Here is a 71,133-nt window from a genome sequence, read left to right on the forward strand (position 1 = left end):
GCCAAGGTGGTAACTGTCCCTTTCAGAAGAAATGATACAAATCTTTTCTTTTATCCCCATGTTAGTGAATAGATCCCCCCCCCCCAAAAAAAACCCCAAATCTCTTTTGTGTTCTGGATAAGCAAGGTGCACGAGAGGAAGGCTCCATGTCCAGCACAAAGACTTTTGTTGGCAGCAAAAGCAGAGCAGAGTAGCAAAATACAATAGCAGGATTGAGGTTATTTTACACAACACTGAAAGAATTCTTGCTATAATGATGTCCCTTCTGTTTCAAAAGGCTGTCATGGGTTTATAGCTGAACTTCTGGGCATTAGGGTGACCAGATGCAAAGGGTTCCTGTGCTTTTAATGGATGCCTAAAGGAAGGGATTTTGGCAGGTGCAGCTGGACATCAAGGGGTGAGAAAAGCTGCACCTACTGAACTAATGTGTGGTAAGAACCCTGGGTTTTGCCTTTAGAAGAAGAAATTGTACTTAAATCATATATATTTAGCTCCAGCATCCTATAATCCAGGATGGCTATAATGTAAACTTATAGATGTGAAAGATTTAACACCCATGCAGGTTACTTTGACACTTAGAATTTCCCCCACTGCATCTTTTGAGGCCCATCTCCTTGGCTTAATAAGACTCTCTGCTTTTACTACCAGCAATAAAAAATATCTTAATTGAATAAGACCCCTCTTTAGCAACACTCATTGTTTTGCAGTGAAAAGGGAGAGATACAATTTACATTTGGTGCAGAGAACATGACTATGAGAATTGGCGGAAGAATCAATGGAAACCAAAGCCCAGTTGCACTCCACTGGATGGAAACATAGGGAAAGTGATACACCAAGTCCTATCAGCATAACACAGCAATCTGATCATGTAGGATTTCACAAATAGGGTATGGCATTTTTGCATTTCAGTGCCTTGCATTTTAAGTGCTGAACCAGCCTAACACAACATTCTTGGAAGCCTACTGTCCAGATAGGCAGTCAAAATTGGGAAGGCCAGTGAGAGAGCTTTATTTACTTGTTGCACTTACATCCTGCTGTTCTACCAGGTGGCACACATGGGTTTCCAAGGCGGTCTCTCATCCCAGCACTGGCCACACCAAGACCAGCTTTGCTGCCAGAAGATGGCTATATCTTGTGTCTTCAACCCAAGTGCTGGGCTTTAGTTCTATGGAGCCCCTTAGGCCCACACAAAGCCCACATTCCCAAGCTCTTTGTGGCCACTGCACAACTATTCAGAGACAGACCATCACCATATCTGACAACAGTTTCCAATCCTGCTAATATGTAGAACAGGGGTTCTCAAGTTTGGGTCCCCAGATGCTGCTGGACTAAAACTCCCAGCATTCCCAGGCACAGTGGCCAAAACCACCCAACTATCCTTCCTCAGATTCTGTGTGTGCATATCTAACCATAGCTTCTAAGTCAGGGATTCTCAAACTTGAGCCCCCAGATAATGTAAGATTAGAATTCCTGATCATTTTACTGGCTTTGCCTTTAACAAGAGCCTGATATGCAGCAATTCAACTCTCTCCAGCACAGAAGAGAGCAGAGAAAGCTCTTCCTATCTCTTGGGAAAACATGCTAGGACAAGCTGCCCCTGCTAAATTTCTGCTTGTCAAGCTGCTGTTGAAGGTGGTAGAGGAGCAAGGACAGTTTTTTAAAAAATTATATGTAAGTGCAGAGATAACCAAGGTTAATAATTTAAATCCATCTGTAAAAAAAATACAAACAAAAAACAAATGACTGACAAAGCAGCACAAACATTCAATTCTGGATGCTAAAATGCTGATACTGAAAACTGAATTCCAACATTCTGTCAAATGTGTTGTTCAAATATTTGTAGAAGGAACACGCTTGGACAGATAATCCACTATTTTCACTTGGGAAGGCGAGAAGAAGTGCCAGAAATGAGAGCCAGAGACCAAGAAGGAATGCCCTTGGCATCGACTCCTGTTTACATCACACAGCTGGGGAGGGGGAGATGGCGTCACACCCACTGGAGGCAGAGCCCCAAAAACGGCAGAAGCAGCTCAAAGCGAGCCACACTTGTGTGCCATGCAAGTTGTCCCCTTAAAACACATGGCTACCTAGTGTCTGAGTGTGGACATGGATAGGTGAGGGAGAAGCCATTGTTCTGTATGCTGGCATTTGTTATCCATTTTAACACAATATGTTGCCTTAGCTACTTAGATGAAGCAGCTTAGATAAGCAGCTCAGAGCTACACATTTGCCACTTGGAGCCGAACTAAGTGATGCAGATGAGCAAGTGCTCTCCCAATGTCCTTTCCTTATACTAAAGGCAGTTGCGTGGGGACAGGAGATTAAATGCATTAGGATCATGGTGCTGGTGTCTGAATCGCTCCCTCATGCCATAGCTCTGATCCAAATCTTTCCCCAAGTGAAGTTACTATTAACCTCAGAGGAGAAAATACACAAGTACTTATACTGAATCTCAAGCTTACAGGAACTATTTCAGGCTGACCCAGAGGACTGACCTTTACTTCCACTGTGAAGAAAGTTCCTAACAAACAAGTTTTGGGCAGGAGGCAGTGATACCTGCACTGGTCTTCTGACCTGTGTCAGCTGCTGGGAGAGGGAGAGACCAGTGGTATGTCATTCCCTCTAGGACTTCCCATGAACCCCTTGCCATATGTAGAGTTGTATTTGTGCACTATAAAAGGCCCCAAACTTTCTTAAGCAGAGTAAACATAAGCAGGAATTAGGACCCCACCCACAACACGGGATTGTGCTGCAGGGGCATAACTAGGGTAGGGCAGGTAGGGCACGTGCCCCGGGCACCATTTGAAGGGGGGGCTGCCACAACAAAAACAAGCCTGTTTGTGCCTGCAAAGATCGATGTGGTGGCCATTTTGGAAGCTGCCACACATGCTCAAATGGCCTCTGTGAGGCCTGGCAAAGCCCAGGGCTTTAAAAAATGGCCACTGAAAACAAAATGGCTGCCACACATGCTCAAATGGCATCTGCAAGGCCCTAGGTCATGCCAGGCCTCACAGAGGCCATTTGAGCATGCGCGGCAGCCATTTTGTTTTCAATGGCCATTTTTTAAAGCCCTGGGCTTTGCCAGGCCTCGCAGAGGCCATTTGAGCATGTGTGGCAGCTTCCAAAATGGCCACCACATCGATCTTTGCAGGCACAAACAGGCTTGAAAATCAGCCTAGGACCAGCTGTGGCGGTGAATTAAGAGGCCGGCGAGGACGAACCTTTGCAGACCCCCCTCCGGCCTTTAGGAAGCCCCCCGAAGGGGCTACAGGTAAAAAAAAATTTAAACAAATTAATATGTCACTGTACACATATTCAGTTTGGCACTATGTACAGAGAATCAGGGCTAGTGAATACTGAGCTGAAGCTTATGAGCTAGGATTGTATTCATTTGCTCTTACTTTGCTTCTTGTGATAAGTGAGTTAAATGTGATGTCTTAATAATATGGCTATTAATGGTGAGTTTGTCTTTGAATCAATGTGAAATCCTTAGTATTAAGGCCCACTGGGAGTTTCTTGCTCTCTTTCTCTCATTTTAACTGTCTTTCTGAAATACTAGAATATATTCCAAGCAGTGACACAGTTTACTCTGCATATCCTTTATTTTCAGAGTATCTGGGAAAAGTCAGATTCTCCATTTATTTTTAAAACTTATGTAATAGTGATGCTACAATGCATAGTAGAGAATTAGACAGGCACTTCTGTTTAGTTTTCCAAGTACACCTCCACATAGTATTTGGGTATTTCATGAGCCTCAGCATACTGAAATTTGTAGTTTCCCAGCATTTTTTGGTCTGGCTACATCCACTGCTATAAAGTTATTGAAATATTAAAAGATTAACTTGACTTGTATTTTTGAACTGATATTATGGTAAAGTTATCTGAAACTGGTCAGATGTTTGGACAGGGGGCGCAATTTCAGTGCTTGCCCTAGGCGCTATTTTCCCTAGATACGCCTCTGTTGTGCTGCAATTCACAATTCATCTCTTAAGATTACCTCAAGTACCTTGCAAACAGGGGCATAACTACCATTAGGCAAGGGGAGGCGGCTGCCTGGGGGCCCCCACGCCTCGAGGGGCCCCCCAGAGGCAAGTCACATGTGAAGTGAGTGTGTGTGTATCAGTGAGGGGCCCATTTTAAAATTTTGTCTCTGGGCCCACTCCAGCCTTGTTACGCCCGCTTGCAAAGCTGCTTGCTTGTGGTGGATTCAGCAAACATTTTTAACACAAACCAAGCCTTAGCCCAGCCAGTTCCTGGATAGGGGTCTGACTAAGAGCCCTATGGAAACTGTTCTGTTTCCCAAAGGATGGACTGGAATGGATACCAGCGAAATAAAGGAGTGGAGGTGGGTGGGTGTCAGTCAGTAGAAGAACCTTTAGCATCCAAATGCACAGGACAGAAGAGACAGCCTGCAACTTTCATATCCATCCACATCTCAGCCAATACTCAAAAAGGGCCTGTCAATTGTCCTCCTTCCCAACGGGCCTCATATGGCTAGCATGGCAAGAACAGAATTTACAAACTGTTTCTCCACATGCGCATCCGGAACTGTTTCTGTGCTGTCACGAGAGCCCAGCTGCTACTCAGCAAAGTTCTATAATAAACATTACAGGCCTAAACGACAGCCTCTTTCCTCTGCTATTTGCAGAGCGGATGGGCCCCATCCGCTTTGCCTACTTGCTAGATCTGCTGCACCTGAAGCTGCCAGTTACTTGTGTATTTCTCATGCAAGCTATGGCTGGCCGGCCGGAAATGGCGTTCCTCAAAACACCCACAGATGCTCTGCCAAAAAGCCTGATGCTTTAAATGCATCTTGATCCAGGGCAGTGGTTAGATGGGGGTGGGGTGAGCAAGTCTGCAAGAAGTACGGCCTGGCAGCAGCAAGAAAGGAGATGCAATGGAGTTGTTTTCCATACACTAGTGATAATGCACTTTGCACAAACTGCTAACCACCAATGATTAAAGTTATTAAATATAATTAAGGTTGCTAGAGAAACAGGAAGATTCATCTCATAACCACTGACATGTTTGCGAGACAGGAAGTGTGGCTCAGTGCCTCAGCTATGTTGCTTTGTCTTGTTTCTTGGTAGACTGCTTGAAACTTTCAGAAATCCTTGGCATTCGACAGAAGAAGATGCAACACAGTCTGCAGCCCCAGATTCGTTCACCCAATTTCTCACAAGGCAACTTTTGCTGTATTTAGCAGCACAGGTTAACAATCAACACAATAACCTTTTTTGACCCCGTTACTGCTTTGTGGGGGCGGGGGCAGTAGGCAAGAACCAGGCTTTGCCTACAGACAAGAAAAGGTTTATGCATATATACCAGGGCTGCAAGACTTTGGCCCTCCAGTTGCTGCTGGACAACAATGCTCCCCATCCCCGATTGACCACTATGGCTGGGGATGATGGGAGCTGTCCTGTCCCACAGCAACTGGAGGGCCAAAGTTGTGCAGCCCTGGTATAGACTTTGAAAAAAAATAACCACTCTACTCAGCCTGAGATTCAGCAGTCCAAGTCAATTTTTATCTCAGGTCTTAGCATGGGATTACACTTACCGTTTTTTGCAATGACTTGGGCACTCAGAATTTTAATCTTAAAGAACATTTTCTCCCTTTTTGTTCCATAAACATTACCATTTTCACTGGAAGATAGCAAATCTATTCTCAGTGCTTAGTCATTTTTTAATTGCCAAATGAAAGACACTTTCCTCCAATACCACTGATTCATATTTAAGCAAGGAGACAAATGTAAAAAGAAAGATAAGAAGAAAAAAGAAGAGACAAACAAGTTTCCTGCAGGAAGAGGAGGTGGTTGTTTTCATTTCGGGAGTTCTATAAACACATTTAAGCCACTGATCACATATACAATGCCATTTTAGACCTTGGGTTAGGGCGGTATAAAAATGCATTAAATAAATAAATAAATTTTGTTGATTTTAATTTGCCATTCCAACATCTGATTTTAAAAAAGATTTTGTACAGCTACAATGAATTATTGTTGTGGCATGACTGAAGTCCTCTGCAGTTCTTTTTCAGAGAGATACTGACAAGACTAAGACACATGCAGCCTAACCCTATTCATGTTTACTGAAGTCCCATTGAGTTCAAAGGAGTCTATACCCAAAAAGAGGATTGAGCATAGTTAGAGATCTATATTTTTGATTACACAACAGAGAAATAATACTGTTGTACTAAGTAATTAATGTTCTTATGCACACTGCAGCCATGGAAGCCCACCTGAAGCATGTGCTGACAATGAGATGTGTGTTTAGAGATGAGACCTAGAAGCCATAAATTGGAATTTCCTGAGACCCCCATTGGCAAGTATTCCAAATATCATTTGTTTATTTCTTCCAGCAGTAACATCCGTGTCTCCAAAACAGGGGTGGCCCAAAGTATTGCAGCACCTGAGGCAAAGTGCAGAATGCTGCCTTGTCCCATGCCACTGTTGGGGGCTAGGCTCATCTTCAAACCAACCCTTACAAGCTCTGAAAGAGAATGAGGAGAAGGGAGGTTGCCTGCAGACTCATCTATCCTTGTGCTTCTTGCAAACTTTGCAAGGAGTGTGAGAACAGGTACTCCTTGCAAAGATCAGATCGGTACCCTGATGGTAGTGGCAGAGGGCATCTTGCCACCCTGCTGGTGTCCCAATAATCTTCCGCCTGAGGTGACTGCCTCACCTCACCGCCTCTGCTTAAAAGGCTACTCCTCTTCCCCACCACTACCGGACAGGGCAGGATATATTAATCCAACACAATTCACTCATTTCTTATATTCCACACTTCCCAAAACTCAGAATAGCTCACACTGGGCTCCTATCCAGCAGGCCAACACTGACATTGAAATATTTAATGGTAGAGCTGTCAAGAGTTTCTAGGTATTTCTCAGGAACACCTTTTATTTCTAGGATCATGACTTATTCCTGAAAAACATAGTTTCATAGACAACATGGCCAACATCAGTCACTACCGCTCTACTGCATTCCTTTAGGGAAACTGATTTGGCAGTCTCACTTACTGTTAACCTTCACAGCAAGCAGAAACAGACCACTGCTTGTGCCATGCTCTTTTATCATTGTGTGTATCAGCACAGGTGAGAGAGAATGGTTTTTGTGTTTTAAAATGGTGAGCACACCAATGACTGCTGAGAAATATTTGATAAGGTGCATCTATATGACATTACCTCTCCATGCAAGCCTCAGACACCTTAGCATCTAAATGTAGAGAGCACCGAACCCATTCACAAAGCTGTTAAAATGGATATTCTATCTCTGAAGGATTAGAATTCTTAACTGGGTTGAGGGGAAGAGCCCTTTTGTTGTTGACATTCTATTCAGGATTCCTTAACAATCTGGACATTCTATCCAGGATTCCTTAAGAAGTTACACGACAGATGAAAGAACACACACACACCCCGCCACCCCAGTAGCTTATGTAAAATCTATTTTTCCATCCAATTATGTAGAAACCAGTCCGGAGATTGTGCATGCAGGTTATCTGCTACCTCCCTCTCTTCTGCAAGATTTAAGTATTGGAATTCACCTTAAAATCATAGCAGTGCAGAAGCTAACCCATCATGTGCAAGTGATTCATTGGGCAGCTCCCAGCTAGTTACTGGAAGAGATCTTTTAACCCTGGGCACCAATTATCACATCCCAAATACCCTCCGCAGATTAAGATAGGAGACCCAGGATGACAACATACGCACAGCAACAGGACCCAAAAAGAACCAAAGTTGCAATAAACACACTCAAAACCTCCTGTTTTTGGAAAGGTTTATAGTCCTTTGCAATGACTGTATGACACACAATTTTCCTTCCTCCACCATACAGTCCTCGAAGACCAACAGGTACCCATCAGTGGCCAAGGCCCCACCACTTTTACAGCTGGTCTTTGCAACCCAGACCTAGGCTAGCTGCAGAACATCAAATGCACTTTCAACATCTCCATTTAATATTTACATTCAAGCAATTCTTAATAATTGGAAGCTTATAGTTTAGACATTTCTAGTAGCAGCACTTTCTATAATAGCTTGTTTAGCTTTAGATAATAATTTTTTTTTTTTTTGCACACTGAAAACGACATGTGTTGAAAGTATCAAAAAATATATACCAGAGGAAGGGATGGTTCTGCAGTTTTATGAAAAAGAAGGGTAAGGAAAACAAAACCAGAAGTGGCTTTTAAAAAGGAAAAAAAAATATTCTGATATAGTTTTTTTAATATATATATATATATATAATATATGTATTCAATATAATTATATATATATAGGGCGATCTAGGGAACTCCATAAATCTAGGCTTTTTATATTTCATTATATAAATACCTACAAATAAATATATCAGCACGGCCCACCCAGGGAGGCCTGCTTTCAGCTCAAACAATACATGTTCAGCAACACCACATACAAACGGGAGCAAGAACCACTCAACAAGTTAGCACTGTTAAAATATAATACTATGTAACTCTCCCGTGAGTTAGCTGGGAAGCTGCCACCCTCATCACGTGATGCTCTAGAGGGCAGAGATGGTACTTTAGGAACCAACCAGTATGGAAGGCCACCCTCTAGTGAAGCAGAAGCGCTGTACTCCGCCCTCTCTTCCTCCAGGGCAGGAAGGTGTCCGGTCTCAGTAGGACCTGCCCTACATGCAGTGCCATGTAGTTACTCTGGATAGAACAATACCTTAGAGGAGGAGTCATGTGTCAGGCTGCCAAGGGAGAGCGCCAGGAGCCTGTGCCAGAACCTCCTCACACCATGACATATTCCTTGAAGGTCACAGTCAGGCAGTTTGCCGTCACATCTGTAATTATTATATTCCCAAAGAAAGGCTTGAACTCCTGCATGGGCTCCTCCTCCTCCTCCTCCTCCGCCTCCCCCTCAAACTGTTCCACCTGCTTCGGAGGCTCTGGCACTGGCTTCTCTGCTGGTGCCAAGGGAGCTTCTGGTTTTACTTGCACCAGGCCCAGCTCGCTATCCGCCCGAGCCTTGACGCACCGCAAGTCTATGGGCTCATCTAAGTCCGAGTCCAGCAGGATCACCTCAGGCTGGGAAGTGGGGAGGGCAGGGGGCTGAGGTCTCTCTGGGGCCGAAGGGCTCAAGCAGGTGGGGGCACTGATGCTCCGTGAAGTCAGGCGCTTCTTGCCACTTTCCTTGTCCCCGTGGGGCTCAGAGAGGCAGCGCTTCCGGGACCCACAGCAGCTGGAGGAGAGGTTCAGCCCCGTGGTGGCAGAGCTGTGTTCCTGCTGACTAGAATCCAGGGTCCATGGGGCAAGGTTTGACTTGGTGGTGAGCTGCAGAGGTTGCTGCTCAGGAACGGGCAGCTCTTTACTCAGCGCTGCAGTCTTTGGGGGGCTAGTCCCGAGCTCAGGAACAACCTGAGTGACTTCAGTCCCAGATTTTCCTTTGGGGTCACTGCCTGACCATCTCTCCTCTCCGTGCTTTTTCCACGATGCCTGTCTCTCCTCCACTCCTTTCTTAGGAGTCCTATCCTCCACCATGCGCTTCTTGGGGGGCTCTCCAGACTTTATCTTCACTGCCTGCATGCCATTCTCCATGTACTTGCTCATGACAATCACGATGCGGCCATTCTTGTTTTTATTCTTGACAATCTTCATTTTGCCACCAATGCCGTTGCTGGTCACGCCATCGCGGGGAGGTGGTGGGGGTGGCCCTGTGCCACTGGACAGGTTCTTCTCTGCCCCGTTCTTTCCTTCAGCACCACCTTGGTTCTTTACTGAGTTCAGCAAGCTTTTGGCTGACCCATGAGACCACTTGTCCGAGTGGGACATCAGCGTGCTCTTGCTGTGGTCCAAGCAGGCCTGCCCTTGCTGCGGCTCTTTGCTGCTAGGCTGGTAGTGGGGCTCGTACATCTTGGGATCAGGCTGGTAGTGGTGATGCTTCTTGCTGTTCAGCTGGTAGTAGTACTTCCCTTTGCTGTGGGACTGATGCTTTATGCTGCTCTCCTTGCCATTTGGCTGGTACTGGTGATGCTTCTTGCTATTGAGCTCATACTGATGTTGCTGGCTTTTGCCAGAGCTACCAAGGTCCAGTTTCGGCCTGTTTTCCATGGCAGGGCCCTGAAGTCCGGTGAGGACATTCGAGCGGCGTGCAAAGGATGGCAACTGCAAAAAAGAAGAAGAAGTGGAGGGAGCACCCATTAAGAACTTTGTTAGAAGGCTGGCATATCATATTGAACCTATTAAAGACAGACCTAAGCACATCCCATAAAAACCAATACCTGGACATCAACCATCGTGAAGGATCTAGTTGCCAGCCTAACCATCTTGCCCTACCCTTCCTCTGATGGAGCCACACAAACAATTAGAAGCAATTAATTAATTAATTAGAAATTAGAAGCAATTAAAAACAGCCTTCCAATCAATTGTCCTTTTGAGCACAAGGGCAAAAGAATGTCTAAGAAACGGAGCCAGGAATGGGCGAGAGCATTTGAGGCACACAGGACTGTCAATCTTTTTGCCCCTCCTCGCTGCTCAGCTGTGTCTGCCCCATTTCCCAGCCAAGCTCTGCAAGGAAGAGGCAGGGCAGAAACTGGAAACCCCGCCCCCAGCTGCATGCGTGGCCACCAGGGAAGCAACTGCTTCAGCTCAGGACTGTGCAGCCACCCCTGCTCAGCGGGGCAAGGAACCCTCTCTTTAGAAGCCTACCTGCGCACATATTCTCTCCCTTGGTGCTGCAAAGGGAAGCTTGCCCAATGAGCAGCTAGCTAGCTGCTTGCAGATGGAAGTGGCGATTGGCTGTTCCTCTGGTAGGGCTGGAGGAGGACGACTGAAGGACACGGGTGGTATGTTTATATTCACTTTTTAAAAAAATTGGCACCTCCTAAGTAGCTTAATACATCTTTTATTATGTCTAATGCCAGTGTCTATCACCTAGGGCAGGCATCCCCAAACTGCGGCCCTTCATATGTTGCTGAACTACAACTCCCAGCATCCCTAGACACAATTTTTTGTGGCTGAGTATGCTGGAAGTTGTAGTTCAGCAACATCTGGAGGGCCACAGTTTGGGGATGCCTGACCTAGGGGGTGTGGGTGTGTGAGAGAGAGGTATCTAGCCAGCTGCTTGCCTTTCCCATGGTTTGCAACTGAACTTTGCAAGCAGAGGCACTCTTTACCCCTGGACTTCCCAGCCTCCACATCCTCCTTAGTCTGTCCTGGGTGGTGCTGGCCTGTCACTGCACTAGGCTGCTGAGTGTGACCTCGGCTTTAGAGCCAGAGTGGGAAAAGAAATGTGTGGGATGGGAATATGTTAAGCTGTGTGTTGAAATGTTTCTGCAAATGCATATTTGCATAGATATACCTGCTTTTATATTCTTACATTCTTGTGAGTTCAGTTGCTGTTTGTGTCCTCAAGAACCCATGTGTTAAAAATACTGCATGTGTCATGGTGAAAACGGGGGGGGGGGCCTCCAAAATTACCTAGGTGCACCTCTGCTTACAAGCGATGGATCTTGAGATTTAGTTAGTTTCTTGATTGTTGGGGTGTGAGGGAGAGAGCCTTTATGCTGCCTGCTCTGACTCTTTGCAAAAAGGCTTCCTATTGTTGAAAATCACACCACAAGTGACCATCTCAGTGTCTGAGAACTGATCATGAAAGGAGGGGTGGGGGAGGGAAATAAAGAGGTGTGGGCAGGTTCCCCACCACCATGCAAAGAGGAGTTTCTTTGTGTACAAAAGAAGTACTCTACAGGCACATCACCATCAACAACCCATGTGTCTTCCTCAGACCATCCTGCTCTTCCTCAAAGGAGCCCAGAGCAGTATACATGGTTTGTGCTTATCCTCACAACAACCCTGTGAGGTAGGTTAGGCTGAGGGAGCAGTGACTGGCCAGAGTCACCAAATGAATGGGGATTTGAACTCTGGTCTCCTCAATTCTAGTCCAACACTATTCACATGCCATTGTTTTCAAGTTTCCTGGAAGTACCTGGAAACTTGAGTGCTTTTTGTGTGAGTGTACATGCGTTCATTTCTAGAGTGAGCATGACTACAGATCCCTCAAATGCAGAGGACAGAAGGTGTACCCGCACTCAATTCAATATGTGAATATCTTTATTGGCATACACTGCCCACAGGCTGTACATGTACAGACTATAAACCATGTGACCAGGGCTTCTGATATCCAAGGATATCTACATGTGCTCACAAATGGGGATTGGTAATTGTAACAGAGGATGGGCTTCAGACAGACTGCCTTGAATTGAGGATTGCTGCAATGAATGCTACACAAATAGCGGCTAGTGGCAGTGGTGTTGATGTGTTTTCTAGAATTCCTTGTACACTGATGTTTGGTGTTGCTGCTGGTTCATCACTTGCTTGGCTTAAAGAAGCTGGGATTTTTTCACTGGATGCTGCATGCATTGGTACTGGTTACTGGTGGAGCTGGGTGTCCCCCCTCCCGCAAAGAGGAAGGAACCCACTTTCAGTTCTTGAGCACAGGCCCTCCCCATTCAGCGTTTGTAATGCCACTGCTCCTGGGTAATGCCAATCTCTAGGATTTCATAGGGTGATCATTTATCTTACTCCTATTCAGCCATTGTGTTTTATATGCGTGCACATGCATTTATTTTAAAAGTGAACCTGGGTACAGACCCACTCAAATACAGGGAACAGTTAGGAAGCGTACTGCTGTACCTGGGTTGTTCCCAATTCCATCAAGCAAAAATGCAAGAAAGCATTGAGAGAGAGAGAGAGAGAGAGAGAGAGAGAGAGAGAGAGAGAGAGTGTGAGAGAGAATAAGTGATTGATTTCCTCCCACCCCCATGCTAGAGCTGCTCTGTGTGAGTGTTTCTCTCCAAGAGAGATGTGTGTGTGTGCGCATTTCTTTGTGTGAGATTTCTGCCCTCCACTCCATGGTTGAACTGCTCCATGTGTGTTGTTTTTCTCCATGAGGGGTTTTTTTCTCCCCACCCCCGCCCTTGGAAGCTACTCTTTTGGGGGTGAGAGTTGGTTTGGTTAAAAAATTTTTTTTTTTTTGCTGTGGCTTCCAAACTCTAGCAAAACTGAATTGCTGTTTGTTATTTAAAATATAGTTATGTACTGCTTTTCAACAACAGCAACAAAAATTACATATCAGCAAAAATTTTAAGAACCCCTCCAGGCAGATGCTTGCTGGAGCAGAAGGGGGTTAGAGAAGCCTGTGCTGCCAGAAGAAGCCCCCCTATGGAGCCCCCCCCCAAAAAATTCTTGCACACAGTCCCATTCAGACCTTATTACGCCACTGGTCTGTGGAGAACCAAAGGAATCAAGCAACCAAGAAATTACTGCAACAGTCCTCCTTGCCCCTAGTTCCCTGCTTCTTGCCAGCACCTGGCAGTCTTCTTTTTGCTGCTCCATAGCATCCACCAAGAAAACTGATTTGGGTATAGTGGGCTTACTTATGGAAATCCAAAATGCAGTCTACATCCACTTTGCTGTATTTGAATACATTCCACATATGTTGGCAAGAGGCCTTATGAAGTCACAGTTGGTGTTAGCTGGATGGCTTCCAGGGAGCGAGGGTGGGCAAAGCTTCCTCTGGCATTTAGAATTAACAAGGCATTTATATGTACTATGCACACAATGCATGATGAAACTCTTCTCCCCAAGGAAAGGCATGAACCAATGCAGAGGATATTCAATAATAATAGTTTTTAAAAATGCTTTTTAAAACCAGCATTTCCAGCAATATTACCACTTCAAGACTTGGTCAATTTTACTGTCTCTTCTTCTTCTTTTTTTTAAAGGAAGGAACAAACAGAAGGATTGACTGAATTTACCTGAACTACCAGAGGCTTTGGTTTTGGTCCTCGTTTGCGGTATCCCATCAGTTGCTCCTGCCTCTCCCTGAAGGAACAAAAATCAAGAGTGATGTAAGAAACCTCTGCTTCAAACAGCACACTAGAGGATGGAGGGGGGGCAGGGAGGGGAGAAGATGACTTTTAGCTTCCTAGCTCAGCGCAAATGCATGCACACTTCCCTGGGACAAAGCCCCAGTGGAACATGCTTCTAAATTAATAAATATGCATAGGATCATTCTGCACATTTACCACAGAGCAGTAGAAGGAACCTACCATATGAAAGGCAATGAGATAAGACTACCTAAAGGTCATAGTAATAATTGATATGAGGCAGCAGGCACTACTTCCTCAAGCCCCCGCATAACATCCATGATTCCTATGGAGAAGAATTAAAACTCACAGGGGGTGGAGGAAGGCTACCATTTCCACACAACACTAGCAACATCTCTGAAGCATTGTTTTAAAACTGAGTCCACACACTAGCAAACAGATTGAATACTGGAATCACAGACATAAGAAATACAAAACAGCATTTAGTCTTGTGCATGAAAATGCCCTACATTTATCTCACCAAGAAATTAGCAAGGCCCTTATGAAGATCTAGGAATGCACAGAGAACTCTGAAAGAGATATTTTGCCTTTCCCAAGGAGCCTGGATTTTTTCCAGCTCCACATACAAAAGCAGTCAGAGACAATCTAATCTTAGGTTTTGCAACAGCACAAACCACTGAATTCCTCTGGCCAAGTTCTCAGGTCTCCCATTTAAACCGAAATAATAAAAATATTTACCTCAATTTGCAAATGAAACATTTGGGAATATCTACCAATTCTTTCCCAACCCTTGTTAGCAACTTCCTTTTTAAGACACCAGGTTACAAAGGTTGCAATATTAAACACAATTACTTGGAAATAAGTTTTATTTGAACTTGTGGGGCTTAATTCCAAGTCAACATACTGAGGAGCTTGCAGTAAGGCAGCAGTTTCAAACACCCCTTCAAATCAGTGGGGCTTACTGTCAAGCAAAGAAGGGTTAGAAGCCTCGAGATACAAATGCTCTTGTAGAAACTTATCAAGCCTCCCCCCACACAAAGCATCCCACTTCCACCAAAAAGGAACCCTAATAATAGCATATTCAGCAACTACCTATAAGGGAGCAAACAGGAAGGGCAGAAGCTAACAGCTTTCATGGAAATGTTGTGCAATAGCACTACATGTGGGTATGACAGCAAACAACAGACCAAACACACGCGGTGGGGAAGTCTGGGCATGCCCCTCCCCACGATATACACTCCCCCCACCCCGTCGTGTTTTGGTAACCAGCAGCAGCGAGCTGCCAACTTCCCATCCATGCACAGCCAGGGAGGTGGGAGCCACAAGCTTTTGCAGGCAAGCAGGAGCTGCACTGGATGCTAATCACCTCATTAGGATTCACATAACGAGCCCCTTCCCCCAATAGCTGCCTCAAAGGCCACTCACTGACTCCGCGCGGGGAGGGGAAGGGGAGACCATTCTCTGGTTTGCTTAGCAGCAAAGTAAACTAAATTACAGATCTAATATGTGGAAAGAAGCGGGAGAGGGCAGAGCCGACGAGGGGCAGCCCCCACCCTCAAGGGCTGGCTCGAGCGGCCCAGAAAACGCTGTGCACAATGCAAGGCTGGGAGCGCGCGTCGTTCGAAGCAGGAGTCGGATTCTCGCGGTGTAAGCAGCCCTGGGCACCTGGGGATTCCTCCCCGCCTCCGGCTTCTGACACTTTGCAAGGCCAAGAGCCCCAAGGTTGCGTCAGAATCTCCCAGCAGGATAGGAAATGCAGAGCGTTCAGAAGGGACACCAGCAGCAGCAGGATGCAAGCGCCAGGCGCGGTCACTTTGGAAGCCCAAGGGGCCTGCCCCCCTCCCCCGCTGTCGCCTCCCGTCTCCTCTTCCCAAGGCTGAAGTTCAGTTCAGCTTGCACCAGCCCCCCTGCAGGAAGCCAGGCGCGCGGAAGGAGGGCAGCTTTACGCCCCGCAGTCTACGGACTCTCTCTCTCTCCCGGGCAGGCCTAAGCTCTCAGAGCGCGGCAGTTTGCAACTGGCAATGGCAAGCAAACCCTCTTCGCCTCTAACGGGCTGGGGGAGGGGAGCTTGATCCGCAGCCCCATTCCTCCCAGGAAGGCTTGCAGAAACTGCCAAGCACAGCAGCGAGCACGCACAGGCCACCACTCCCTTCCGTCACGTGCAAGCACCACCTTGCATCTGCTGGCAACTCCGCGCTGGGGGAAGGAAGTCTGCGCTGCAGCAGGGAAAGGGTTAACGCGAAGTTTCCCTAACCCGCAGGCAGTGCGAGTTGCACAAGGCTGCCACGCTTCCCACGACCTGCGGGAGCGGACGAACGGAGGTGCTCCCGTTCTTATGGGCCCGCAGCAATCGCGGGAAGTGACCCGAATTCGCAGCCCCTCTTCCCGGCAGTGCAGTGGCTGTTGCTAGGCTTCCACTCCCTCCCCAAAGGATATAGATTTGTGCCTGTGCAGCGCGCCCCACCGCTACACGCAAACTCTTTGCTATGCAAGCTCTCACCTGTTTTGAAAGGCGATCAGTAGCCTGGGATCCAGAATATTTTCCTCCGGCTCCCACGTGTTATATCTTGAAAGGGAAATGAATTGGATTAAAAATAAATAAATAACAAGCAATATGGAGCAATAATTATCATTTGCCCTCCCCTGACAGGAGGGGGGCTATTAACTGCGCACACACCCCACCAGCGAGCTGCTTGTAGGGGGCCATTTTAGAGATTGGCCATATTAAGCCGCCGCCCCCTCCCGTTTCCCAGGACCTATTTCAAAGTGCGCATTCAGGACTGCCGCTACCCCGAGAAGGGGGATGGGAAGAGGAGGAAGGGGCGGGAGGACATCAAGGTCTGCTTATTTAGCCAGTTATTATTCTGGAAGAATCCTAAGTACCCCGTTGCAAGGGGGCTTTCAAATCCCCGGGATCCCCTCCGCGAGCTAGCCAAACGGCTCCCCAAATTAGCCCCCACCGCGCCCCACCTCTGCATCCAACCCAGCCCGGCTCCTCCAGCCTCCTCGCTAGACTCTGTCATCCTCCAGACCACCCCAATAGCCTACAGTTCTCCCACATCTCCTTCGACCCGATCGCAGTAGCACGGAGGGGCAGTCAAGTTAAATTCGCAGCCTCCCCGCCACCCGAGCAGCAACTTGGTGACAGTCCTCTGCTTTCCCCGGTTTCTTCATCCCGGAGCAGATTAAAGGGTTTAAAATAGATTTTCAGTATAGATTTCATTTTCTTCCTCCCCCCCTCCCCCCACTGATCTCTGGGTTGCTCGGTTCTGCAATATGGAGCCCGCTTTCCAAGGGAAAGGAGCCATTTTCTGCAACTGCTGAACATCAGTCGCCGCCTTGCCTCCCTTCTCTGAAGCCGCTGCTGGGTCTACACCCCGATACCTTCGCTTTCTATTACGCGGCCCTCCCCCCAACTTCATACACCTCCCCCATTAATACATGCATGAAAAATCGAGGCATTTTCCGGACTGCCAGAGCAGGGTAGAGCGCTAGCGGGGGAATGGTCAGCCGCTGCAGCCCGCCTTAGAGACAGGGAGCCGATCGGGTTCCTTGTCGCCCCATTCCCTCCAGAGGACTTACTTGGAAGACCAGCCTCTCCATTTGACGAGGTATTCCACTCGGCCCTGCAAAAGGGAGGTGAGGGGGAGAAGGCGTCAAGCTCCGGAGAGATCCCCCACAGCCTGCCCCAGACCAATAGCCCTCCCTTCTCTGCCCTCTTCTCTACCCTTGACTCTCCTCGCCACAAACCTTGCTTGCCCACTCACCTTCCGGATGCGCTTCTTTTCGATGCTTTCCACCGCGAAGACGTGCTCTCCTACTGCCGGCAGCTCCATTTTGGAGGGGTGCGATCGGGAGGAGGGGGAACTGGGGGCTCGTGTCTCGCAGGCAGGCAGCTCGTCCTCGCCGCTCGGTTCGCCTTTCCAGACAACTGAGCTCCAACCTCTTGCAGCAGCGCAACTCATGCAAATCCTACCGGAGACGTCAGAAGGGGGCGGGGACCTCGCTGCCTGTCAAAGAGAGAGGCAGACCGAGGATTGGATCAGTTCCGTGGAAGGGTGGGGAAAGTGGGGGGAGGGGGAAAGAGCGAACGTTCGGGGTAATGGGGCTGGATTTGCCCCCACTGTAGGCGGTGTGGAGAGGGGGTAAATGAAAGAAGGCTGCTCCACTGGCCACTAAATTGCCCTCAAGTCCGTGGCAAACTGCTCCAGCTAGAATACAATCCTTCTTGAATAATAGCTATTGAGAAGCATTGATTGTCCACTCCAGTCCTCTGATGCTACCCCGGGGTGTAACTCTATGACCTGGCAAGGACCCCAAGTTTTCAATATCGCTCCCAAACTGGAAAACTGAGACGTTCTCTAGTTTGCAGAACAAGGGGCACTTCGGAGTTGTGGCGTCAGGAGTAACAAGGGACAACCTTCTATGGAAGCTCGAAGAGGCATCCTGTTATCATCAGTGGGAGGATTGTTCTGCGGTGGGATAAAGGACCTGTAGGATAAGGGACATTTTAAATTGCGGGTGAGCCCTTAGAAGAGATCTGGCAACTCTACCTAGGAAATGGTCAAATGGGGGCAGGGGAGGCGAGGTTTAAAAGTCATTGAGGTTGGGAGAAAAGAGGGGTGGAAAGGTGTGTAAGGGCATTTTGACAATCCAGTCTCACAGTAGAAGGCGGCTTCTGAGAGTGAATGGCATCAAATTTTATACTTTGATCTTGCTGCTCAATTATCCTAAAAAAGGAAAGGAAAAAGCCCTCACGAGGATCCTTCTTAAAATGGTCACCAAATGCTGTCCCTAGGATCAAAATATTATCCTCGAATAGTTCACCTGGTTGGGAGGAGCCTCCTGTCGCTTTAATTAACCCAGTGCCTACAAGGACTGAAGTTGAAAGGGAAGGGGAAATGGGAGTAGAAAGAAGTAGGTGAGCCAGATGAACGACAACAGGGTGACATTAGCTAGAGCAGTTGAGTGGAAGACAAGCGGGAAAAGCTGGTAGGGTGGAGGGAAGGAATTAAGCCAACGAGGTGAGTGTGCATTGGGGTGGGTGGGTGGGTGGGTGGGGGTGCCTCAAAGTCCTCTTCTTCTCTTGACGCCAGAGAAGAGTCTAGTAACGCAGTGCGCAATTGAATCCTAGTAGCCGTGGGAGCAAGGCAAGGCGAGACCCGAGAGAAAAGCCCGAGATGGGAAAGGACAGACAATGGAAACCAACCAGCTGTTGCTCAAACGTGGGATCGGGGCTACGTGGAAGATAAGAGAAGGGGGGCAGAGGGGTCTGGACTGGAGAAGCAGCAATCTCCCTCCGCCCTCACTGCAGGGGGAGAAACCGCCTAGTTTACTGGGTAGTCTAAATAATGAGCAGCAAGATTATATTCCGGGTGGTGGAGGACGGAAACTAGGTGGGGTCCATCGGTGTCTTGCCTGAGAGAGAAGGGAAAGTGTAGGGGACAGAGGCCACTTCTCCTCCTAGTCAGTCCGACTCCTCACTCAAGGGCAGGGAAACAGGGCAAATCTTTAGGAAGCTGGATGCAACCCAGGTTTACTCCAGTCCACCACCATCCGGTTGGGGTCAATGGGAAAAGTGTAGAGAGGCTGGACAATTCCTCACTTTCGACTGGAAACTTAGAGAAGTGCAAGACCGCGTCTCGGGGTTCTCTTGGGGAAACCCCCGGCAGAGACGCACTTTTCCAGAAGTGCCTGCCTTGGACCCTAGAGACGAACCGGTGTATTGTGGCATGAGGAGCTTTTCTTAAGCAAGAGTCTGCCAAATCCAATGGGAGTCACTGGACACTTTTGTTAGCCCTGAGGTCAAGGCGAGAAAGAATCTTTTGCCCCTTATTGCATATTCACCCCACAAGAGCCATAATTGCCCCGATGTTTGAAGCGTCTGCCCCCGTGCAACCGTTCTACAATTCGGAGCTGGAGTGCGCCAAATGAGGGTACAGGAAAGGGTGGGGCCGGGTGTCGAGTCCTCCGACTACATGGTGGTCTGCTTCTGGGAGCTCAATTCGGAGAGGAAGCGGATTAATCTGAGTAAAGGGGCTTTTCCACAGAGGAGGCATAGTCCGTCCCTCATAGCCAATTGTGTGAAATCTTGCTGAAAACCCGAGCACCGGCAACGGGCTTATAAACTAGTAGGAGTGGCGGTGGGTGTCTGGCTTTATGGGATTCCAAATCTGCATGGGCAAAACAGTCCTCGGACAGGTGGCTGCTGTGGCAAGCTTTCTGTGTGATGCGAGGGGAAGCGCAAGCCAATTCCTCAGAAGCTCCCCATTCAGCACCGTGGAAAAATGATCAGACCCCGATTGTCCTTCATTACCTATCAAAACCCGTTTGCTTAGAAATCATAAGGAGTGGTTTTTACACCACTCACATTTCCTTTTTCCCCCCCCTCCACGCGCGGCCAGCTGGATTTTTTAGTATCCACCTCCTATAGAGCTGCCCACGAGTACGCCCCCTACCGACGCCTGGAAGAAATTAGCGCTCTCGCTCTCTCTCAAAATCCAGAAATCTCCCGCCTAGCGTGTTCTTCCGAGTCCCGCAAGGCTGAATAGTTCGATCGGTAGACAAGGAAGGCAGGTGCTTGTATGACTGCAGAAGCGTCCCCTTAAAAAGTTATCCACTCCCTGAATTCGGGTAAAACGAAGATTACAATCCTCGTTTTACTCAAATCAGTGCGGCGGTGGTCCATTGATCCCACGGGGTGGGGAGTGTTGTGCGTGCGCTTGCGTGAAAGAACGAGAATTATCTTCATTTGGACAAGCTACGCAGGTCGCATATACAAGATCGCATCTTTCTCTTCAACATTAATCCAGAATAAATACGAACCCTTGCTTCTGTACTCATAATAACAGATGATTAGAATTTCCCCTCCACGCGTAAGCATGCATTAAAGGACTGCGGAAAACCAGCCCGCCCACAACACTTTTAACCTCTTGACTGTGGGCATTACATATGATTAGGGTGTTTAAGTGGTAACTAATCCGGGTTAAGTGTTCTTCAAGAATGCATTAAGGTTTTGCACCAAATTCAATTATTTTATTTTATTTTTATTTTTATTTTGACATGCTTTTCTCGGGGGTCGCTGGATCATTTTAGTGTCACGTCTTCTTAAGTAACTCTGACCCATTGTAGAGCATTCATTCAAATGCTGGGGGAGGGAGAATAAAACTCCATCCGACCAAGTGGAACATGCAAGGCTCTTGACATAGTTTAATAAAAAATTCTCGGGCGGAGGGAGAGATTGATGTGGAGTCATGATTATAGGTGAGAAGGGGAAAGCGCAAAAGGTTCAAAATCTATACTTCTAAAGTATGCAGGGAAGACTCTGGCAACCAGGTTGCACACCGATTCCTTAGATCATTATAGCCCTAAAAGTTCCCATTCTTCATAGGTTTGTCTCTTGCCAAAATATCAGTTCCAGTTGCATTATCGCAGCGGTGATGAGTTTTAATCCGACAGCTAATCCGAGTAGTACGGAGGTAAAGCAACCTGATTTCTCCTCTCCTTTCCAATAGAAAGCCCTCCCTTTTAGCCTGGCATCCTACAAGCGTTATGGTTCCATAAACATGGCACATGACGCAATGAAGCACAACGTCACCGGTGCTGGGTTAAGGAGCCGGACCTGCTCTAGCCTGCAGTAAGTAAAAAGTAAAGTGTGCCGTCGAGTCGATTTCGACTCCTGGCGCCCACAAAGCTCTGTGGTTTTCTTTGGTAGAATACAGGAGGGGCTTACCATTGCCTCATCCCGCGCAGTGTGAGATGATACCTTTCAGCGTCTTCCTATATAGCTGCTGCCTGACATAGTACCAGCGGGGATTCAAACTGGCAACCTTCTGCTTGTTAGTCAAGCATTTCCCTGCTGTGCCACTTAAGGCTGCAGTAGCTAGGGGTAAACAGGTAGGACTCAGCAGAAGCCAGGAAGCTGAAATAACTTTGAATTGTAGCAAGAAACAATTTGGAAGAACGGCAAAGTGAAACACAGCAATAAGTGACCCCTGAAGAGTAAGTAGTTGTCTGGAGTGGGGCTGGGTCAGGCAGCAGGTCCCTCGAGGGTCCCTCCCTAAAAAAGTTAGCTAGAAGGAAGAATTTCGCCAGCGGAGGCTTCCCTTGCTACAGCACTGCGGTGATGGGGAAAGCAGTCTTTGCTTCCATTCTTCATTCTGTGCTGCCACTCTTTAGACTACATAGACTCTCTCAGTTTAAGATCGGACCCACATCTTCGTGAACGTGCCCGGATTGCACCGAGCAATCTCGCGTGAGTTCGGTCGTTTAATGCTCTTGTGTCTCTTAGCGAAGCATCCCTTGTGCTACGGACTTCCCTGCAAGTGGGGGAGGCAATTTGTCACTCTCCCTGCTGACTTCCTTTGGCTATCCGGGAGACGGTTTAATAATCCCAACACTCTCTTTTGTTTGCTCATCCTTCCTCCATCCCCCGCTCCAAAGTCACCGGGAAGTATCTCTGGCGTGGTCTCACACCGGTGGGGGCTCCATAGTCACGCCAAACGCGTCCCTCGCCTTGCCCTCTCCTCTTGTTTCCTCTGTTTGGAAATACACGCCTAGGAAAACAAAAGGCTTTCGACCAAACACCTAAGGGTAGGCACCAAAGAAAAAAAGTCCAGTCATATAACAGTATCAGAGACATCCCAAATTGAAATCGGGACGGCTTCGGCTTGGAGAATTACGGTTGTCAACAGTTGTTCCACTCCCCTGCCCTTCTACTCAGCAAATAGTCGCCTGATCCCTTAATGGGACATCGTCACATTCCAAGGGTAAACACATCCCTCCCTACCTGTCTTAAAGTGAAAATTCCATGTATTTCAGTTTTTACTGGTTAAGAAACAGAGTACAGCGCCGTTATCTTAATTGCATTTATTTGAGAGTAAGGCCCATTGATTACTTCCAGGTAGGCACGCATAGGCTTGTAGCTGAAGTCCCCCAGCACACCACCACGGATAGTGACGTAAAAGGTGATCTTCAGATTTCTTAATCCTGAATCGCCCTATGTACTGAAGAAGGTATGAGAATAAATGCTTTGAAGAAAACTAGGGTGATGATCGACTCCATTGACAGCCACCAGCATCCTCCTCAAATGGTTACAGCAGCTGCTGAACTGAAGTTAATGAGTTTACTTTGGAGTTAGTTACTTTTTACCACCGGGAGATTTAAACCGGAATCAGGTCGATCTGGTGCTTGCTTTTTGGAATTAGGTGATTTAACAGCTACTTTATATAGGATCTCCTCTGTGAAGCCAGCAAGGTGAAATCAATCCTCCAGGTTAAGACTACGGTCTTCAATAGATTACTCCAGAATAGTCCCGTGGAACTCTCCGGAACCCCCTTTTAAATAATAGGTCCTTTGTGGTTGGACAAACGGAAAAGGCGTCTTTCCAGAATTAGGGTGAAACCATTTAGTAACTGGAATCGCTAGAGATGTTTTGGAATAAAGTGGGTAGATGGGGCGTGTTTAACGCTCATCCGTATGGGTGAAATCCTGCAGGCTGCTCCATTAAAGTACGCAGAAAGTTCTCCACTCTGCAGGGTTGTCCTCACTGTGTATACAATAGTTGCCCTAACTCAGCGGTAGAATGAGGAAAGGATCCTGAGCCGCCGGCTCTCGAAGCTTTGCAGGCATTTCCTTGACATTCTAGAACCTTACGATCACTTCCGAAATTCCGTAAAGGCGCAGCGAATGGAATAACAAACACCCCCACCCCACGTAGAAGATCAAAACGGGTCTCTCTTCTCCATCTGCGTTCGCACCACTTCAGGAGCGCAAAGGGTTAAGCGTTTCCCTATGCAAATGAAGTCGGAGTTGGCAGCCACGTGTGTCGCTCGCGAGGGGAAGGAAAGCAAGCGCTGATCGCTCGCTTCGCTCTCGGTCTTTGCAGCAGCCCGCTGGGACAATCAGCGGCCCAGCAGCTGGCTGGCTGACTGCGATTCCCTTACCTATTCCAGCGTGGAAGGCAAGATTTTGTTTAACCCGGGCAGGCTGGGCAGTGCCTGAACAACCAGGGGACTCCGCGGAGCCTTGCTCGGCAGCAAGCAAGGCCTCTTTTTCGTGGCGTCGTTCGTTTTGTTATCAGAGAGAGTCACATGATAGGGAGCGGAGGGCATTTCCCAGCAAATGCATGGAGTTTCAGCGAGCCCGCTTACATAGTGGAGTCCACACATTCAGGATCTCTACTCCATGACTGCAACGTCAAGTGATGACGTGCATCAATGTGTGAAAACTATCATAGCAGAACTAACATCACGGATGAAGCTTCTCTGTAACCTGGCAGCACCTCATACACAATAATCTTCGATGAAGGCCATTCTCATTTCATTCAGGAGTCATCACAGAATAAGCCATCCAGCGGTGTGTATGTAAGTGTGAACCAGCCCCTAAGCACACCTGATAGATGTTATGGAGCAGATGAAGAAATAGAAAATAAGGAATCTTTTGTGGATGACTTCTTCCCTTTGGAGTAAACTGTGTGGTTTTGCCTGGCATACCTTACTACTGTTCCTAAAATATGTGTGCATGAGCACAATGGTTTTCCATTTCTGTATTGCAGGAGTGATTTGCAAATTGTTATCTCTCAGAAGCACATTTCCATTATCCCAAATACTGTATGTTCTGTATATCTCCATGTGCTTCAACTGTTTTTCACAGTTCTACATTCCAGACTTTTTGCAAAGAGTAGTGTTTTCATTTAAAACAAAAAAAATCCAGAGCAAGCACAGTAGTCCTGTGCCTAATTCTATTAATTAACTTTCCGAGGTGATTAGTATAACCAATAAGGTAGGAAGGCAACATGACTTAAAAAAAATTAAAATAATATAGAAGGTATCCATTTGCCTTCATTTCAGATTTCTTTCATAAAAATAAATACATAAAATAATTTTGAAAAAATCTTTTTGAGTTTTCCCAACTTATTGGTGGTACTTATTACCTCAGGAAGTTAATAAACATGATAGAGATACCATTAATGACAAACTGGGATCCTTTAAGGCTCTTCCTCCTCCAAAGTAACAGAACTAGAATTGCCATGAGAGAGAGATGTCAGGCATAGATTGCAGGCTAGCAGGATCTTTGTTTTTTACTAGAACCCCAAGGTACACCAACTGGAGTCTGGTTCAAAATGGTGGTTGTGGAGAGACACAAAATGATGGCTCACAGGGTAGAGCAAATTGTCTCACTTGGAATACTGTGTCTAGTCCTGGGCACCACAATTTAAGAAGGACATTGATAAACGAGAATGGGTTCAGAGGAAGGCAATGGGGTCTGGAAACCAAATCCTATGGGGAATGGTTGAAGGAGCTAGGTATGTCTAGTGTGGCGAAACTAAGGGGAGATATGGTTGCTGTCTTCAATTATCTGAAAGGCTGCCACATAGAAGATGGAGTGGACTTGTTCTCTGTTGTTTCTGAGGGCAGCACTAGAACCAATGAGTTGAAATTAGAAGGAAGCAGATTCACTCACTCACTCATTCATTCATTCTGTTTTTATATCGCTTTTCTACAGCCATCTAGTCCAATCTAGATTAGGCATCTGGAGGAATTTCCTAACTGTAAAAGCTGTGCAACAGTTGAACAGCCTGCCTTAAACAATGGTGCGCTCTCTTTTGCGGGAGGTTTTCAAATAGAGGCTAGGCTGGACATCCATCTGTGAGGGATTCCTGCACATTGTTGGAGTTGGATCATAAGACTTCCAAGGCCCCTTCCAGCTCTAAAATGCTATTATGCTATGTTTCGATGACCTACACTGGGATCATCTACAGTAGATATTCAAGAACAAAGTGCAAATCTTCATCTCAGTTACTGCAGAGCAGAAGTTCTGACAGCCAATATAGGGGTGGGAAACCTCTTCCCTTATTGGTCGACTGCAACTTATCCAGTGATCTAGAAGTATATTCCAACTGATGTTATGGTAAAAGTAAACCATAGATACTGACAACATACAAAAAGATTTGAGGAGATGCTGGATACTTCCTTGAGAAAAAAGAAACATGATGCACCAGATCAGGGTAGCAGAGAAGGGCTTCTACTGTCTCATACGCTGAGCCAAAAAGCAGAAACATCATTGCACAAAACAATAAGTTTTCCAAATGGCTAGAGTGGACAGTAGAGGGTTAGCATAAATTAAGAAAGATAGTCCACTTGGGTGGTGGGGGGACTATCAATATCTTTTTCTTTTTTTCTTTTTTAAAAAAGGCTGTATTCTGATGAAACATAATTGTGAGGCTCGAAGCCATTTTGAAGGTATGAAGAGTAAGGAGAAAAAAATACCCCAACAACATTTTTGATAAAATTTAAACAGGAATCCCAAGGAAGAAAGGTCTAGGTGCAAATGAGAGTTAAATTAAAACAGCATTTTAAAAAAAGTGTTCATTAAAATAAAACAGAGGACATCAGCAAGAAAACAATACTGGAGAAGTAGGTGGAAGATACTTCTAAGCCTATAAAACACAAAGGCCCAATTTTGGTTTCCAAAAATTTGGATGGAATAATACAGTTATAAAGACTTTCAATATAGTGTTAAAGAGGACAGAGACTGCATTGAGTGATCTTCTGAAGCAGATAGGGGCTCATATCAAGCTGGAAGTTTAAAAATGAGATCTAGATAGATCCAGACAAGAGTTAGTGTAGTATAACAGCTAAAGAGGAGCTGTGATCAGGAAATCTCCAATTCAAATCTTGCCTTTGCCAGGACTCCAGATTTTATCTCTCAGCCTCTCAGATCCCTAACTGCAATATGGGGATAGTAATACTGAAATTGTGAGATAATCTATGTCAAGCACTTTGAACACCAAAAAGTACCAAATAGCTGCTAAATACCATCCTCACATGCCTCTGAGTACCAGTTGCAGGGGAGTAACAGCAGGAGAGAGGGCATGCCCTCAATGCTTGCCTGTAGGCTTCCAGTGGCATCTGGTGGGCCACTGTGGGAAACAGGATGCTGGACTAGATGGGCCTTGGGCCTGATCCAGCAGGGCTGTTCTTATGTTCTCATATATGTTTTGTACTTGCATGAAGCTCATTTAGTGATCCTAAGGAGCCCTTTCAGGATCACATATGTTTTCTGGAACACATACAGAGCTCCTCTGTCAAAATGGATCAGTTATTTCAAGACATATTTCTCAGTATAGTTTTAAAGGAGCCAGCACTATTCTCTCTGTGTAGGCTAACATCCCTTGGTGTGGAAATTGTTCACAATATCTGCATGCCATTTTTTTGACAATAATTGTTTTCAAAGCAGTTCATAACAATAATACAAATTATCAATTAAAATAACAGTTAATTTGAGTTTACAACCAGCAATTACAAAAATAAAGCAAAACAGGAGATAAAACAAGCCATAGCTCTAAAAAGGCACAGCAAAATAAAGAGGTAATTATGCCTGTCTGAACAGGAGGGAGGGCATGTGCCAATCTGATTTCAAGGGGGAGGGAATTCCACAGTTTAGGAGCCTCCACTAAAATGGTCCTGTTTCTCAGTAACAAACTCACTTGGTGATGGAAACAATGACTGGGGCCTGATTAACAAATCTTAATGTTCAAGTGCTCTCATACATGAGGATGCATTTTCTGAAAATTTCATTTAGGGCTTTGAAAAGTCAAAACTGTGAACCTGATCTTTGTGGGGAGTGCAACCCCATTCAGAGCAAGTGTATTCCCATGCATCTGGGCTACTGACCCAGCATCATCTCTGTGTGGCTGAATACATTTATGAAACCTCATCCAGTCCATCACTTATTTCAAGCATCAATCCACATCTAGATGTGATGAAACTGAGAAAAAGAATTGAGCGTCACCTGCATTAGAGGTGTGCATTTCGGATTTTTGTTTTGTTTTGTTTTCAGCCAAATTCGAAGCCCCCACAATTCAGATAGAGTCCAAAATGAAGCTCCCCAAACCCCAAATTTTCAGTTTTGGAGCCGACTCACCCTGAAGCTGAATTACAGGCTGCCAATCTCCCTGCCGCTTCCCCCCCACTTCCGCCCCAGTCCATTCCCCATTGTTCTGTTCTCCTTGTTCTCTTCTCCTTCCCCAGTCCGATCCCTGCCTTCTGTTCTCCTTCCCCAGTCCATTCTCCTGTCTGTTCTCTCCCCAGTGCTGGACTACCTCCTTCCCTCCCCGCCATTTTCACAGGCCTGCCTCCTCTGCCAGGGCCAGCCACCGCCACCTCCTCACCCCGCTGTCTGCCGAACACCCATGATGGCTGTGTGTCACCCTTGGGACAATTGTGCCCGCTGCCGCCGCCCGCACTAAGGAGCTCTCCGACCGGCAAGCCAAGCTCCCTGTTCCTGCCACTCCGGAAACTCCCTGCCGCATCAGGCCCTGCTTTCGCCTGCCAATCTGCAGGCCTGAAGGGCGGGAAATTCAAAGCCGACGTCAGAAGAAGAACTAAAGGGAGACTCTTGAGAGATTGCTAGCAATCAATTTTTTTTCCAAAAAACAAAGCTTTGTTTCCGAAATTGGGTTGTTTCAATTCAGCTACAAAAATCTTCGTTGTGGCATTTTTCATTTTCGGTAGGTGTACAAAACTTCCAAAAGTGCCATTTTTAGACACAAAACGTTTTGTAGCCGAATCAAAATGTACATCCCTAATATGCATACTTATTTAAAAGATTTCTGTCCTGCACTTCATAAAAGGTCCCAGGGTACCTTACAAAAGTTAGGTTAACAATCACACAATAAAACCACCAACAATAAAAACATATTTATTTAAAAGTCTGCCTCAATGCAATCATCTTCATGAGTCATCTAAAACAGGAAAGAGAACATTCCAAAGGGACAGGGCCACACCCGAGAAAGCCCTGCTCCACAGGGCAGCCAAACAAACCTCTGCTGCAGGCAATACATGCAAGAAGCTGTCTTTGTCAGATCTTATAGAGAGAACAGATTCATGTGGGAGACCATACTTCAGGTACCCTGGTCCCAAACTGTGAAGGTCTTTACAGGCAATCACTAGCACATTGCAACGCATCTGGAAACAAACTGGTAAACAACGCAATTCCACAAGATCAGTCAACGTTATATAGTCCATGAGTCTAGAGACCCTGTTAAAACTCGTGCTACTGCATTTTTGGACTGGCTGAAGCTTCCAAAGGGTCTTCGAGGGCAGCCCCATGTAGAATGTGTTACAGTAATCCAGTTGAGATGTAACAAGTGCATGAATCACTCTAGTCAGTTGTGACTGGTCCAAAAACAGGCAGAACTGGTGTACCAACCAGTCGGTCAAAGTCTACCAAGCCACAGCAGACACCTGGGCATCCAGGTGTAATGCTGAGCCAAGGTGTGGCCCAAGCCAAGGCTGGCCCAAGTTGCAAACCCATTCCTTCAAGAGAAGGGCACACCATCTCTGAAGCAGTGGTTCTCCTACCCAGAAGAACCTCTGGTGTTGCCCAGATTTAAGCTCACTTTCCCCCTAGATGAGTGGTTGCTTGTTGCTGGGAGCACAGACTGAACTCCCAGACGATCCGTGGTGCGTCGTCCCGGCTTCCATATACCTCACAATGCACTGTGAGACACAGTGTCGCACTGCGAGACACGCTCAACGCACTGGGGGATTCCTCCAGAAGATTGGTGCTCTAGGCTCTCTGTGTCCACTGGAGCTGAACATAGCCCCTGTGAACACATGATCTGGGAGCCCTTAACCCTGGCTAAGAGCTGGGTTTCAACATGGGGCACAGTGGCACTGCTCCACTGGGAGTGGGCCCAATCTCAGCGGTTCTCACATGCAGCCTAACCCGGGCTGGGCTTCCCTAGCCAGGGTAAGGGTGCAGATGAGAATAGTCACTGATGAAGGCAATTTTTCTGAAATGTATTTGGCTTAGACAGAAAACATGCTTGTAATAAATTTCATATTGTGCAGCTTTTGGAGTTCTGCCTCTCCTTTCCCCCCCTTTCTCTGAAGCCTAGCAACACCCTTTTAGTTAAACAGAGAGCCAAAAGCTACAGAGTGTACCACGAAAATGTCTAAAGGAATTAGCAGCCTTTTCAAGGGCCCCAAAATAAATTTTATTCATTTAGGTATTTAAGATGGCAACAAACTTCCTTTTAGTGTTAGAGAGTGGCAGTAGTGATACCAGAGGGCGCAACAGAAATTACGACTTTTTTAGTTATGGATGGTAGAAGTTGCTATATGGAGGTGGAAATTGTGGTGAGCCTGCCTGAATGTGGTATCAAATTTCATTTCTCCCACCTTCTTCATTCTGGAAAGGGTTTGAAATATTAGATCCAGTTTGGCAACTGAGTTTGATTGTATTGGTTATTATAGTGGAGTAAGGGAGCAGAATGTGGCCATGTTCCATGTGCCTGACCTCATGTCCTTTGTCTTTCAAAGACAGGCAGTTCCAAGGAAACATAGATAGTGAGGGTGATGTGAAGATAAAAATCTGAGTGTACAGGTGCTAATGGCACTTGGACAGATGCAGAGAAACAGACTTACAGACCAAGAATGGATAGGTTTGTCCAGGGAAGGGGCTGTGCATACAAGGATAAATGCCGATAGTATCTGAATGTCGCGCATACTCATGGCATGCTGTGACTTCAGATGAGACCCCAGCTGTGCTTGACCCTGCCACAGGAGTTGCAACTTGCCACAATCTGCCAGTTCACTTTGATGACCAAAGGAAAGGCCTGGTGAACATGGGTGTTTGTTTATGTGTGCAAGCTAACCTGCAGTGCCTTTGTTAAGGGCCTCTTTTTCAAAGAATTGTCCCTAATCCTTGGGTTCCTGAGATATCTCATCTGTAGAATGAAGTGGGTTTTGCATTATGAACTTTTGCATTATGAACCTACCTTGTGCAGAAACTATGCTTTCTGTGTGGCTAAGGGGAAAAAAGGCATTTTCTCTTACATCCATTTTAACCAGTGGTAGTGGTGGACTACAATTTTTGCCAAATTTATTGTATCAGAAGCTTTCATGAACCACAGTCTGCTTCCTCAAATGCAACACTTATGCTACAATACATTTGTTCATCTATGAGGTGCCATGACACCCTCCATTGTTTTTGCTGCAACTGACTAACATAGCTACTCTTCTGGAAGTTATGTTTTGCCAGACCTCTCAAGATGTTATGTAGGTACTTTAAACTTAGCGAAAACATTTTGGTAATGCTTTCCAGGTATTCTAACTCTATAATATGTTTATGTTGGACTGTATCTGTCCATGCTCCCACTCTCAGCATGAATTAACCTCCCTGACTACACTGGAGAACACGTCAGCAGACCAGAGACTGTAGCCCTATTCACACATTCTGTTCAGCACTCATACAGTGACTGCACAGGTACAGTTATTCACCAGCTATATTGAACACAGGTACAGAAGCACACTTCCTATATGCATTCAAGGGACTTGCACCTTGTATTCACTTCACTTTTAAAATGAATGCAGGTGTAGTCATTCATACAAAAACATGTACAAGTGTACAGACATCTGTACACTCATACAACATAGTAGGCTGGTTCTCATGACCAGCAGTCGGGCAGGACAAGCATCCTATTCAGCTTCAGGAGCTTTGTGTGTTCCCAATTTTTGACTGTGTGTGAGTAAAAACCTAGGTAGGAGAGAGGGAAGTGAGTGTGTGGGAGCCTTGCACCGGGTAGCATGGAGTTTCCTCCTACCTCATTAAACAGCTGGGTACAGGAGCTGTCCTACCCCACGTGAGGCTCCCACATGATCACTCCCCCCACCCGCTACCTAGGTTTTTACTCACACACAATAAAAAATCGGGGGCATGCACAGTTCCCGAAGCTGGGTAGGACACTTGTCCTACTCTGCTGCTGATTGTGAGAAACAGCCAGGGTCGACCCTACCTAGAAGTACTGTAAGGCAGTTGATTTGGAACATCATTAAAGGGTGGCAAAAAATAAATCATGTAACATTTCAACAACTAGATTTTATTGTGTGTGTGCCCTTAAGCTTTGTTCTGAAAATGATGTGATGATGGTGTGCCACAAAACTGAGTTTTGTGGCTGGGGATGATGGGAGTTGTAGATCAAGGACATCTGGGGACCCAAGATTCAGAACTCTGTGGATCAGATGTGTAGTGTTGGGGCACGCTTTGGGTTTTCTGTCTTGGGTACCCAACTGTCTTGGGCTGGGCCAGGATTTCTAAAATACAGGAGATTCACTATATTCTGTGAAACTGTAATATGTTCTAAAATAAGTGACAGTCCTTGAAAAATAGGGACATCTTCCCCCACCTCACACCCCGTAGTGTAAATGTTGTCAAATGAAGGCATCTTGCTTTTGATTTAGATTGAAGAGGAAGTGTGTGTGTGTGTGATATTATTCATGGTTTAAGTCAAATTGATCAAGAAGACCTAAGCAGATTTAAACAGTCAAAGGTTTGTCTATATTAGGGAAGGAAATCATTTTGGTTGGGAGCAGAGCAGGACCAACAGTGGTAGCTTAGCTTGCAGCAAACGGGCTGGCTGGATATCACCATTTGTACACACCTCTAGCTAAGAGCTGAACAAAGACCCTGCCTCTGCACTGTCACAGAGCTGAGCCAATAAAAAGCAAACTGATATTACAATTTTGATTTCCCTGGGGGCCTGCAGGAGCTTAATGTAAGAATTATTATCCATTGTGACTAGCAGCTGATATACACGGCAGAGAGGAAATGGGTTTGTTAAAATAATAATAATAAAAAAACCAGCGCTTTCCCTAAGAGATGCTAAATTTGTACTGAAATGTATGCTCTAAGAGTTTGTTCAACTTCTCTTGACATTTTGGACAAAAGGGGTGAAATGCCCCATAATCTTACTGAGTAATTTATGTTTTAAGAAAACTAGAGAAGGGTTTAAGTGCAAACATCTCCAGATCTGGGTGAATTGTGGGTGGGTGTGGTGGGGTAGAGACGGCCCTCGACCCCCCTGCATCAGGGCATTTTTGCAGGCACATCCCACATGTATTCCCCTGAACTTTGAATGGATTTCTGCAGCTCAAAAAGCTCCTCTTTAGAGGCAGTCAAGCATAAAAGTGGTCAGTTACTGAGCTGCCTTTATACCTTTTAAAATGCACAAATTAATTTACTCAGGTTCTTTGTTAAAAAAAACACCAAAAAACCTGCCTCAGGTGAAAACAAAAGAGGCCACCAGTACAGTGTATAGAGGTAGAAGATGCATCTTGGAGCCTAACATGTAGTGTTATAATCATCCAATTTCAAAGAGTTCAAATTACTAAAAAGCTAGATCTGACAATATGGATTTCGGCAGGATATTCATCTGGCTTCTCTTCCCAGACTGATTGCACATGATTTGACAGTAATGATTATAATGGGGCTTATAATGTTGTCTTTGCCTTCCTACTACTTGGGAGGTTCACAAACTGGTTATATATCTTTTCCCTTGAAGGTGTTTTTGGTTGGGTTTTTTTGTTTTTTGTTTGGCTTGGTCCCATAGACAGCTACAACATGCCACATATAGAGGAAGCACAGCTCTTCCTTCTTCTTCTTTTTAAAAAGTACTTACCTCTTCATAATTAGGCCATGGAAATACTACATGTTACAAAGGTGGAGGGCTGAAATCATTCATAAAATCAAAGGTGGAATTAATAAAATACTTAATTAGATTGAAGTAAGGACATTTGTGAAAGGATTTGGTACTGGTGGCATTGTAAATATTACACATCCCTTGATTTAAGCAGTCAGGTAAGATTATTTAATACAATGTGTTAATTGGGATTTTTCAGAATATTCCTATCCTGAGAAAGCAGAACAGCCTTTCAGATAGTGATCAGTTCCTAGCAAGCCAATTAATTGGCCCAAAGAGCCTTGAAGTGGTTGTCAGTCCTACAAATTTGTATTGGACAGAAAAGGTTTTCACAGGGTTCCTTGTTAAAGGGAAAAGCTTCTAAAGAGCTTTAACAATCCTTGCTTGCAGTTAGGACCAAGCTAATGGGTATTCTAATCACATTCTACTTATTGATACTGTCTTATTGTTCTTTGGAAACACTGGCAAAAGCTAACGTTCATTTTCCTAATTTTTGTTATTTTACTCATTGCTACACAGGTGTAACTGTAATGATATGCTCAGGGGCGGAGACACCATTGGGCCAATGGGTACAAAGAACCTGGGCCATGCCCAATCAGGGGCCGTGCCTCATGGCCCCGACACGCCCCCGTGTCTGACATCAGATGCGGGGGTGCTGGTTTAGCTCCTGAGCAGGGGCCATGTGGCCCCCATCCGAGAGTTAAATGGCCGCTGTATTCGCGGCGCGGCCAGGAGCGGTTCTTCCCTGCCTTTGAGCCCCTTTAGGAGCTAAACAAAGGCGGCCAGGAGCGGCTCTTCCCAGGGAAGAGCCGCTCCTGGCTGCGCTGCGAACGCAGCGCCAGCCTTCATTTCGCTCCCAAAGGGGCTGCACAGCCCCTGCAGGAGCTAGACTACACCTGCTGCCGAATGGAGCCTTGCGGCCCTGTTCGGGAGCCAGACCATGTCCCCCAGCATCTGATGTCAGACGCTGGGGCGTGGGGAGGGGTGAGCGGGGCTGCGGCCACACACGGGCCGGTGGCGGTCACAATCTGCCACTGGATATGCTAATGTAATGATACTCTGCTAACTGGGCAAAGAGGCACCTTTTACATGTGGTAGTTCTCTTTATTAAGGATGGGGAAGAGTAACTGGACCTATCCACCCCCAGCTCAGTACCTCCAGTGACTGTTGCTGGTGTCTATCTTATGTTTCTGTTTAGATTGTGAGCCCTTTGGGGACAGGGAGCCATCTTATTTATTTATTATTTTTCTGTGTAAACTACTTTGGAACCTTTTGTTGAAAAGCAGTATACAAATTGTTGTTGTTGATGATGATATATTCAGCAATTTCATAAGAGCACTTTATAGTACAGTATTCATCTAGCCCATCAGAGCCAGCCTGCCCACTAGGCAGATCTGGGTGGTTATCTAGGGTGCTATTTCTTGGGGGGCACCAGTGTCAGGCACTCCCCTGGTCCTGACCCTGAGTCCAGTGAGCACCAGGTAGAAGAAGATGACCTGCCATCAGACAAGGAGCTCTCACTCATGGAAGAACCCCAGGACATCAGAGCCACTCGCTCCCGATCCTGAGGCTGTTGTCATCCAGCCTCCCTCAGAGCCACGATCAGAGCCCCTCCTGAGCAGCAACCCAGGACACACTCCAGACCCTTCACTCTCTCCAGCACCTTGCCCCATAGGCCTTGCCACTCCCCAGGGACTCTCTACCACCACAACACCAGAAACCCGGCTTTCCCAGGACACCCTTGAACCCCATAACCCAGGACACCCTTGAACCCCAAACAAACACAGCCCCTTGAGAGCCATCTCCAACCCCCATCTACTCAGAGAAGCTCCTCTGAATTCACACAGGCACAGGCACAGCTGGGCACGGGAAGCCTGGCAGAGAAGAGCACACCTGGCAGCCAGAAAGCTACCCACCAATGAGCCAGCTTGGGAGGAAGACTGACGACAGGGTTACTCAAAATCCAGGTTAGTTTGTAAGAAAGGGTGTGGCCCTGACCTGACCTATATAAGTTTCCTCCAACTGCCAGTACCTTGCTGGTAGCAGCAGCTTGCATAGGGAGCTACTCTCAGCCCTCAAGCATGGAACCTAGACTGTGTACCTTGCTCCGAGAAACTGGGGTTACCCTGCTCCTGCTGCGACTTCCCTGAGCAGCAACCTCAACTCCCCTTCTAGCCAGGCCTTCACTTACAGGACCATGCTGTGCCTGGCTTGAGTCAACCAGCCACCCCTTCCAGCTGGTGAGTGTTGACCCCACTCCACCACCTGAGCCTTGCCAGCGGGCCCAGGCTGAAGTGCTTGACAACCAGGCTGACCTTGACAAATGGCTGGGCAGTTGTGTGGGGAGGCAGCAATGGTCTTACGGATTTCAAAAGGTGTCCTCTCCTTCCTTACTGCCCGCTCGCCCCCTGCCTCAACCAGTGCCAGCTGCCAAGTATGGCTTTGGTGTCCCCACCTTCAATAAAAATTATATTTTGTACATCACAGTATATCCCTTTAACTGAATGTGGAGGGGTGTGAATGCCAAAGCCATACTTGCTCTAGGGTGCCAGAATCCCTAGGGCTGGCCCTGCAGCCCATGCTCATAACAAAAACACAGAACAGGTCCTAAGAACTCCCATTTTACAGATGGGAAACGGATGCCATTTCTTAAAGGGATGTGGTTCTTGCAGAGAGCGGAACATAAATCTCTCAATTTGAAAACCATTAATGATACCACACTGGCTCTCAGTATGTGCACTGGTTATTATAATCATCTTACTGGCTCAGGATACTGTGTGAACTGGCAACAGGTTCATCCACAGGAAGAAACAGACGGTGAACAGAAGAAACAGTTGGGGGTGGAGCTGCTGTTCAGTGGCTTTGCATGTGGAAGGCTGCCCGTTCAATCCTCAGCTCTCCAAGTAGGGCTGGGATGAGAGACCCCTGCCTAGAGAGCCACTGCCAGTTAGCGCTGACACTACTGAGCTTCATATGTTCAGGCTGTACATTCCTGTTAAAAGTTTGGGCTCTTTCAGGGAATGGATTCTATATGACTTTTGGGTAGCACTGCTTAGCAACTTAAAACCAAGGTAGCAAGGATGGGCTTGTGACTTAGGACCCTAGTTTACAGCTCAGGAGTTCTTGATTTAATTCCCTCGTAAGCAGGGGCGTAACTATAATAGGGCAAGGGGAGACAGTTGTCTGGGGGCCCACTGCCTTGGGGGCCCCCCAGAGGCAAGTCACATGACTGACTCCCCCAGCCACGCACCCGCCTGGGCTTCCTTCAGTTGTATTCATCCTCCGAAACTGATGTGAGTGTCAAGACCTGGAGCTACCAGAACAGCATGTCTTTCTCTAGTACCATTAAATGACTTGCATCGTCCACAATTTACAAACCCTTTTTAGGATGATGTTCTATTGTGTCACATAGGAGATATATATATATATATATATATATATATATATATATATATATGTGTGTGTGTGTGTGTGTGTGTGTGTGTGTGTGTAAATTTTACTATGCTTTTTGTTACCACCATTCAGCCTCATTTAAGATTGCTTTACCTCATGAGCTGAGCTTGAGTGAGGGGGGTTCCAGGCGCGTAACAATGATAGGGCAAGGGGAGACAGTTGTCTGGGGGCCCCACTGCCTGGAGGGGCACCCCAGGGGCACCTCATGTGACTCCCCATTGCCCCCTGCCCAGCCCCATAGCCTCTCAGCCACTTGCCCTCTTCGCCGTCTCTCCTGCTTGTTCTGCTGGCCGCAATGGAAGCAGCAGGCAAGCTGCAAAGAGCTCCTTTTCTCCCGCCTCTCAGCTGATCGGCGGGTGGGCGGGGCTTCCACCGAGGCCTCCGTGTAGGCCGCAGTGAAGCCTGAACTCGAGTAGGGCCCAAGCCAGCCAGGAAGGAGGAGGCAGCCAGAGTGTTCTCTGCAGCAGAAGACGCCTTGCTGCCCTGCTTAACCCAGACCAGCATTTTCCAGGTAGAGTGTGAACTCCTTTTTGTGGTTACCTTTCCCGCCCCCCGCCCCCCCATATATAGGGATCTGCTTGCCATAGGGCTTGGATATGGGGGTGGGGGAGGAGGGACCGAGAAGTCTCTGAATATTTATTTTGAAACAGCTTGGAAAATTTGCTGACTTAAAAAAAACTATCTAAAAAGTCCTATAAGTGGCTTGTTTCATGGCAGAAAATTGCAAAAACTTCTGGAACAGTATTTTATTAATTTTATTTATTCATTCATTCATTTATAAATGCACTTATGTTCAAGTTGTTTTGCAACCCAGAAGGTCTGAGTGAGAACTGTGAAGCATGTCTTGTGCTTTTATTTTATTTTATTTTTCTTGTGTGTGAACTGCTCCCCAATAACTCGCAGGGACTTCAGGGTAAATCTGGCCAACGTGTGAATACAGCACCTCCATTCCAGAGGAGATGTGTCTTAAAGGGCTTTAAAAGCCTCCTGTGAAAAACCTCCTGCAATCAAACTTGACTGAATTTGTTCAGAATTCTGAGAAAACAAACATAGGCTCACCCTGCATGGTTGAAAGTCTCCTTTGCTAATCTGCAGCGAGGGGCCCATTTTAATAATTCATCTTTCTAGTGTGTTCTAGGCATTAAAAGTAATACAAATGTATAGTACTCAATGTATATCACTATATATTGTGACGTGTGTGTGTGTATTCAGTGAAATGTATTTGCAGGCAGCATACTTATTTTGGAATATCAGACTTAAATCCTTGGGGGCCTGGGGTGTGCGGAGGCCCTGGACTTTGGGGGGGGCATTTTAAAATCTTGTCTCTGGGCCCACTCCAACCTTGCTACGCCCCTGGGGGGTTCCATTTTAAAATCTTGTCTCTGGGCCACTCCAACCTCGCTAGGCCCCTGCTCGTAAGCCTTGCCAGCAGGGGCATAGCAAGGTTGGAGTGGGTGCTGGGACAAAAAGTGGAGATGGGGCCCCTACCCCCGCCCCCTTCTTCAGAGAGGTGGGAGAGGGAAATCAAAGAGCAAGTCATCACTCAGCTGATGGCACCCCTCTTCCTCAGGGGGCCAGGGACATTTGTCTCCGCACCCCACCTCTGCTCAATTATAGCTACACCCTTGCTTGCCAGGTACCACAGAAAAACAGGGGAGCCATTCACACAACTGGCGGGTGGATGGGGGAGAGGCTGCTCTCATGGTGTGCCACATGGGAACACAGGCTATCTGTGCTCAGCCATCTTATTATCCCATTGTAGCAGGGTGCCTCTGGTTACAGGGTGACTGAAGGACTGACTCCCACTAAAGGGACTGGTCCTTCAGGCTGGTAATGTCTGCTGCTACCACCTACTCGCCTTTAGGGTAAGGTCCTTACTGTCCTTCCCTTTGGATATCCTGGACCAGGTGGAGTAGGAGACCCAGACCACCCACCATCCAACTGGAATGGAACTGATAAAGAACCCTTATAGGACATGTGCAATTGGTGACCCCTAGGCTCCAAGGCTTGTTAACGTGGTGCTAGGGAACTTCCCTCCCCTTTCCCACATAGCATTCCAAACCAGTCTTATATAAAAGAAAGAGCTTTTTAAATTCTCCGAAGTACTAGATTGCTGAGGAAATATAAGAGTTGGTAACAGGGAAAAGAAATCGGTTTGCAGGCTTCATAGGCACACTGGAAACAAAAAGAAAAACCACCGAACCCCATGAGGTCATTCATACAATCAAAAACGGAGCCTCTTCTCACAATCGGTGAGAAGGGCTCCAGAGTAGGCTGCTGGGAAGGCGGCTTGAACCTACCTTCTCTGCAGATGACCACAGTGGCATTGCTGGTGTGCTCCCCGCGTGCCGAGGCAGCAGGGAGGGCCGGGGGCCGGCCCGGGATGTCTTGTCCAGGCTCCCGGAAGTACCGCGATGCACCACATGAGTGCGCAGTGCATCATGGGGTTCCACCTCCCCTCCCCTCCCCGAGCTCCCTGCGGTCTGGCAGCTGCGGCTGCCACGTCAGCAAAAAACTGAGGTTAAGAGAGTGCTCGCTCCCTTAACCTCATTTCGAAGAGTGGCTATTTAGGTGGAGTTGACGCCGTGGAGCCGCCGGGTTCAGTCCAATCTGAGCAGTTCATACACGTGCGTGCCACACCAGTCCTGGGCTCCCTTGGCCCACTTTTGCAAGTGCGTGTGAATAGCCTCACCATGGTCTACCCGTGTTTTGGAGCTGTGTGTGCTCCATTTGGTTGTGTGGAAGCAAGGTAGGAGGAAAAAACTACCTAGGTTTTCCTCCTACCTTGCTCCCACACAGCCGAAAACTGTAAGCACACACAGCTCTGAAACCTGGGTAGAACACAGTTTTGATTGTGTGAATGACCTCAATGGACTGGGTCTCACGACCCGTGAGACCCAGTTTGGGGCGGTGAGCGGGAAGGGAGCCCTGGGCTGGCTCCGAGACAGAGCCGGCGGGGGCTGGGGAGTTTTGGGGCTGCGTGGCCCCCGGAAGCCCCAGTATGCCCTGTGTGAGCGTGCAGGGCATACTGGGGAGACCCCCGGAGCTGAGAGGTGGCTTTTTGCCTCCCCTCAGGGGGTCTACTCGTGAGTAGGGGTGGCACGAAGCCGCACCGCAGCTACTCACAATTCTAAAAGCCAGGTTTGCGGAGCGCTCGCTCTGCAAACCTGGTTTTGGGGCAGGGGTTCTTGAGTGGGTTACCCGCTCCTGAACCACCAGGCTCGCAGCCGAGCCCGGTGGTTCTGACAATCGGCAAAAAGATTTTTGCCGATCGTCAGAATAGCCCCAATGTCTAACTAAGGAATTTTCCTGGCATTGTTTATTCTTAGATGGTAGTTCTTCCTTAAAAGTTTTATTTTTCCATACCTTTTTGTTCAGGTTTGTCAGTCCAGGCCTCCCACTGAGGACCTGGGGAAGTGAGTATGACTCCTGACCTTTTCTAGCTGCTGTTACTTCAGCTTCCTCCAACTGAACCACCAAAACCAAAAGTAGCTCTAAACTGACCCCTCCTCCCAAAAAGAGGCAGAAACCCTTTTTGAATTCAATTAATTTCTGTCTGGGCCTGGCAACCAATCACAGGGCTCCTGCAGAATTCCAAGACCTGTTAATCCCTAGCTACCCACTACACCCATAAAAGAGTGATTTAGACCTCTGTTGCCTGAAAAGGTAATGGGATCAAGGTATCTAGGGAAGCCATGGAATTTCCTCCTTTGGGGATTATGTAAAGGTAAAGTGTGCTGTCAAGCTGATTTCGACTCCTAGCACCCACAGAGTCCTGTGGTTTTTCTTTGGTAGAATACAGGAGGGGTTTACCATTGCCATCTCCCACACAGTATGAGACGATGCCTTTCAGCATCTTCCTATATGGCTGCTGCCAGATATAGGAGTTTCGCATAGTCTGGGAAACATACCAGCGGAGATTCCAACCGGCAACCTTCTGCTTGTTAGTCAAGCATTTTCGCCGCTTTGCCATTTAAGGTGGCTCTTTGAGATTATATAGGAGAGATCAAATATTTGTCACCTGTGTTATAAGCCCAGTTGTAGGTAACTAAAATATTCTAGTAAAATCTGTCTTTGATATGAACATATGAAGCTGCCTTATATTGAATCAAACCATTGGTCCATCTAGCTCAGTATTGTAAATTGACAGGCAGTAGCTCTCCAGGCATTCTTACAGGGGTCTTCCCAGCCCTTTCTGGAGATGCATGGGATAATGGGATTGAACCTGGGCTCTTCCACTATTGAGCTATAGCTCATCCCCAGTATATATAGAAATCTAAATAATAATAATAATAATAATAATAATAATAATAATAATAATAATAAATAATTAATATCCGAAACAGGCCTTGGATACCAAACATCCAAAACATCAAGTCAAATAAACCATCTGCTGTACATGGACGATCTGAAGTTGTATGGAAAGTCCCAGTCAGAAATCGAATCACGGCTAAACACTGTCCATAGTAGCAATATAGCAATGGAGTTTGGACTAGACAAGTGTGCTACATTAATAATGAACAGAGGAAAAATAACAAAAACAGAAGGAATAGAACTGCCCAATGGAAGCAAGATCAAGAACCTGGAAGAGAAAGAACATTACAAATACTTGGGCATTCTCCAGGCTGATAACATCGTACACACTGAAGTGAAAAGAAAAATTTGAAGTGAATACATCAGGAGAGTTAGAAAAATCCTCAAGTCCAAACTCAATGGTGGGAACACCATACAAGCCATAAACACCTGGGCTATACCTGTTATCAGATACACTGGAGGAATAATAGACTGGACCCAGGCAGAGTTAGAGACGCTGGATCGTAAGACCAGGAAAATCATGACTATCAATCATGCTCTGCACCCCCGCAGTGATGTCAATAGGCTCTACCTCCCTCGCAGCTCAGGTGGAAGAGGAATGCTGCAAGTCCATCAAACAGTAGAGGAGGAGAAAAGAGGCCTTGAAGAATATATCAAGGACAGTGAAGAAGATGCACTTCAAATGGTCAATAATGCGAAACTATTCAACACCAATGAAACAAAGCAGGCCTACAGGAAAGAACAAGTCAAGAACCGAGCAGAAAAATGGAAAAATAAGCCCCTGCATGGTCAATATTTGCACAATATAAGTGGAAAATCAGACATCACCAAGACCTGGCAATGGCTTAAGAATGGTTACTTGAAGAAAGAAACAGAGGGTTTAATACTGGCTGCGCAAGAACAGGCACTAAGAACAAATGCAATAAGAGCCAAAGTGGAAAAATCCACAATAAACAGCAAGTGCCGCCTTTGTAAAGAAGCAGATGAAACAGTGGACCACCTAATCAGCTGTTGTAAAAAGATCGCACAGACTGACTACAAACAAAGGCATGACAAGGTAGCAGGGATGATACACTGGAACATCTGCAAAAAATACAAGCTACCTGTAGCCAAAAATTGGTGGGACCATCAAATTGAAAAAGTTGAAGAAAATGAAGATGTAAAAATATTATGGGACTTCCGACTACAAACAGACAAACATCTGCCACACAATACACCAGATATCACTGTAGTCGAGAAGAAAGAAAAACAAGTTAAAATAATCGACATAGCAATACCAGGGGATAGCAGAATAGAAGAAAAAGAAATAGAAAAAATCACCAAATACAAAGATCTACAAATTGAAATTGAAAGGCTGTGGCAGAAAAAGACAAAAATAATCCCAGTGGTAATTGGCGCCCTGGGTGCAGTTCCAAAAGACCTTGGAGAGCACCTCAACACCATAGGGGCCACAGAAATCACCATCAGCCAATTACAAAAAGCAGCTTTACTGGGAACAGCCTATATTCTGCGACGATATCTATAACAACTGACAATAAAATTCAGCCATCCCAGGTCCTTGGGAAGGACTCGATGTCTGGATAAAACAAACCAGTCAATAACATCTGTCTGACTGTGTAAACAAGAAATAATAATAAATATATGAGTACTCTCTGGTGCATAAGCTCACCCAGTCCAAACCAGTCCAGAGACTTAGTCTTTTGGCTTGGCTGGTAGAAAGGCTGTCACCACCAGAATTATTCTGGAGACTAGGGGTTGGGATCAGCCTATAGGGCAAACCTGTCAAGGCCTGAAATGCTATAATCCTCTCCAGCCTTGATTCTGGGGCCTCCCACCTGCTTAACTGAGCATGAAGCTCCTTTAAAAAAATGAATCAAGCTATAGGACACTGAGCTGTTTCTCAGGAGCAGTGAGAAAAGGCAACTGGGTTTGTGGGGTGGGAGCCCCAAAGAGCTTATCTCCCTGCAGACGATCTTTTTACTTCCCATGGACGGATCGCCCGCCCAAACAAGTACCAGCTGCTGCCGGTAGCTGAGAGGGGTTTCCGGATCGTGTGTTGTTGTGGCACGGCTCCGTGCTGCGGCAACTCACAAGGAGACCCCCGACCAGGAGGCTAAAAAGCAGCCTCCCAGCTCGGGGGTCTCTCCAGCATGCTCTGTGTGCTCGCGCAGAGCATGCTGGAACTTCCGGGGGCCACGTGGCCCCCCAACTCCCCAGCCCCTGCTGACTCCGTGACAGAGCTGGCAGTCATGTGGGCGGCCGATTCGGCCACCCAGGGCTTCCCCTCCGGTCATCTGTGGGGAGAGCGGGCTAAGCCTGCTGTCCTCGCAAACCCGATGCATAACAATAAAGACAAGATGCAAAACTGTTACTTTAGTACTATTCCAGCTAGTCTACTGTACTAGCTTAAAGGTGGAAATGCCAAACATTAACACTTATACAGCTGAGTCTGAAAACTTAGTTATGAATGGGATGAATATGTTGAATATGTATATACCGCTTTTTAGCAAAAGTTCCCAAAGCAGTTTACATAGATTTAAATAAATAAAATGGCTCCCTGTCCCCAAAGGGCTCACAATCTAAAAGAAACATAAGGTAAACACCAGCAACAGCCACTGGAGGGATGCTGTCCAGGGATGGATAGGGCCAGTTGCTCTCCCCTCGCTAAATAAAGAGAATCACCATTTTAAAAAGGTGCTGCTTTGCTCAGTCAGCAGAGGTTGACTGATTTACCCAAGTTCAACATGGTTAAGATCTTTTGGAAGGGTATGGATGGAATCTTACTCCTGTCTGATCCTCAGTACCAAAGCCTGGGCCAGCTGCAAGAAACATGACCTGCAATGAGCCATAATCCAGGCCAATTGTATATGTAGAGATAACGTTGATCCCCACCCCTTTTATATTAAAAGTACTTACATGAATGAGGGAAAGGAGCATGTCACACCACCTGTGGATAAGACCAACTGGATCTGTTCTGATTTCTGGAAAAAAGAATCGGGGGGAATCTGTTTAAAATGTCATTCATTTGATCGTTGCTGGCTTACACAAAATTCTAGTTCAGGATAATCAGACATATCTGGAGTGGAATAAGGGATTATTCAGTAAAGGGGAAAAATTAAAATGTTTCAAGACTCCCTCCACTCTCATATGTATTTTTTTTTAAAAATTGCCCTGACTGGCTATGCTAGGAAGCCATGGGGTTAAAAAGACAAATATACAACAAAGAAAACAGCTTTTAGAGGGTTGAATTTGATCTGCAGAAATAATATTAGTCATGAGATTACAATGTGACTTAGTCACTAAGGGTAAGTCCCCAGATATGTTGCTCTTGACATTTCACTCCCATTTGCAGATACAGGTGGGAAGCCCCATCCCTTTTGTTTTGTTTATGTTTCCCTCTTGCTTTTGTTTGGCCTGTTTTCTGTTGAATCTCAGACTTGTTTGAAATGTAGGTGATACACTACTTTCTAGGATGGGGGTGTCACACAGGGGAACTAAGAAAGAAAAGGTTGAGTGGATAGGTATTTTGAAAAGCCAAGTAAAAAGCATGAAAATGAAAATCAATTGGATGCCACAAACTAAGAGGCACACAAAGAATCCCTAGCCTGGGTTGCCAAGGCAAATCTGTCAATAGAGTATTGAACAAGCACATCTGACTGGCAATTATGGCTCCTCTCGAAATGCAACTTGCTCCTCCAGCTCACAGATCAAACCCTGTGCTCAATGGCATTCTTCGAACGGGGAGGAGAAAACAGAGTCCCTGCAGCTGAGACACTGAATATTTGCTGTCAGAAGGAGCTGACCAGCCGCTGATATATGGAGGCCAAGTTAGTGCTTTGCCAGGACAGCCCTAAGAGGTTTTTGCTGACACATTTCGAAGGTACAACAAAACCACAGAAAGTGCTGTGGCATCTTAATCATCTGTACCAGGCAGGCATCCTGGCACCTGGAATGGAAAATCAGAGTGTCCCCCCTGATCACAGTAAAAATGTAATGAAATTTAAAGCAGCAAAATAGCACTTCAAATGTGCCAGCAGAGATGGCACTCTCACTATACCTAATATTAGGGCTGACCCTGGTTTATATGTTCTTTTAATATGAGTTGAGGTTCTTCAGGAGAACAGAGCTTGTATTGTGTGCATTCATTAAGCAGCCTCAGTCTCCACAAGCATGTGGTACTTGTGCAAATTATGTGTAGTTTCCTCGCCTGTTCACACTGCAGACTGCTGAGGACTGTGGGTGGCATGTAGGCTGCCCAGTACACTTGAGGCAAAGGAGCAGGACTCGACATACAAATTCTTGTTTAGTTATTACTTGTTCCTGTCCAGAGAGTGCTTCCACAATAGCTGATTTGTGTGTCAGACAGAATATTGCCAGGTGTGTGGGAAGCTCACCTACAGACTTGCCTTAATGGTTTTATTTATTATGAAATTTTTGTTGGCAAAATACTTCTTTACTGGATAAAAGAGATGGATAGAAAAATGGTTAAGGAACAAAGAAACATAAATTGAGCTGAGAATGAAACATCATGGGAACACAAAAATCACCACTGGACAACTGTAATGTTAAACATTAGAAAACCTCCCTCGGGCTTCCTTGACCACAAAGGGCCTTGCCTGAGACTAGCACAGTAGCCCTACTGTTTTATTTTTCAAGTTCTTGTTGCTTCCGCTGACACATTTTTGAAGTTAGGTTTTCTGTCAGAAGGCTAGATATATGTCTTATCCTTTGGTGGTGATGGTGGGGGCTAAACTCGTGGTTTAAACAGGAAATGTCACTAGTTCAGAAGGGCCAGCACCTGTCGTGATCATAGTTTGAATTCAAAGGCATTCTCTTACAGGATATTGAAAGGGGAGTTTCAAAAGGAGTCCTAGTCAGAAACTAAAAGTAGAAACTGAGCCAACCACAATGGTGGAATTTCTTCTCTCTTTTTATTAACAGGCATTATGTTCCCATTCATAATGTTTGTATTTACTCAACCCAGCAAACATGACAGGGTGTCTAAAGTACCGAGTGAAGTATGAGGAAGTAACAGAGGGAGCTAGAAACCAGGACCACTTGGAGCTGTCTCCTCTTCTGCATTCCGCACTGCACCTCTGAACTGAGAAACTGCTAGTATCCTCTTCTCCCTTCCTCTGTAAAGGGAAGGTATGACCCAGAGCTATAGAGGGGAAAGACAGCAGTGTGTTTGTGTGTGTGTGTGTGTGTGTGTACGTGTACGTACTAACAAAAGGGTTTGCAGTTTGCCAATAAGATAAAGGTATTATCTTGCTGTGACTCTAGTTTTTTTTCTAGATCTGTGAGGTCCCATTCCCCATGTGTTTCAATGAAGGAGTTTCCCCAGATTTCCCAGGAAAGTAATGACGTTTTCCTGATTTTGGGACCTTTTTTGGTAGTCTGGTTAAGGTTTGAAACCTACCTGCAAAAACAGAACATTTCTATCTTTTGTGGTTTTGTCTGGGAGTTTCATGTCAGTTAGAGTAGTGGCTGATGAGCACCTCCCCGAGGTGGCAAAGTGGGCAGCAAATTTACCCACCACCAGTACTCAGAATGCTTTGAGGTGGTGTTGCCTGCCCCAGCATCTGGGGAGCAACAGCAAGAGAGAAGGCATGCCCTTGCCTCTTGCCTGTGGGCTCCCCAGAGGAATCTGGTGGGCCACTGTGTGAAACAGGATGCTGGACTAAATAGGCCTTGAGCCTGATCCAGCTGGGCTATTCTTATGTTCTTACCTGTAACAGGTAGGTTTGTCCCTCCCAGAGCAGCACTCACCAGCCGCTACTGCAGTCAGTCAGTCAGGCCCAAGTAGCTTTATATTATAGTGTGTGTGTGTGTAAAATTATATAATTGTTAGCACTATAAAGGACTATTGGTTAAAAATATTTTCTTGCAATTTTTCAGATGGGAAATTAAGGCTCAGAGATAGCAGCTTGCTCAAAGCCAGTCAGTAAATCAAATATCTTACTGTCTGTTAGGGTTGCCAACATTGCATTGGCTGAAATTGGGACACTGGGGGGTGGGGGGGGAGCACCTAGGGGCAGGACTTGGCCCAGGTGGCAAGGGTTCAGCCAGGCCTTTTGGAGCCAGCTGCCGCCAGGCGTGCTTACCTGGTGGTGGGTGGCTGCGGCAGCGGAGCGGGATGATCACTCCACCCACCTCCCAAACTATGACAGGTGAAGTTGGGACTGGTGCGCTGGAGATAGGTGGGCTGGAGGCAGGTGGGAGAGAAGGTGGCAAAAGATCTCCTCACCCAGTCCCACCTTCCTCCCAGATGAGGCAGATTGCACATGCCCAGTCTGCCTCATTTGGGAGGAAGGCAGGTCTGGGTGAGGAGCTCTTTCACCGCCTTCCCTCTTGCCTGCCTCCAGTGCGCCCGCCCTGCCCCCAACCTCACTTGTCATAGTTTGAGAGGCGAGCAGAGCTCTTGCCACCGTCCTGCTCCACCACCGCCACGCAGCAGCAACTTTAAAAGTAAAAAAAATAAAGTCAAAGTAAAAACAAAAGTAAAAAAGTGGGGGAAATTGAGTCCCAAACGGGACGAGCATTTCCCTGCAGGAAATAGCGACATCAGAGGCAGAGCCAACATTGTACGAATGGGTTCAAAGAACCCAGGCTGTGCCAAATTAGGGGCCACAAGCACCGCCCCAGACACGCCCCCCGCTTCTGACGTCAAATGCTGGGGTGTTATTTCGGTCCCAAACTGGACCGCGTGGTCCCATTTGGAGCCAAAATCGATCTGCACTGTGTTGGCAGTGCGGCCGGAGCGACTCTCTCTGCCTTAAAGGCAGGGAGAGCTGCTCCTGGTCCCACTGCCAACACAGCGGGGCCAATCGATCTCCCTCCCAAATGGGGCTGTGCGGCCCCGTTTAGGAGAGAGATCGGCCCGTGCTGCATCGGCAGCGTGGCCAGAATGGCGAGAGTCACTCCGGCCGCACTGCCAACACAGCAGTACATACCAATACCCTCTAACATTTCATTGATGAAAATAGGGAAATGCTTGTGAATGTGTAGTGGGTGGGCATGACAAAGCAATCTGGAGGTGTGGCATAGAAGTCTGACTACAAACATGCTAGGAATGCAAAGCAGAAAATAAAGTGCATGCAGAGCACAAGATTCCAGGTCACCAAAGCAGATGAGCCGGATATGGATTTCACTGGTTATGTAATGGACGAAGAAGAGGACCATAATTTATAGTTCTTCCCTTCATGCTGTCATAACTCCTTTCTTGCTCTCAGTCTTAATCCTCCAAGTACTTGTTTTTTTCCTGCAGACCGCCCCCCACCATCCTTGTAAATGATTATCCAGTAATTAACAGGCTGCCTCTGAATTAGCTTCCTCAGCCTTCACTCCTTTTTATTTAATGAGACACCCCTTCTTGCCATGAATCTTTTCAGCAGTGGAATAGTGAACTTAGTGTCCAAAGGCTTTTAAAGCAGGTAGTATCTTGCCTGTGTTGGTGGTCTTTGTCAGTAGCTCTGCTGAGAAACTGTGGGAGGAAAGGCCCAGAACCAACAGCACCATGAAGAATCTAGTGCAATGTCTGAACACCATACAACCCAAATAATTTCTGAACCTGTAAAACAAAGTGGAAGCTTCAGTGTTCTGGAAAAGTCAGATAACATGGCTTTGGGAGTTAAGAAATTAATGAAGATAGTTGTTTTTCTTTTCTTTATGCCAGTTCTGTATAGGTTAGGAGTGGGAAGCCCTTGACCCATTGCTCATAAAACAACAGGTAACACTAAGGAGGAAAGATACCACTAAGTCCAGGAGGATGCCATTATGGCTAACAGGTACCGTCAAGGAAGTCATAAAAGGGAAGAAGACTTCCTTCCAAAATTGGAAAGCCTGTCCAAATGATGAGAACAGAAAGGAACACAAACGCTGGCAAAAGAAATGCAAGGTGACAATAAGGGAGGCAAAAAGAGAGTGTGAGGAACATTTAGCCAAAAGTATCAAGGGGAATAACAAAAACTTCTTTAAATACATCAGAATCAGGAAACCTGCCAGGGAGGCAGTTGGACCACTAGACAATGAGGGAGTGAAAGGGGTTATTAAGGAGGATATGGAGGTTGCAGAGAAGCTGAATGAGTTCTTTGCATCCATCTTCATGGCAGAGGATACTGAGCATATACCTGTTCCTGAAGTAGGCTTTTCGGGGATGGAGGCTAAAGAACTGAGTCAGATAGAAGTGACAAGAAATGATGTTCTAAACTGTCTGGAAAAACTGAAAACTAACAAATCACCAGGTCCGGATGGCATCCACCCAAGAGTCCTCAAAGAACTCAAATGTGAAATTGCTGACCTCCTTGCTAAAATATATGACTTATCCCTGAAATCGGGCTTTGTACCAGAGGACTGGAGAGTAGCAAATGTAAACACTGATTTTCAAAAAGGGATCCAGGGGCGATCTGGGAAATTACAGGCCGTTTAGCTTAATGTCCGTTCCAGGCAAATTGATGGAAAGCATTCTCAAGGATAAAATTGTAAAGCACATAGAAGAACAGGCCATGCTGGGAGAGAACCAGCATGGCTTCCACAAAGGTATATCTTGCCTCACCAACCTTTTGGAGTTCTTTGAGAGTGTCAACAAGTGTGTGGATCAAGGTGATCCAGTTGACTTCCAAAAAGCTTTTGACTGTTTCCTGAAGATAAGGAAATTCCATGGGATAAGGGGACAAGTACATGTGTGGATTGCTAACTGGTTGAAAGACAGGAAACAGAGGGTGGGTATAAATAGAGAGTTTTCACAATGGAGGGAAGTAAGAAGTGGGGTCTCTCAGGGATCAGTACTGGGAACGGTGCTTTTTAATTTATTCATAAATAATCTAGAACTAGGGGTAAGCAGTAAGGTGGCCAAATTTGCAGATGATACCAAACTCTTTCAGGTAGTGAAATCCAAAATGGATTGTGAGGAGCTCCAAAAGGATCTCTCCAAACTGGGGGAGTGGCGGCAAAGTGTCAAATGCGGTTCAATGTTGGCAAGTGTAAGGTGATGCACATTGGGACGAGAAACCCTAACTTCAAGTATACGCTGATGGGATCTGAGCTGTCGGTGACTGACCAGGAGAGGGATCTTGGGGTCGTTGTGGATAGCTCGTTGAAAGTGTCGACTCAATGTGCGGCAGCTGTGAAAAAGGCCAATTCCATGCTAGGGATCATTAGGAAGGGGATTGAAAATAAAACGGCTAACATTATAATGCCCTTATACAAAACTATGGTGCAACCACACTTGGAGTACTGTGTACAATTCTGGTCACCACATCTAAAAAAGGACATTGTTGAACTGGAAAAGGTGCAGAAGAGGGCAACCAAGATGATCAAGAGCCTACGGCACCTTTCTTATGAGGCAAGACTACAACACCTGGGGCTTTTTAGTTTAGAAAAAAAGACGACTGCGGGGAGACATGATAGAGGTCTATAAAATCATGCATGGCGTTGAGAAAGTGGATAGAGAGAAATTCTTCTCCCTCTCACATAACACTAGAACCAGGGGTCATCCCATGAAATTGATTGCTGGGAAATCTAGGACCAACAAACGGAAGTACTTTTTCACACAATGCATAATCCACTTGTGGAATTCTCTGACACAAGATGTGGTGACAGCCAACAACTTGGATGGCCTTAAGAAGGGTGTTGATAACTTCATGGAGGAGAGGTCTATCAACGGCTACTAGTCGGAGGGCTGTGGGCCACCTCTATCCTCAGAGGCAGGATGCCTCTGAGTACCAGTTGCAGGGGAGTAAGAGCAGGAGAGAGGGCATGCCCTCTACTCCTGCCTGTAGGCTTCCAGTGGCATCTGGTGGGCCATTGTGTGAAACAGGATGCTGGAATAGATGGGCCTTGGGCCTGATCCAGCAGGGCTGTTCTTATGTTCTTAACCTATAAGAATGAGACACTCATGGGATATGCAAACAATGTGTTTACATCAGTCAAACAATGCACAACGGGGCCTGATTTTATGTGGCTGATAGAGGGACTAGGCTGATGCAAAGCACATCTGGTACCTTGTGGAAGAGGAATTGTTATGAAGCTGGTGGAGTGTCTTCTTAATGGGAAAAGATATGTATGAGGGCTAGAGAAATTCAAATTTAAATCCTCTCCGTTCCTGCAGAATCCTTAACTTTTAATACAATCCCTGCAGTCTATTTCAGACAATCTTTCCACCACCACCACCACCACCACCACCACCAGAGATGTATTAGCTTATATTTAAATGAAATGAGGAGATAAATGAAGGAGTTTTGTGTTCTGATGAGAAGTGAAAGAAAAGAGAGACCCCTGTGGACACTGCTGTGTGATATTCTAAATTCTTTAAGCAGGAGACCTGCAGGTTGCCATCAGACAAGGGATACATGCCACACAGCCCTTAGATGATCTTGCTCTTAAGCCATCCCATTCCTACCAGTGTCCATACAGTTGTTCTTAAAGGCATTTACTTGTCTGTTAAATCTCACTGGTTCTGGTGGAACTTCCTGGTTACTATACAAGTATTTAATATCAGAGGCTAATTGTGCCGAATGTCCAAGTATGCTGGTGAAAGAATGTACATTGGAAGTTGCTTTATGGAAATTATGGGGGAAATACAACGTTGTGGCAAAAGTCGTAGAGGCAAGGAGCATTATCTCCGGAAAGGGATTTGGGGCTTTATTTATTTATTTGGGGCTGGGAGAAGATGCAAGGAGAGCACTGAGATACTGGAAGTATCCTGGGGTGAAGGAGCCAAGGGAAGACTGGGCTCTGAGCCCTGAAACAGTGTTTGCCTCTTAAATGAATGCAGTTTGTTGACAGCTGAGTGTAATTATACGATGTTCGCTTTGAGGAACAGGTTTGCACATGTGTCTCCTGACAACACAGAGATGAGACAGCAGCAGCAAGGAAGAGCCCATCAGCTGCTCAGTGAATTGTGATAGAGTGGGGAGGATGTTTGGCACACGCTGTATAGCTCGGCTCCCCACCCCCCTTCTCCCTATCCATAATCCACTGGAATCATAGAGGCTTCCCTACAAAATATGTTTTTGGCTAATATATGCTACAATAAGTCTCAGAAGCATGTGCATTCTAGTCTGCAAAGCTTAAAGCCGCATCTAGATTTTTGGATTAAACAAATTAATGGGGTGGGGGGAGGGGGAATATGTAATTTAGTTCCATTTCCCTGGATTGACCAGGGTCCATGTTAGTTGATTGTAGGTCCTCTGGTCTCACTGCGTTTTGAGAGAATGAATTCTGATGGGAAATCTGGCAAAAGCTCCCTGCGTACAAATTTCAGCTATCCACAAAAAAGGTTCCTAGAGATCCCCGATGCGTAGTGTGTTCCCACTGTAGTGCAGCCTCCAAGCAAAGGCAAGTCCTCTTTTTCTAACCTTCCTCAGGCATTTCAAATGACTTATTCACTGTTTTCCCATTTTGAGCAGAGATTACTTTGATTTTCTGATACTGTAAGGTGCTAGGATATGTGTGTGTCTTCAGTAGGGCTCCCAGCAGACAGGCTCTGGCACCTTCCATCCTGTGCGACCCACTTAGTGCTTCTACCACAAGCTTTACAAGCCAAGGGCAGCCCTGCCATCTGACTGAGCTGACTTCAAGGGCTAATCCCTAGCTGTCCAGCAGGCCCTATAAAGCCCAATAGAGCTTGTTCCTCAGTATGAACAATCTGCCTTGCTGTACGCCCTTTCCCTTTCCATATGACTGATGCATCTAGAACGCAGTCACCTGCCTGCCTTGGACTAGGTGACCCACTTATCTGGCCCATTTAACTTTGACTGCTACTTCCAGAACCTGATCTCTGCCTCCCCTAGACTGCATTCATTTCCTCTAGCCCCAGTAGACTCACAGATGGCTTCCTGCTATCCTGGAACCTGACCATTTGGAGTTGAATCCCTGATGGAGTCTCACAGATACACATATCTTGAGGCACGAACATCTTAATTCTTATGGGACATAAGGAAATCTCATTGCTCGCTGGCACTTGTCTTGGAAAATGTTGCACAGAGTTTTAGTGCACACTAAATCAGAGCATTTGGGCGTCTGGGGTCACTAGAAGATATAAATATGACTTGCAGAACCTCCAGTCATCCACTAAATGAAATCTAGTTAAATGGCATGCATCTAAGCAGGATCCTCCATGCCCCTTAAAGATAATCCAGTTTTATCCAGAATCTGTTCATAATGATCCTTCCCATGCCATGCCAGAGGTGCCTGTAGGCAAGGAAAGAAGGAACCAGCCCAGATGGCTCAAGCATGTGAACTGTGTCATACGTTGCAGGGTAGGAGTACACAAAAACATTGCCAGGGATCAATTTACTCTCATCCATGGTAGCCAGACATTCAAGTTATTGTCTGAGATATTTAGCTGGACATCCATTTCTATAGCTGTTGGATGATATGTCAGGAAGTCTGATGGCTATGCAGAGGAAAGGTTAGTTTATAATTTTCATCTATGGCATGAATTCAGGCCACTTTAAAACACTGGAATCATTCTAGTTTAGGACCACTTTGTATGTCATGGTGACCATGCTCAAGCTTCCCAGGAAAGTTTCCATGTGGCTCTGTAGCATCTGAAAGCCACAACTCATGCATGCATCATCTGCCCTGTACGTGGAGCAGCATGGTCACTAGGAATTTATGGCACTGCAATGGAAATTTCCCATGCCACTCAGGTGAGCCATGCAGTGAGCTATTTGGATATGTTATACCCTGTGTGAAGTCACCATCTTGCCCAAGAATATCTCTGCAACTTCTGCATGGATGACACAAAACCCGTAAAATAGCTCTTAGCCTGATTTCAGTGGGACCAACAGTCTGGTTCTGTATTGGGGTGACCAACCTGTGGCTGTCCAGCTGTCGTGGGACTACAATTTATTGTGGCTGGCGATGATGGGAGTTGTAGTCCAACAGCAGCTGGAGAGGGTGACCACCTCTGTTCTATACTCTACTGGAGGCTGTGTTGGATAGGAAGACTGCAAATACCCTTGCTTTGGGTGGTGGTGGTATTAATACTTTATATCCTACATTTCCTGAGTGCCTAAATGCCTCAGCGATATCTTGGTTATCTTTACAATAACCATGTAAGGTAGTGCTGTACAATGATCTCCAAATCAGATGGAAGGGCTGAGATGAAGAAATAGTGGCTTGACCACCCACAAGTGCTCCAATTATGGAAGAAAAGGCAGGAGGCACCTAAATGAATTTTGGGTTCATTGCTCAGCCTCTAAGTCACTGTAGCCCACTAGCCCACTCGCCTCTACACCTCTGTTGCCAGATTTGGCTTTTTAAAAGCCAAATGTTGGGTTCCGGCCCATTTGACTCACGAGAATACCCCTGAGGTTCTGGCCACCCTGCTCTGCTCTACAATACAGTAGCTGACCTGGCACATTCTGTCCCCACGCCCTCCACCACTGAAGAATGCTACCCCCGTAAGGGGGCAAGGGGCCTTGAAGGCGAAGAGGAGTGGAGAGGGAGGCCCCCTTTGGGCCACATTTCAAGGCCCTCAGAACAACTTGGGGCCGCAGCAAAATACAACCATTGGGGATGTGACCATAGCTCAGTGGTAGAGCATCTGAGGTCCCAGGTTCCATCTCTGGCAATATCGCCAGGTAGGGCTGGGAAAGACTCCTGCCTGAAACCTTGGAGAGCTGCTGCCAGTCAGGGTAGACAACATTGAGCTAGATGAACCAAGGGTCTGACTCAGTATAAAGCCGCTGTCTATGTACCTATGTAATCATCTCTGGATGCCAGGGATTTATGAAGGCAAGAGCGGCAAGTTTAGACCCCAGCAGCTTGGTCCCACGATGATGTTTGGACCCTCGTCCTGCATCAGATGCCACGCTAGTGACCAAAGCATATCTACCCCTGTTTGCGCTGTTGCCGCCAAAATGGAAGCATAACATCTTGCTGGAAGTCAGATTCAGTCGGAGTATTTCTGAGGATTAGGTGGATTGTATGTCTCAGGGCAGGTGCTTTCTTTTCATTGGCTTTGCTGCTTGCAGACAAAAGAAGGAGGCCAGCTGCTGGCTGCTTTATAGTCAGGCCGTTGCTTTCCACTCAGCACCTGAACGGGGATGCCAGTGTAGCTGGACGGACACCCCCCCACACACCCCCCCCCAGCTTTTCCCTCCAGCAGCCTTAGCCCACCCAGCCAGCTCCCTCTGCAGATTTCGCACTCACCAGCACCACATGGGCAGGCTCAAAGAAAAGTGCCAGTGCACGGCCATTTGTGAAACGATGTCACCACCAGCCCAGCGACCACCCTGCGGCTTTTATCCTCTCAGCAGATTACACAGGGCCTTTATGTTTGGGGAAGATTTAGTTGGCAAGCTGAGGAACCCTCCTCCATGTGCTAGGCATGCTGTTGTGACTCCGGTGCTCTCTGCTTCAAAGCTGCTTAGCTTAGCCCGGCCTCCAGTGCCACTACACTAAACCTATTACCAGATGATTTGTATGGAGGGGTAGGGGGGGCTCAGTTCCACTAGTAAGACACGGCTGTGATTGTGGTGGCTTAACTCCTTATACTCTGAACGAGCCAACAAGGCCATTGTGACAGAGAGGGAAGAATACAAGAGCATGCAAAGGAGTGGGGGGGGGGAGAGGACCCACCAGTGACCTTCCTACACACAATTCACAAATGCGCTGCACACACCCACTCGCTTCCCCAACCAGGATTTGTGCCATTGTCCGCATCCCCTTGTTATTCAGACTGGGGCCTGGCTGTTAGGGGTGGGCGATTTGCAAAGGGAAATCCAGCAGTGAGTGGGTTAATCACTACTGAGCTTACTGTACCTCAACCAATTAAATAGCACAGCCCACTTTGATCTATTTGCTTGCAGTGACTGCAAAAGAGGCAGAAAGAGGGCTGGAGGAGGAGGGAGACCACTGTCGCAGCTACAATCCTGGCAGCACATCTGGAGAAAGGTCTGCAAAACGTTCGGATGCAAAGTGCCTACCAAGATGTTTGAAAGGTGTAGCCTAGCCTCTGTCATTCTTTGGAGCACCTGCCTCTATGGACAGCAAGGTTGTGCATTTGTGGATTAAATGTGGCATGTGTGTGTGATTATTCTTCTGTCCCACTTAACTATTGGCTAAACACCATTCATTACATAAGAGGCCTCCCATATCCCATAAGGAAACCTTACACTGTTCAAAAGGCATTTGTGTGGAAGTGGGGGGGGCATCCGTTCAAACACGTCAAAATTCTGCAGAGATGCACTCTGCTCCGATACGGCTAGGCCTCAAGACATCACATGCTCACAGACCACATCCACCCTGGATACCTCCAGAGAGCCCTCCGGAGTTCTCTCCTTCTGGCCCCTGTTTATTAATGGGGCCAGGGTCATCCTGACTTAGAAGCCCGTCTGACTTCCCTCAGAAGATCCAGAAGCCTTTCTGTATTATGTCACAAATGGTTGCTACAGTGTTATGACAGGGCAAGAGATATGTGTGCACTGTAGGCCTGTGTGCGTTCAGAAAAATTCAGATTCGGATCTGACACTATTGGACTTTGACAATGTCAGATTTGGAAACTATGGCCTCTGGTGATGTTGGATATCAGATCAGAGTCAGAATTCCAATCTGAATTCTGACTTAAATTTGGATTTTTCTCCATAGTGGTCAATGGGATTTTTTTTAAAAATCACCAGTAATCAGGAGGTGGTCCTAGAGATTAGATATTGGGCACACATGGGGCTAGATGACAGGAGGCAGTGTTTGCAATTTGAAGCAGATTAGTTGATCCTGTGAGGGGTTTTTTTTTGGGGGGGGGGTTAAATTAAAAATAAATAAATCTAAGAATTGCCAAAACTGGCTTGTTTTAAAGCAGAGAACTAAAGCAACATCTGGAATTGAACCTCCCGTTCTTGGATCTTCATTCCATCCCCATTTAGAGTATTTTTAAATGTACCTTCATAAAAAAGGGTAACAGCACCCTTTATTGTGTCAGCTCATATATTTCTGAAATTGGACACAGAGATAATTCTTGATGGCAGGACCCTGGGGTTCTTTCCCAAGCAAATTAGACAAACTGTTAAAAGAGTCTTAGAAATCATTTGGAAAACGGTCTAAGAAAAAGATGCCAAAACTGTGCAGCACATAGAGCATATCTCCATTTTTTAGTGCAATCTTCAACATTTTAGGAAAAGCTGGCCAGCCATGGAGTGCTGGAACTGTGCAGACTGCAGAGCAAAGCACCCTCTGTTGGAGACAGAGCACTCAGTTAGTCAGTGGAGCCCCGGCAGACGGAGGCAGGTGGTGGTAGTAGTGGTGTTGCTAGTTGGAGCTTGGCTTAAACAATAGATATTTATATACCGTGTTTCAACAAAAGTTTCCAAAGCAGTTTACATAGAGAAATAATAAATAAATAAGATGGATCCCTGTCCTCAAAGGGCTCACAATATAAAAAGAAACAGAAACCAGCCACAGTCACTGGAGGGGTGCTGTGCTGGGGGTGGATAGGCCAGTTATTCTCCTCCTGCTAAACAAGGAGAATCACCATGTTAAAAAGGTGCCTCTTTGCCCAATTCACAGGGGTTAGGGACAGGTTAGGCTTCAGGCAGGCAGGCAGGCAGGCTGGCAGAGAATCAGATGTGCTTTGGCTTGGCACTGTGTGCTGCAGGCGGGCAGCATGACACCCTGTATTGAATCGCACTCAGAGTTGGTCAGCGGAGCCCAGGCAGGCGGAGAGCGATGGTGGTAGTGGTGTTGGTGGTGGATTCCAGTCAAAGAAATCATAGGCTCAGGCACAGCAGGAATAGACTTGAGGCTGTCCCGCAGCTGGCATGTGAGGAGGCCCAGAGAGTGCGCAGAGACAGAAGCAAAAAGGGCAAAAGGAGTTGCCAACAACAGGTAGAGTTCCAATGAGCAAACTTAAAGCAAAAAATGGAAGAAGAAGAAGAAGAACTACTACTACTACTACTACTACTACTACTACTACTACTACTACTACTACTACTGCAGGGTTCGCACAAGTGACCAGCAGGAGCCAGAATGAAAGCAACATGAAGACAGTCAGTAACCCCAGCACAATCATACTAAGAACAGGGGGTCTACTGAGCAGAATCAAATGGCGGGCAGGTTAAAAAAATAGGTGGCCAGCACCCCGTATGAAATAAAATTAAAGCAGAGAACATTAAAATAAAATAAGATATTCATTCATTCATTCATTTATATTTCTATACTGCCCTTTCAAAAATAGCTCAGGGTGGTTTACAAAGAGAAACAATAAATAAATAAGATGGCTCCATGTCCCCAAAGGGCTCACATTCTAAAACGAAACATAAGATAAGACACCAGCAACAGTCACTGGAATTATAAGAACAAAAAAACCTTTTTTTTTAAAAAAGTTTTTTGTTTTTTTTAAAGGTCAAGGCAGAGGCAACAAGAGTGAGTGAGGAGAAACTTGCTCTCTCAATGGGCAGCCTGGGGAATCCCAACTCTGAGAGATTTGGCTTTAGCAACAGAAACTGCTCCACCAAACCAGGCTCCAAGCAAGTGCAATGGGGTGTCACAACTAGTGATGTGCGGTTCGGTCCGGATCCGGATCGGTTCGTCCCGAACCGGTCCGGATCCGGCGGTTCGATCCCGGACCGAATCGGGCCCTTCTGGGACCGATCCGGACCGAATCCGAGTCGGTTCGGCTCCGAACCGGCTCGGGTTTCCCGAACCGGTTCGGGAGTTCAATTGAGTCTCTGGAGTGTCCCTTTAAAGTTTGAAGTGTGTCCTCCATTTTGTGGCTCATTCCTGAAACTTTTGCTCCTAGCATCCATTTTGTGATGCTATTTTCAGGCATTGTATTGGCTGCGCTATTGATCCTTTGATTGGCCAGAATGAGTCCTTTGGTCTGGTAGGCTGCTTGGCTGTTGCACTGTTGAGAGCTGGCACCCTGTTGGCCGTGGGGGAGTGCAAAGGTGGGGGCTCCCAAAGGAGGGAATTTCAAACCTATATAAACCCAAGCCTCTTCTCTGGAAACTTCTCTTGGCTGCAGTTGTGGGATCATCTCTGAGACCTTGCTTGCTCTTTTGCTGCTGGTGTCTGCTGTGAGTCCCTGCTGACTGTGTGTCACATTAGTGTGTGTCTGTCTCTCTGCTCTCTGTGTGTGTTGTTGTGTGCCACCTTGTCCATCTGCCCTCTGTCTGTCTCTGTCCAAACCTCTTTAATACTTTCCCCTCAACTTTTTCCAACTTTTCCTGTTGTGTGTTTTCTGTTCTCTTCACCCTTTCTCTCTCAACCCTTCTTCCAAAGTTTTGGCTTTCCCTCCTTCCCCCCCCCCCCACCCCCCTCTTCTGCATTGCTTTCCTGTTTTTGTGCCTTGCCTGACTTTTGTTCCACTTTTTGAGTTGCATTCAATTATTGCTTCTGTGTAAATTTATATATTTGCTGATTTTGGTTTTTAATTAATAGCTATTGTTATTGCTGGCTGCCTGTCTGAGTTGTGTTTCTGAGGATTTAGTTTATATTATTGCTGCAATTTGATTCCTTGTGTTCTGATTTTGATTGTTAATTTGTTCCCCTCTGGCCCTGCTCCTAGCTTCCCCCCTCCCTCCCTCCCTCCCACCCAGATAAGATTGTTTCCCTCCTGTGCTGCTGCCTGTTGAGCCTTGCATTCTTTGGATTTCTTTGTGGAATTAGGTTCTGGTTTTGGTTTTGCTCCCTGTGTGTGTCACCCACTCCCCCAGTCCCTCCCCCTGGTAGTTGTAAACCCCCCCCCCCGCCCTGAGACTTTCTGGCTGCCCTTTGGTTTCCTTTTTTTTACTTTGTGTATAGATTGTTTGGATTCAAATTTGATTGTTCCCCTGTGGTCCTGCTCCTAGCTTCCCCCCTCCCTCCCCTCCAGAAACCCACTCCCCCCACTGCCACCTCCTCCTCCACTCCTGCCCTGCCTGCCCCCTCCCACCCAGACTGAGTGTTGTTCCCCATCCTCCCTGGTGCTGCTGCTGCTGCCTGTTGAGTCCTGTCTTAGTTACTTTGGTTTTTTGTGTGAAATCAATTAGCTTCTTTTGGTTCTGGTTTTGCTGTGTGTGTGTCCCATTCCTCCCTGCTGGTTGTTGTTGGTTCCTCTCCCCCCCCCCCAGACTTTCTGCCCATTGTTCCCAGGTGTTGTTTTTTTTTTTTACCCCAGGCCCCCTGCCACAGACTAGCCCCCAACCACACACACCCTCTCTGCTCCCCCCACCCCACCTCTTTTCCTCCTTGCCCCCGACTCTCTCCACTCACCCCAGGCCCCCTGCCACACACTAGCCCCAACCACACACACCCTCTCTGCTCCCCCACCCCACCTCTTTTCCTCCTTGCCCCCGACTCTCTCCACTTACCCCAGGCCCCCTGCCACACACTAGCCCCCAACCACACACACCCTCTCTGCTCCCCCCACCCCACCTCTTTTCCTCCTTGCCCCCGACTCTCTCCACTCACCCCAGGCCCCCCTGCCACACACTAGCCCCAACTACACACACCCTCTCTGCTCCCCCACCCCACCTCTTTTCCTCCTTGCCCCCGACTCTCTCCACTTACCCCAGGCCCCCTGCCACACACTAGCCCCCAACCACACACACCCTCTCTGCTCCCCCCACCCCACCTCTTTTCCTCCTTGCCCCCGACTCTCTCCACTTACCCCAGGCCCCCTGCCACACACTAGCCCCAACCACACACACCCTCTCTGCTCCCCCCACCCCACCTCTTTTCCTCCTTGCCCCCGACTCTCTCCACTCACCCCAGGCCCCCCTGCCACACACTAGCCCCAACTACACACACCCTCTCTGCTCCCCCCACCCCACCTCTTTTCCTCCTTGCCCCCGACTCTCTCCACTTACCCCAGGCCCCCTGCCACACACTAGCCCCAACCACACACACCCTCTCTGCTCCCCCCACCCCACCTCTTTTCCTCCTTGCCCCCGACTCTCTCCACTTACCCCAGGCCCCCTGCCACACACTAGCCCCAACCACACACACCCTCTCTGCTCCCCCCACCCCACCTCTTTTCCTCCTTGCCCCCGACTCTCTCCACTTACCCCAGGCCCCCTGCCACACACTAGCCCCAACCACACACACCCTCTCTGCTCCCCCCACCTCTTTGGACCGCTGCTACTGCTGTGTCCTCCCCCCACACCTGAATCCCCCCTCCCTGCTGCGCTGCGCTTCTCCTCTCTCCTCTTTCTCTCTATCATCTCTCTTTCTCCTCTCTCTCTCTTTCTTTTCTCTCTCTCTCCTCTCTTTCTCTTTGTCCCTGCCCCCCCTCTCTTTTCTCTCTCTCTTAGTCTTTTCTCTCTCTGCTCCCCTTCACTTTCCACCTCCTCTCCCACAGCTGCAGCCACACACAGTAGCCTACCCACCTGGCGGCTGCCATCGGTTTTTTTTTCTTTTTATAGTTTTTGGTTGATTTTGTCTCTGCTTGGGGGTGAGTTGAGCGACACAAACAGTGTTGTCTCCTCACTTCTGCCCCTCCATCGTTGTTGAACTACCCCGGTTGCCTGTGTGCCTCGTGCGGCCGCCCTGCTGTGTCTCAGCCCAGGGTGGCTGGCTGGCGGCGGTGAATCCGTGACCAGCAGTGAGCGGCAGGAGAAGGACCGGAAGAAGAGGGGTTAGTGCGTGTGCGATTGTGCACCTTTTGTTGCCCCTTTCTCTCCCTAGCTGGCGGTTTTAAATAGGGACACCCCTATTCTGAAATGCATTTGGGTGTGGGGAGGAGGGAGGGAACCTTGGAGAGGAGATGTACTGTTGTAAAACTTGTGTCTTCATGCCCATGCCCAGTAAAGAAATTGCTGCTGTGTGTTGCGTTGCATTGCATGCGTCTTGCAGGTGGTTTTTGAACAGGTGCCTTCCAGAGTGCTTCCTTGCCTCTGGGGCAGTCTGAGTGGGGTCCAGGGTTCTGATGCGATGCTGCCACTGCTGGGCCCATGCCATGCCAGAGTGCTTCCTTGCCTCTGGGGCAGTCTGAGTGGGGTCCAGGGTTCTGATGCGATGCTGCCACTGCTGGGCCCATGCCATGCCAGAGTGCTTCCTTGCCTCTGGGGCAGTCTGAGTGGGGTCCTGGCTGGTCTCTGATGCTGCCACTACATGCTGGGCCCATGCCATGCCAGAGTGCTTCCTTGCCTCTGGGGCAGTCTGAGTGGGGTCCTGGCTGGGCTCTGATGCTGCCACTACATGCTGGGCCAATACACACGCATGATGATGATCATGATGTTCAATCCATGAGGCTGCCATCAAGTGTTTGCTGCTGCTTGCTTGCCATGGCATTGGGCAGGCAGAGTCACAGAGTGGGTGGGTTCAACCTCTGTGTTGGTGTGACTGGGTTCTGGTTTTGGTTGTGTGCAATTTAGAGTCACTAAATAGGCTGCATTGAGTTTGAACCACCCCCCAGAACCCACACTTTGTGTTCCAGTTCACTAAATAAGGGTTTCCTCCTTTGATCTGCAGGTTCCCAAGCGTTGACTGCATCCCTCCCCCACCCCCGGTAGGTGCTGTGCCCTCCCCCCATCCACTCCCCGCCCCAAAAAAGCTAAAAACTTGCCACCCACACCACAACTACTCCACCCAACTGCCCGTGCCACCCTCCCACACCGGGGTTCCACCCTTTAACCCCCTATTTTTCTAAAAAAAAACCCTCCCAGACCCATCTCCCCAATTGGCTTGGTGGTTGACTCCCAAATTCAAAAAGGACACCCTCCCCCTCACTTCGATTGGCTTTCCCCCCCATATCAAAAAGTCTTCCTTTCCCCCCCATTGGCTTCCTTTTTTCAAAACAAACTTCCCCCCCGCCGCCTCCAAATCAGCTGCCTTTTTTTTGGCCCCTAAGCCCCTCCAAATTATTTTTTTGACCCTGTCTGGCCTTCCTCCTAAAGTCTCCCTCCTTCTGACCTAGCAGCATGTCTGAGCGCCGTGTGGCGGGCAGGGCTCGCTCAAGGCTGGCAGGCAGAGGTGGGAGAGGCCAGGTGCGGGGTGCGCCTGCGGCACGGGGAGGGAGAGGACGCGGGGAGCCTGAGGACACCCCAGTTCTCCCCATTGGAGAATTCTTTGCTCCGGCCCCATCTTTGGTGCGCAGGATTCAGTTCCCCACGCCTGCTGCCGCCAATCGCGGCAGAGGCAGAGGCACTGTTAGGGCTGTGGCGGGTCCCTCCTCGCCGGCGGCACCAGGTGCTGCTGAGCTACCACCAGTTGTTGAGGTGGAGGAGACTGTGGAGTTGGAAGAGCAGGTAGAGGGCGGTGAGGACCGTGCGGCTGGCAGCGATGCAGCCAGGTTCTCCCTCCCTCTGGGGCCCCTTCCCCCTATCCTTTCGCCGCTCAGTGGGGCCCCCCCTCGTGAAGCCCGACACTCTGGTGGGGAGCGGTCTGGCGAGGTGGTGGAGGAGAGGCCTGCCTCTCCGATGCCAGTTCAGCCGGGCCCTTCCTCCGCTGTGGAGGGCGGAAGGGGCGGGTTGGGTGGCAGCAGTGGGCAGGCAGCGGCGGCCGCCCCCCCCCCAGGACTGCAGCCACCCTGCGAGAAACGGCCTAGGACGGCGCCCAGGGCGCAGGAGGCCAAGGGCAGTGGTGCATGGGTGCATTTTGAGGTTCCTCAAGATGACCCATTCCACGCCCGCTGTGTCCACTGCAGGATGCTTGTCAGCCGTGGAAGGGACCCTGCGCACCTGGGTACGACGCCTATGTGGAGACACCTAGAGCGTCACCACCCAGGTCTCAGGGGACAGGCTGGCAGCGCTAGTGCGCCTTGTGCATCTGCCACTAGGGCGGGCAGCGGCAGTGTGCCAGCCAGCAGGCAGGCTACACTGCCCGTCCAGCGGTGGACGCAGTCCTCGGGCAGCCAGCGTATTGTTCGCGTGGACCATCATCACCTCACCCGCCTCATAGGGGAGATGATTTCCACCGATGACCAGCCGTTTCAGGTGGTCGAGAACAACGGCTTCCGCCGTATTCTCCAATACCTGGCTCCCGAATACGTCATCCCCTCAAGGACGACGTTCAGCCGGAACGTGGTCCCCTCCCTGTACCGCCGGTGCAGGGAGCTCGTGTCGGCCGAGCTGCGTGCAGCTCCGGCCGGGACAAGCGTGCATTTCACGACTGACCTCTGGACCAGTGTCAGTGGGATGCATGCTTCTTTCCTGGCCCTCACTGCCCACTGGTGGGGACCGGAGAGTGAGGGGACCTCCGCGGGCGATGCTTCCGGGTCCGGCGCGGCTCCCGCTGCACTACGGCACAGGTGGGCCGTCCTGCACGTGGAGACGATGGACACGAGGCACACCGCGGAGGAGGTGGCGGCCGTACTCGACCGCCAGATAGAGGAGTGGATTGGCGGGTGTCCACACCTCTCCCGCGGCTTCATTGTCACCGACAATGGAGCCAACGTTACCGCCGCTGTCGAGACAGTCATGGACTGTGTGAACATACGGTGTATGGCACACACGCTCCATCTGACCGTCAGGGACGCCCTTGGCCTTAAGGAGCTGAGGGCGTCCCAGGAGAAGGGGGCCCGCCCCATCGCAGGTGCTGTTGCTGCCACGGCCACGCTTGTGGATAAGTCCCGCAAGCTGGCCGCCCACTTCCACCGCAGCGAGAAGTCCAGGAGACTGCTTCGCCAGAAGCAGGATGACCTTGGCCTTCCTCGCCATCTCATCCCTACGGATGTGGAGACGCGGTGGAACTCCACCTTCCTCCTGTTCCAGCGCCTGTTGGAGCAGGAGAGAGCCCTTGTCGCCCTGGCGAGGGACGAGTCCTTGGATGTCTGCGACTTCTCGAACGCAGAGTGGAAGCAGATGTCCGAGGCGGTGTCGGCACTCGAGCCCTTCCAGCTTGCCACGAAGGGCTTGTGTGGCGACACCACTCCCTTGAGCCAGGCGCTGCCCACAGCTGTTGGTCTCGAGAAGCTGATGGGTGGACTCCATATCTCTCTGACCACGCCAGAGGGTCGTGCTCTGGCTGGGAGGCTGAGGTCTGGGGTTGACAAGCGGCTCGTTGATGTGCTGGGAGACAGGGAGGAGTATGTCCTCGCTTGTCTCTGTCACCCAGCCCTCAAGGGCAATGCCGTGAGTGCCGACGACTTGCCCAGGTGGAAGGGCATCCTGGTCGAGAAGGTTAGGGAGGAGGAGGCCGCTAGGGCCCGCAGAGACCAGGGTGTTGGTAGTGGTGCGGGGGCAGCCCTCGCGGCCCAACCCGCACCCAGCAGCAGCATGGGCGGCCAGCCGGCGTCAGCTTCCCCTTCCCCTCCCTCTTCCCAGTCCAGCAGCGCGGCATCCCAGGCGGCGCCATCGCAGCAGCCATTTGCTACCGACTCGAGATCCGCCCAGTGGTTTCAGCGGTTCTGCTATGGCGCCATGCCTGGTATGCGGGAGGCTCGACCTGCCAGGCCCCCCTCCAGTGCTGAGCAATGCGTTGCGCAGTACTTGGAGGAGCCTGTGGAGGGAGACGGCGTGGACTGCGCACAGTTCTGGGCGAGCCGCCGCCAAGTCTGGCCGGACCTGGCGGTGGTGGCTGTGCGCCTCCTCTCCTGCCCCCCAACCAGTGTCCAGAGCGAGCGGGTGTTTTCACGTGCCGGGGACGTGGTGACACCCTCTCGCTCCCGCTTGGACCCTGGTCTGGTGGAGCAGCTGGTCTTCCTTAAGGTGAACCTCCCCTTGTTGGGCTACCCCAAGCTGCAGTTTGAGACGGGCGAGTGATTACCGTGGGTTGCCCCATGGTTGGTCACCTGCCTGGCTCGACCTCTGCTTATCCCTACCCTCCCCCCTTCCACCTCTAGCTGAGCTGACGTGACAGATGCTGAGCCGTGCCAGCCAGTCGCAGCGTGTAGTGTGCCCACACAGAGATGCAGTTGTAGTAGTAGTTGTAGTGCTGCGACTGGCCAGATGTTTACAATGCCCACGCCCACCTAAAAAGAAACCCAATGCTGACCAGCACAGGCCCTTTATCTATCCACCTGTCAGCATTTGGGGACCTGGCGTGGGCACGGCACACCCCCCCAAAGTAGCACAGCCCACGGAGTACTAGACTTAGCGGCAGCGGCGGGTATACGTTCAAAAATGCAGTGTAGATATGTAAATACTGTATGTAAATAAACATGTAAATAATTTTTTCTTTAAAAACCCCATGTCAAAATCAAGCCTCAAAATTATGCAAAAGAAAGAAAAAAAGGTGACAAAGGGAGAACAAAATGATGAATGCCAAATGAATTGATTTTATTGAAAATGTCACCAGAAATCATGTGTGGGGGGCTTGGTTTACATGGAGAAAATGATTGGGTGATTTTTTGAAATGAAACGAATGAATTATTATCATCTTATGTTCATCTTGATTGTGGTCACTGTTGATGTTGGCTGATGGCAAAAAACCCAAAACCATCAGAATAGCAATGAACTGGCTGCCAACACAACATATTGATTGATAACTGTGCAGGGGGGGAATTGGGTCTGTGTGTGTGTGTGTGTGTGGTGCAGGCTCAGTCTGTCTCTTCCTGTTGTGTGTCTGTCTGTCTGTCTGTCTGTGTGAATGGATGCCTAGCACTGTCTCTGTGTGTGGATGCTTTCTGTGTGTAGTGTGGTGTGTGTCTGTCTACATGTTTTTTTCCTCCCCCCTCCAACTCCCTCCATCCTTCCCCTCTCATCCTCTCCCCTTCCTCTTCACCACCTTCCATCCTCCCTCCCTTCCAGCCCACCACCGCCTCAACTGCCCCCAACCCCGGTCTGGCAGATGATGAGAGTCTGGTCTCTCCCACCGAAGCACACACGTGAGCACGTGTGTGCACAAATATGTGGCTGACCAACTCTGAGCCGGACCCTCCCCCCTTCAATCCCCTCTACATCCCTCTCCCCCTCCCCTTTCCTCCCCCCTGCCTCCCAGCCTCCCTCCCTGCCTCCCTCCCCCCTCCTAGCTAGCAGCGCACACATACACACACAAAACACCTGTGGTGGCAAACACCACCAGCACACATGCACTCACACTGGTGCCACCACCTCTGCCTTGGGCCTCTGTGTCCTTGAGCAGATATGTGGTGGTGGACCAGAGAAGCATTTCTTTCCAGCAAGGCAAAAGGCATGCACTCACTGCACACACACACACACACACACACGAAGAGGTGAAGACGAGAAGAGGCAACTTCTAGAACCAGCAGCAGCAGGTGAGTGTCGTGTAATTGTGTTGCTTCCCAAGGCCACTGCCCATGCTCAATGCTCAGTCTGCTGAAACTAAAGAACTAGCTACAGTCACCCTTCCTCACATGCAGCTCAGCTCAGCTCAGCTCAGCTGCACAGCACACTGACTAACTAGACACTACAGCTGGTGGTAGAAAAAACAGAAGTCTAGATTCTAGAAGATGTCCTGGTGGATTTTAAACTTTCAAATCTGTGCTAGGATTGCCTCGCCCGCCTCCTCCTCCTCCTCCTCCTCCTCCTGCCTGTAATTGTGCCCTCTCCCCTTGCAGTTGCGCCGTCGTGATGGGTTGGTGATGTGCGTGCGCCGTCTACTTGTTAGCTCTCTCCTCCTCATGTTGGCTGGGCTTGCCAGGCACTGGCTGGCAGCAGCTGTTGGCTGTGTGCTAGGCTCAGGCTGTGGCGCGCGTGACTGGACTGGGAATGTTATTGTAGCGGCAACACTGGCTGTGGTGGTAGCAGTAGTAGCTGTTGTTGTTGCTGGGCTGGTGGCTGCTGGCCTGTGCTGACTCTGCGCACTTGGTCTGGTCTGGTCTGGTCATTGGGATGCAGATGTAGGGTGTGTGTGCATCATCCATGGGGAGCATCAGAGCAGAGCAGAGCAGGTTGGCTGGCTTCTGTCTGTCGGGCCTAGTCAGTGGCAGGCACTGAGTGAGGCGGTGGTTTCTTTGGGCATCACGTCACCCATCATGCGGAGCAGCAGGTCTGCTGCTCTGCTGCTCCGCCTCCTGCTTCTTCTCTGTGTGTGCTGCTCTTGTGCTTAGTGTGCTGCTCCGCTGCTGCTGCTGTGCTGGCAGGCAGCACAGCTGTGGCCTTTTTGTTAGATCAGAGAGTGGGTGTTGTCTCTCTGAGTGTCCTCCTCTTACTTGCTTGGATAGGAGTGGTGGTAGTAGGTAGGCATTAAGATGGACTGACTAGGTGTTACGTGTTAGGGCGCCCAGAGAGAGGCGCCAAAAAGATGGGGTGGCAATTGTTGGGTTGCTCCTAGTATTATTGGTGAATTTCTGAAGAAAAATTTTTTTTCCATTGGCTAGAATGGGGGTTCGGGGCTGCCCCAGACCCGCCTCTGTGGGGTGGCAGCACCCCCAAAGTGGGTCCGGGGCCATGGCAAAAATGCCCTCAGTCCCTCCCAGCAATCCCCGTAGAGATAGGAGTGATGGTTCTGTTGTTTTTCTGAGGTGTTCTGAGTGAGTGTGGATTCTGTGATAGCAAATGAGAGTGGATTCATGGTGTCTCATTGGAAATCTCATAAGCTATCATAGAATCTACACTCAGAATACCTCAGAAAAACAACAGAACCATCACTCCTATCTCTACGGGGATTGCTGGGAGGGACTGAGGGCATTTTTGCCATGGCCCCGGACCCACTTTGGGGGTGCTGCCACCCCACAGAGGTGGGTCTGGGGCAGACCCGAACCCCCATTCTAGCCAATGGAAAAAAAATTTTTCTTCAGAAATTCACCAATAATACTAGGAGCCACCAATTGCCTTGGGATTTTTGGGGTGGAGGACACCCATGGGTGGCTACCACCCACCCCAGCTTTTTTGCCCCTAAGGGCTCCACATTGTGAGTTATGGGCAAAAATTTATTTTTTGAAAAAAATTTGTAAAAAATCAGAGGAAGGTCCAATCGACTTGAAATTTGGGTGGCAGGTAGAACACAATGTCCCCTTCAAAACCAGCCACTTTTTGTGATCCGAACCGGTTCGGTTCGGATCCGAACCGGTTTGAAACCAAACCGGACCGGGGGGGTGGTCTGGCAAAACCAAAACCGAACCACCCCGGTCCGGTCCGGACCCGGTTCGGACCCGAACCGAACCGGGAGAACCGGTTTTATGCACATCCCTAGTCACAACGTCACCCGCCTGCAAGAACACTCTCTCACTTGGTGGAATGTGGTTGGTGGGCAAGACAGCTGTTCCTGGGCAACTGTAAACAGATGCAGGCACATCTGTCTACATGTCACCCAGTAAACCAGGGGATCGCTGCTCTCCTCCTCCACTGCTTCCACCAGATAGTAAGCTCGGTGCTACCTGAAGGCCCCTATGCCTACCTACGCATAGACAAGGCACCCAGAGCTGAAAGAGGGTCATGGAAGAGGGTCCTCCTGATAGTGCAGCAAGTGCAGAAGAAATGGAAATGCTGCAAGCTGCCCCCTCCTCCTCCTCCATGGACCCCTACCTTCGCCTCTCTGCTTCCCTGACATTCCTGACCATCTCCTCCATCCACCTGGCCAGGAGGTCATTAGAGCCACAAACACTGCCCTTCACACAGGGATTGCAGATGCATGTCAGCATGTATGCGGCATCCCCCAGCAGTGGGGGACCTAACCTCGACCTTACCCCCTCTTGGAATTACTCCCTTGATGACCTGCCTTATGTCACCCCTGAGCTGTGCATGACCAGGAGTTTCCTCTTCCAAAAACACTGTCATCTGGTACAATAGGTGACAGAAAAGAGGGACAAACTGGCTGAGGAGGGCTTTTTGGTGGCTAAGGATCTTTGTGGCCTCATAGAAGGGTTTGAGGACCACCACCAACTGGGAGATGGTATTTCACTCCTGCCTACTGAGTGGTCTACCAACCGCAATCTCTGAGACTCTAGCCACCTCATGACAGCTCGCTCCTGCTCGGAGAGCCATTGGAGCATGAGGTTGGTGGAGTTCCGCCTGGTACCAACATCTTGAATCAGGCAGTGTTCCTCCACACCCCAACTCTGCTTCTCTTCATGCTGCTTCTCCCTCAGGACCCTTTTATGCTCACCGGATGCCTGGCCATCCAGCGTCACACACTGCCCTCATCATGTTGGCCCCCGCTAATAATTGACGATGCAACTGCGGACCAGATGAGGGTTGCCTGCCCAACCACTCATCAATTGTGCGGCTCAAAGTCCCCTCAATCTGAGCTGCTGTGTGGATGACATCAGCATGGAGGAGGGCGCATCTGTACCCCCTGATGGACATCCACAGCTGCAGTGCTGGCACCAGAAGCAGCAGTGGGACCAGTGCCTTCACATTGCCACCAGTGGGCTGTCAGGGAGAGGTAGGTGTGCACTCCACCTCGGCTCATCCAGATGTTGGACATGAGGTAGATCTCAGTCTTGCAGGCCTGTCTTCTGAAGACCTGCCTCAACCCTCTTACTACATGTGTCATACAAGGACAGCACAACTCAGCAGCTAAAGGTGGTGCGTGAGGGCACCTGATGATGAGGAGCCACCAGTTTCATGAGGCGTCCAAAACTGGCATGCTCCACCATCACAAAGGACTAGCCATCCATGGCCAACATGTCCCCAATGCAGCGGGTGATGTCTTTGGACCTTGGACTGCCACCAAGCCCTCTGTCCTACTGCCAAAGAGTCATCTGCTTACTCTTGGGCTGCTGTTTTGTCAGAGTGGGAACCTTGGAGGAGCTTAAGGAGAAAGAGAGACCCTGGCCAGGAGCCCTCCTTGCAGCCTCCAGAGCTAGTGGGTGGTGTTTCCTGAGGTGAAGGAGCATCATGGAGGTGTTGAGGTCCCTCACCTGCCTGCCACCTTTGCCCTGCAAATGTGGCACAGGGCAAAGGTGGGCTCCTCAGACACCACTGAGAAGTGGTCCCAGACCATACTGCCTCTCTTCTGCCCACAAAGAGATGCCTGCCACCCCTGTGGGACAGAAGGAGCAGTGGGTGCAGGGTCCTCCTCCACCTTATCCTTGGAGGAGGAGGAGGAGGAGGAGGAGGAGGAGGGAGCACCGTGATGACTAGGAGAGCTGCCTTGCCTCAAGGTGGATGGTGATGCCCTGCCACCCAACTCTACCCCAACAACTTCTGTGTCTGCTCCTGCAGAAGTCCTAGAGAGAGATGGACTGACAGATGCCTCTTCAGCTGCAACTGGTGGCTCATAGGCTGGGCTTGAAATCCAGAGAGCCTTCACTCATTCTCCACC

At 48.3% G+C, this 71,133-nt stretch overlaps 2 protein-coding genes and 1 long non-coding RNA gene across 3 annotated transcripts; 2 read left to right on the forward strand and 1 right to left on the reverse strand.

Annotated features, from left to right (window-relative positions):
- Positions 1–7,761: 7,761 nt before the first annotated feature.
- On the reverse strand, positions 7,762–17,816 carry CBX4 (chromobox 4). Its single transcript, XM_053295467.1, has 5 exons — positions 17,615–17,816; positions 17,430–17,473; positions 16,348–16,413; positions 13,776–13,842; positions 7,762–10,122 (listed from the first exon to the last, which is right to left on the reverse strand). The coding sequence occupies exons 1-5, from the start codon at positions 17,810–17,812 to the stop codon at positions 8,749–8,751; spliced, it is 1,749 nt and encodes a 582-aa protein (XP_053151442.1). The 5' UTR covers positions 17,813–17,816; the 3' UTR covers positions 7,762–8,748.
- A 5,645-nt stretch (positions 17,817–23,461) lies between these two features.
- On the forward strand, positions 23,462–56,143 carry LOC128344718 (uncharacterized). The gene is made up of 2 exons (XR_008316003.1): positions 23,462–24,211; positions 55,920–56,143. It is a non-coding gene; the product is annotated as an uncharacterized LOC128344718 (long non-coding RNA).
- LOC128344717 (uncharacterized) lies at positions 37,204–43,136 on the forward strand. The gene is made up of 2 exons (XM_053295469.1): positions 37,204–37,297; positions 41,133–43,136. Exon 2 carries the CDS (start codon positions 41,621–41,623, stop codon positions 42,623–42,625), a length of 1,005 nt encoding a protein of 334 aa, XP_053151444.1. The 5' UTR covers positions 37,204–37,297; positions 41,133–41,620; the 3' UTR covers positions 42,626–43,136.
- Positions 56,144–71,133: the final 14,990 nt, after the last annotated feature.

Source organism: Hemicordylus capensis, chromosome 2 (assembly GCF_027244095.1).
Source record: "Hemicordylus capensis ecotype Gifberg chromosome 2, rHemCap1.1.pri, whole genome shotgun sequence".
In the NCBI taxonomy this organism is placed as follows: Eukaryota; Metazoa; Chordata; class Lepidosauria; order Squamata; family Cordylidae; genus Hemicordylus; species Hemicordylus capensis.

Excerpts from the sequence above, each read along its gene's own strand:
- CBX4 (XM_053295467.1), bottom strand. The coding sequence starts at position 17,812 with ATGAGTTGCGCTGCTGCAAGAGGTTGGAGCTCAGTTGTCTGGAAAGGC. Across the intron at positions 17,474-17,614 it reads AAAAGAAGCGCATCCGGAAG|GGCCGAGTGGAATACCTCGT; the intron begins GTGAGTGGGCAA and ends TCCCTTTTGCAG. Across the intron at positions 13,843-16,347 it reads CTGATCGCCTTTCAAAACAG|GGAGAGGCAGGAGCAACTGA; the intron begins GTGAGAGCTTGC and ends TTGTTCCTTCAG.
- LOC128344717 (XM_053295469.1), top strand. The coding sequence starts at position 41,621 with ATGACTATCAATCATGCTCTGCACCCCCGCAGTGATGTCAATAGGCTC.